At 41.9% G+C, this 72089-nt stretch overlaps 3 protein-coding genes across 4 annotated transcripts; 2 read left to right on the forward strand and 1 right to left on the reverse strand.

The window, feature by feature from the left end:
- Positions 1–10482: 10482 nt before the first annotated feature.
- LOC134059935 (E3 ubiquitin-protein ligase TRIM38-like) lies at positions 10483–14212 on the reverse strand. The gene is made up of 4 exons (XM_062516489.1): positions 13987–14212; positions 12432–13133; positions 11819–11842; positions 10483–11381 (listed from the first exon to the last, which is right to left on the reverse strand). Exons 1-4 carry the CDS (start codon positions 14138–14140, stop codon positions 10852–10854), a joined length of 1410 nt encoding a protein of 469 aa, XP_062372473.1. The 5' UTR covers positions 14141–14212; the 3' UTR covers positions 10483–10851.
- Positions 14213–18916: 4704 nt separating this feature from the next.
- Positions 18917–33704, forward strand: LOC134060213 (uncharacterized). 2 transcript variants are annotated; one of them, XM_062516842.1, is made up of 16 exons: positions 18917–19100; positions 21460–21738; positions 22181–22447; positions 24790–25044; positions 26248–26322; positions 27188–27280; positions 27574–27648; positions 27833–27937; positions 28352–28396; positions 29477–29569; positions 29865–29939; positions 30119–30223; positions 30640–30684; positions 31708–31893; positions 32001–32200; positions 32727–33704. In XM_062516842.1, the coding sequence occupies exons 1-16, from the start codon at positions 19058–19060 to the stop codon at positions 32739–32741; spliced, it is 1956 nt and encodes a 651-aa protein (XP_062372826.1). In that variant the 5' UTR covers positions 18917–19057; the 3' UTR covers positions 32742–33704. The 2 variants fall into 2 exon arrangements, with proteins under 2 accessions (XP_062372826.1, XP_062372825.1); XM_062516841.1 differs by having other exon boundaries at positions 32001–33704.
- Positions 33705–49316: 15612 nt separating this feature from the next.
- Positions 49317–53654, forward strand: LOC134060475 (uncharacterized). The gene is made up of 5 exons (XM_062517203.1): positions 49317–49567; positions 50283–50351; positions 50714–50899; positions 51160–51300; positions 53326–53654. The coding sequence occupies exons 1-5, from the start codon at positions 49381–49383 to the stop codon at positions 53652–53654; spliced, it is 912 nt and encodes a 303-aa protein (XP_062373187.1). The 5' UTR covers positions 49317–49380.
- Positions 53655–72089: the final 18435 nt, after the last annotated feature.

Here is a 72089-nt window from a genome sequence, read left to right on the forward strand (position 1 = left end):
AGTTAGCATGGTTAGCATAGTTAACATAGTTAGCATTTTTAGCATAACTGCAAAAAACATCAACTAAGTTAGCTAATCAACCTGGTTAGCATTGTTAGCAATTTTAGCATTGTTAGCATAGTTAGCATTTTTAACATTATTGCTAGAAATCATCAGTTAAGTTAGCTAATCAACCTGGTTAGCACTGTTAGTTTAAGTTAGCATTGTTACCATAGTTAGCATTGCTAGCATAGTTAGCATAACTGCTAGAAATCATTAGCTAAGTTAGCTAATCAACCTGGTTAGCACTGTGAGCATAGTTAGCATAGTTAACATTTTTACCATTACTGCATGAAATCAGTAGCTAAGTTAACCAATCAACCTGGTTATCATTGTTGCCATAGTTAACATTTTAACATGAATTGTAATCATTAGTTAAGTTAGAACTGGGAATGTTTCAGCTTTAAACTGTCTACCTTCACACTATCAACTCTCTGTAAACTATGCAACCACCATGTTTACCCTAGCTACACCTTAGTAACCATATCTACATTATCTATCTATTTTTGCATTTCATGCACTGGTAATTCCTTGGAATTGCATTTCTAGTTATTATTATTCTCCTAACCAGGTCCTAATTCGCTTCAACCGTTTAACGTAGAAACTTGGTTCAAACTTTGTTACGTAGGTCTTGAAAATAAGACTAATTGTATGTATATTTCAGTTCTGTAAACTTGATACTTTTTGAAATATTAGCAAAATATGTTTCCCCATTGACTTTTCATAGACCTCTGAAGCTGCTATGCTTGCCCATATAAGGAGATCCGGGAGTTAATTGAAGCCAACTGCCCATATATGGCAAGCTTTTTTGTAGGCGAACTTCAGAGATCTATCGCACTGCACTGCTGATTAAGCTGATTTGCACCTGTGTCAAGAGCCAGCTGCTCACGGCCCTATCAAGTTTAATTGACAGCCAGTTAAATTGAACCTGCATTATCAGCTCTCTCTGTCTACCCATTCACTCATACACACACACACCTGACTGCAGCACTTCATATACCACACTTCTCCATGCACTCCACAACATTCTAACCTAACTCCCCCATTTCACTGCATCATAGAAAGGCATGCTCCTTACATCCACTTACATCCACTCACACACACACACACACACACACGCACGCACGCACACTCACACGCACTCACACTCAGAGGTGGAAAAGTCAAGCTTCAGGGAGTAAAAGTCCAATCACGTATTGGTTCGGTTTGTACATTTAAGTTTGTTTCACATTTTATCTTATGTCTTGCTTTTGCATGCAAAAATTACGTTTTCTAGTTTATTTTTGTTATTGATGTTATTGATATTACATTATTATCATTACTATTTTGTATTAATATTGCAGATATTGCTCTGTGAGTGAGGGTCTGGGATTTATTCCCCTGGGAAAATTGTGAATTTCTTGCTATTAAACCCACCATTTTAATGCAGTTTGGGAGGGAAATAAATACCAGAGCCAGCAGGACTTGCCTTCTGTCTAACTCAGCTGTAGGCAAGGGTGTAGTGGGCGTTGGATATAGGATAACACCATTACCCCATTTCTTGGACCATCGTTTTAACCATTTTAATAGGCGTTTATAAATATAACAAGCTTTGTGATAACAGCAAGTGCGTGCATCATACAGACGTCTCCTCTTTGTCATAAAATGCATTACAAGAATAATCATCATGCTGTAGCACGCCACCATGTGTAAAGGCATTAGAAAACTATTCAATTCATAGTTCCGCCGCGTTACCTGAAAGTAAGTGGCTAGAGACTCCTCGATTATACAATGTCTGTATCCGGATCTAACAAGTAATATCATGACCTGTTGTTCCATTTCCTTTGATTGTGTTTTGCAGGAAGCAGGAAGGCCACTCCAATGGTCAAAATGACACAATAACATATACATAAGCATCAGTGATGTATGGAGGCTAAATGCAAGTAACGCAAGTTCTCTCCATAATTATGGATACAGTATATGAGACCGATGACCGTCACCATGGTCTTACCTTTGAATGATGCCACCCTTCTTCTTATTCTCCAGACTATTATACCAACAATGTCATGTGACTGACCTGGATCTGGGGACATGCCTCTTCCTCTTGTCTGGAACGCCTCAGCTCGTTCCGAGCGACAAGAGATGGTGACTGTCATCTGTCATCTCATAGATCCATAGTTATGGACATAACTTATTTTGACCTCCCTCAGACCGTCTTACTGTACCTTTGGATGACTAGTCCTAACAGTGTCGCGAGGACAGGAGACAGACTACTCATCACCAGTCAGGACAGCAAACAAAATTAAAAGTGGAGCCGAACGTGGTGGATGTCACATTGACTCTAGAAAGTCTGGCAGTGATCCATGGAGTACAACAGGATGCCACTGCACATAAAGTCACCCAGAGCAACCTCTTTCAGTGGTGCCCATGGTGGCCATAAGGGTTTTCAGATGGTGGTGGTGTCTTTACGCCCGGCAGCTGTGCTTTGCCGGTGCTATGCCCGAAAATAGTTCCAAATTTAAATTGGTCTAGTAGTAAATCCCTTTGTGTTATTTTGCATTGATATTTGCACTCGATGTGAATGTACAGGTTACGAAAAATAATTATAATAAATCTTGAGTTATTTGATTCATTTTTGCAACTACATGCTAGCTGGACACTTTGAAATACAGTGACTATGCTAAGCTAAGGCTAACCGGGCCGTTTCTAGATTGGGTCAGCTACAAAACGCTTTGGCTCACTCATCCAACTCGAGGGACTGCGGGGAGTGACCCAATTTCACCTGGGGGTGGCGTGTTCCTTTAAAAGATTTTAATGCATCTGGATGACCAACGGACCTGATTTTTTTCGCACCGCACTGCTCGGACCCATTCGCATGCGGTCTGCAAATCTCCATAGGAAATGAATGAATTCCGGTCGTTTCACAAACGTATCTATGGTGCTAGTGTGAAGTCGGTGTAAGTGAGGAGGCATAGTTTCCACCTGGAGCACATAGTGCTCGTGGAAAGTGCATATAGCTCACTCGTTATTTTAGTAGCACATAATTATGGCCAAAGAAATGCAGTTTTATGCATCACAGAGTTGATGCCCCAGGGGTCCAACCTCATTATCAAGGGGAGATTGTAGTATTGAGCTCTCCAACATCTGCCTGGATGCAGGTAGTCAGGTTTTTCAGGAACTGCGACCCCATCGGGTCTTTCCACATAGACAAACCTTCTACAGTGCCAAGGGACACAGAGCTTCTGGCACATAAACTGCTTTGATCGAGGCCAGGTATGGGAATGTTCAAAGCAGAGGTTTCTGAGTAACTTAGAGAGGCCACACTGAGCTCTCAAGCCCCCTTTGTGATTGATATGGTACATAACAGCGGGGCTGTCTATCTGTCTGCACAAATACATGCTTGCCCTGTAAAGCTGGGCATACACTGTGCAAATTTTTCAATCGCGGTATTCAGCTGCTGCTCATACTGTACGAGTGAATTCGCAGGGGCAGTTCACGATTCCTGTTCTCACACTACACGATTCGATGTTCGGATGCGATCTGACTGCTCACACTGTACGTCCATATCCAACTCGTCGGACTCTTTTATCTGGAACTTTATCAGCTGTGCTGCCGTGCGGCCCCGTATTGTCTACTTGCTTTCAGTGTTGCCAGGTCACGTGTGCAGAAATAAGCAGCAGGTCTCTGAAAATAAGCCATAATAAAGACACCACCCCAAAAAGTTAGCATCCCCTCCCCAAACCCCTGTTACATTTCTGGGGTGGTCAGGTCATAGAGGAGCCTACAGTTACAGTGCAAAGTCGACGCAGATGCATAGGTTCAAAATGCCCTCTGTGTAGGCTAAGTGCAGGCGCTGCGTGCAACCAGTAACTTCATACAAAATCAAGCCCAAGTCACTAAAATAAGCAGACTATGGCAACACCGTTTGTTTTGTCGTCTGTATCTGTGTTCGCGCATGTAGTGTGACAGGTTGAGGTAAATCGGCTCGTAACACTGCTTCAACAGTGTGATAGACTCACGAGGGGCGACCAGGATTTCAAACAGGTTTGATATTCTCCCGATCGATCGGGAGGTGGTCGGGAGGTGGTCGTGAGGTAATCGCTTCTTGTTACCCCATGTATACTACAAGATGCGAGTCGCACGAGCCAAAATTCGGCCCGATCCGAAAATGGTATGTTGATGAGTCATATCAGTGTAAATGTGTTTCGCTGTTATTTCAGTTTAGCATTACCATTGCATTTGAGGTGATAATTGACACATTTATCCCCCTTCTTTACAGACTTTGTTACTTCGTGTAGTCATCTCTCCAAAAGAAGCCCGTCGAATCCTGCTCACAGAGGCACCAGCATCTGTGGACCAGATTTTAAACTCCAGTACGAGGACCCTGATTTTGCAAATGCATTATGTCTATTGACTGAAATGTCAGAGTTGCCAAAAGGGCGTGCTATCTTGCACATGGTATGGAACACTGATGCATCTCCCACCAATGTATCTGATGGCCATTCAATTGGCTCCCTTGACACATGTAGCTTTCACTCTGAGGAACGTAATGAAGTGCAGGACAGCCCTACTCCAGGCTCTATTCAGGGGAGCTCATCCGAGTCCCTCCCTTCTCCCTCCTCAAGTTCGGTCCAGAGCAGTGAAGATTCGCCCCAGGCCACTTTAAGGCGTAAAACTCAGTGGCCCAATCCATTTCCAATCCCTAAATTTGCTTATGATGTTCAGCTGAGATTGCGCAAGAGCAATGAGATCTATGAAAAAACACAGAAGCGTCTCATTTTAAAAGGATATCAGATCAGACATTGTGAAAAAGAGTATTTTTGATCTCAGAGGTGCATATCCCAAAAAGGAGGAGTTGGTGTCTGTCGTATCTGGTCTTATTCTCAAGTATCCTTGTCGCAAAGAGACAGATAGTGTAACTGGCTATGATGGATGGCTGAAGAGGCACATTATAAGATGGGCAATTTCAGGGCAAAGTTACGTCGTGCAGGCTGTAATGAGGTGATGGTGAATACAAAAAGGAAGGGACAGGATGGAGAGGAAGCTCCGTTCACCCTGAAAAGGGCAAAACGTGCAGAGGTCAGCCATGTTCCGGAATATCCAGAAAACCAGTGGCGTCACCAGCCGATTTTACCGGGGCTTCAGCCCGGGGTAATTTGAGCCGAGCCCGGGGTACATTTTTGTAATGCTTGAATCTATCAGCCAGTTTCAAAATCAACCAGCATTTGCCTGGTGCTAAATGTTGAGCACCACCAGTAGTAGGCTAAGCAAGCTATCGATTGGCATCACAATACAACACTAGCTTCACGTTTCTACATGGGCTAGCCCAGTGTTTGTTTCTCAATCTATGGGTACCGGGCCGCGAGAAGATTATTACCATCGGGCCGCCGGCCGACTCTCTCTGCCTTCTCCGAGAGACGCACCATGCGGCCGCGGCCGCACCCATTCTTTTCGGTCATATTGCTGCGAGATATTTTCGCATAGAAATAACAGGCATATCATATGAAACTACGTAACCTGGCCTTTACAGTGGCACTAGCCACTAGTTTCTATGATGAACGGTTCGCGAGATACTTAGCGTTGAAAATTACAGTTACTGTACATACAAAAATGAATCACATGTAGTTCTGCGTCATACCCATTCTTCTCTGTGAAATATCTCATGATTTCGTTACTGCCCTATGGCAAACTGCATATCAAAATAAACAGGAGATCCTACTGATTCCAATGGCGTATAGAATGTATCTGTATAATTAGCGGTGATCACGAGAAATCCTTTTTTGAAATCACAATCACATCACATTTCTGCATTTTTTCATACATCCCCATTTCCCCCACTTCAAAATAATTTATTTGTCATATCAGAAGTTGTATTCAGACCCCTGTTTGTCATATAGCCATGGCAGATGCTTGATATAAATCGTTGGTAGGACTATGTTTGTCTACACACATTCTGAGAGGAGCAGATGAGTGTAGGCTAGGCTTAAAAGTTCAACTTCGAAAAGGAAAATTGTATGTTTTGATTTAGACCTAATAGGCTATGCTATATCTACTCAGACTCCTTGTCATCCACTGGTAGTAGGCCTAGCTGTGTGTCCCTGGACAGTGTAAGCTTATGGGTCGTTGTAACAGCTATAGTCAGATAAGCCTAATTTTTCTCTCAATAGTGCTATTCCTATAGGCTATCTTGTGTTCCTTGTAAAAAATACAATGTAGGAGTATAACATTATATTTTACAGTAATAGGCTACTGTAGATCCTCCATTGCCTTCTTCATTTCGCGCACCCCTTAATGTCCCCTTAAAAAAAATCATTGACACTATAGGGGCTTAGCCCAGGTTGTCCTTAAAGTCTAGAAACGCCCCTGCAGAAAACCATGATGGTACCACCCATGAGGAGGAAAGGCTTGCGCTGATTGAAGAGATGAAGAAAAGGAAAAGAAACATGGGTCTGATTAGGCAAAAGATGGAGCTGACCTTTTCCCATCGACGGAGAGAAATCATAGAAGAGCAGCCGATGGTGTCAAAAGTCCAAGAACGGTGGCCTGCACTGTTTAGCCATGAGGAGGTACTGTTTTCCTGTTTATTCATGTGTACAGCTGTCCTGGTATATTTGTGGATATACTGTCCTGTGTTGCTCAAGCTTCTGATACACTGTCATTTTAAAATGTCTTTTCATTCAAATTATGGCATGAAAATCTCATCATTTATTGGCGGCTTTGGGCACTGGTAGGGGTATTATAATAATAATTGTTTTGTTTTGTTATTTTGTCCAGATATACGAAGAATTTTACCGGATCACCAACAGAAATCTCCAGGCAACTTGGAATGCATCTCTGGACAAGTATGCTGAGTACTGTCAACCATTTTTTTTTTCACAGTGTTCTAATTATATGACCAGCACCTGTACATTTCACCACTGTTGTCTGCAGATACATTGACATATACCGTATTTTCCAGAATATAAGGCGCACTTAAAAGCCTTTCATTTTCTCAAAAAAAGACAGTGCGCCTTATAATCCAGAGCGCCTTATATGTGGAATAATTCAGGACCTCGAATTGATTTTGTGTGATACACGCCGCTCTGTCAAAATGTTATTGTGAACGCGTTTGATAAAGTTTGCCTGACTGACTTATCGGTTTTGTTTCCCTTAATGCGCCTTATAGTCCGGTGCGCTTTATATATGAAAAAAGTTTGAAAATAGACCATTCATTGACAGTGCGCCTTATAATCCAGTGCGCCTTATAGTGTGGAAAATACGGTACACTGTAATGCTACTATTCAAGGATTTCATTGAGACACCCTCTCCTCACATGTTGCTTTGGCCTTAAAATAACATCCACATCATAAGATACAGTAAAACACTCACTCGAGTTCTGTAGTGCATCCCTCTCGGCAATCACAGTATCCAGTCTGTCCTGTAGCTGGGATTTCTCTTTAAACAGGTTGTTATAGTTACCCTGTAATCTTGATTTCTCTTCAGTCACGTCGTTGCAACTGTTTTCCATAAGGGCCCTCTGTTTATTGAGACTGTTGTAACCTGTCTGCAGTTCAGTATTGTATTTTGTCAGGTTGTTAACTCTGTCCTGCAGTTTCGATTTTTCAGAATTCAGGGTGTTATAACTGGTCTGTAACTGGAACTTCTCTCTATTCAGGTTGTCGTAACTCTCTTGCAACGTTAATTTGTCTTTGATCAGATTGTCATAATCTGACTGCATCTGTAGTTTCTCTGTACAGCTGGCCTGTGACTGCTTGGTTTCCATCACTTTGAAAATGAGAACTGCAATACCAGAGAGCAGAAGAACACACAGCAGACCCAGAAACACAGCAGTGCTCTTCCAGGGACCTGTGGAAAAGACAAAGTGCAATAATCTGAGAATTTGGACAATATTTTACTGTATTTGATGACAAGCAAATCATCGTCAACCTCTGATAACAGGAATTGCAGGTGCATACTCCTACAACCTAGGATGAGGAAGTCAGTGCAGCTGAGAACATCAGAAAAAAAGGCTATGAACTCTATTTCCTGATGTCTCTCCTCCAATGGTGTTTCGGGGTTAGCAAAGGGTCTAACTGTTCTTCATGTTCACGAGGTAAACACATATAATGCTTCTAGGTAGGTGAAGAGCTTTGATGTTGAGGCATTTTATTGGTATATGTTTTATTGTCTGTCTTTGTGCTTATGTCTGTCTGTGTAAGAGAGAAAAAGTATCAACTTGTCATCCTAAGTAAAAGTATCAACTTGTCATCCTAAGTACACTTCTGCAGGAATGTACAGTGTGTTGCATTCATTGTAAAGGTCTCTCGGTTACTGACAGACTGTCCTGACAAACTCTCCTGACGAGGCAGATTGAAATGGACATGAATGGTCAGTTGATTCACATGTTCCTGAACTGTTGTCTCATCATCTTGTTCACAGATGAACATTTGAAGTTTATTCTTAATGAACCCTAATCCTCTCTTCCTATCGGGAAGGAATCAGCACGCACTGCAGAGTTCATGTTCAGAGAGGCCTTGGTCCAGAATGTACAGTAGTATACAAACTTGTTGGTCATTACCCTATAGTGTGTGAGTGTGTTTGCACTCCTACCCAGGGGGCAAAGGGGGTTTTACAGACATGCTGCTGTAAAAGGTTGTCATGCAAAAATAAAATCTGGGATGTCCCAGGATCACAACCTGGGTGGACAACCCGGTCAATAAGCTGCTGTTTGTGTGTTATCGCCCTTTTTATGCCATTATAAGTCTATGGACGAATATTATGGGGTGAATAGGGTAAATATTTTAACAAATAGATATCCCCACAAAAATTCCTGAGATGATTATTTACAGTCAGGCAATACTTTTGTGTATCGCATATGCTGCGTTTTTGGGAAAGTGGGAAAGTGTTGCCGGCGAGTTCACAGAGGAGCTGTGGATTCAACATTTTAGAATGACACGAGCCACTTTTAACAACTCACATCTCTGTGATGCCGTAAGGACTCTTGTGGAGCATATCGCGCCATCATTCTCCCGGTACCACATCCAGTCGTTTTTGTTCCTCGTAACATCCGGTTGTTAGATCAGGTGACTCGTGTGATGCGACAAAAAGTGTTTCCATTGCAGTTTTGCGGAATATAGAAATTTCGATACGCTCTAAAAACCACCTCACCCAATTTTTTTTTCTCGAAATTTGTGTGTTTCCATTAAGCACATTCCTTTTTGCATCTCTTAATTTGCGCAATTTAATGGTCAAAGGAAACGCGGTTACTATAAAACAACGTGGATATTACATTATTATGGGTTCTTACGGACATGTGAAGACTCAGCATGCTATTTTCGGTGGGCTGTACATTACGTGTCCCAGTTCTTTTGTCCAATCAGCGACGATTCATGTGGCCCGAGGGTACCTACCTCTTCCGTTTGGTTAATGTCGTTGGGCCGTGGTTTCCCTTATTGTGTTGTGTTGTCTTATTTGTGTTGTGTTGTGTGATTTGCCGTTATGTTGTGCACTTCGGGGCCGTGTTTTCTCTTTTGGTGTTGTGTTGTCTCTTTTTGTGTTGTGCTGTGTGATTTGCCGTTGTGTTGTGCACTTCGGGGCCGTGTTTTCTCTTTTTGTGTTGTGTTGTGTGATTTGCCGTTGTGTTGTGCACTTCGGGGCCGTGTTTTCTCTTTTTGTGTTGTGTTGTCTTATTTGTGTTGTGTTGTGTGATTTGCCGTTGTGTTTTGCACTTCAGGGCCACCGTAGATATCACTATCACATTAAAATGAGTTATCTCCCTCAACAATGGAATTCTCTTCTCTGATTGGCTGATGGGGTGGCCATTAACTTCGTATAACCTGCTACCTGTGAAGTAGTTCCCGTATCACACTTGAATATTAATTCGCCAAACTTGTTGCGAAGTTTAAATGAACTGTCACGTTGCATCCAAGCGGAAATACAGACGTGCAGAACCATAGTAACATTGTAGCATATGACGGAGGTGGATTGTAGCTAGTTGGATGCCATGTAGGCTATAAAAGTAGCAATCTTTCAAAGTTAAAGTTAATCAGAATCCTGGGATATGGCCGCTTGACAACGGGAGAGATAGAACTAACGACTGGCTTTTGGCCGTAGCAACCAGCCAATTAGAACTAACGACTGGCCTTTGGCCATAGCAACCATCCATTTTAGAACTAGTAACGGCAGTTTTGTCCTGCAAGTAGAAAGTTGATATGTGGCGGAAAGTAGTCCCACAGTCAAGACAGTTTTAGCGATGTTAACGGACGCAACGGTGGAATAAAACTATGTTCTAAATATACAGGTTGTGAATACAAACGGGAGATAAGCGGGATAACGGCCTTCGAGGTCGACCGGTTCGATGGAAATAATGGCACGGCGGAGGTAACTCTAGACCTCCACCTAGCCATTATTTCCATCGAACCGGTCACCTCGTCGGCCGGTATCCCTTACATATCACTATTCACTGACACTACTGACAATGTTCGTTTTAATATTTGTTAAGGTCTGAAAGACAGTTTGCAGCATTGACATTTTGTCCCATGATGTAAACAATTGTTAAAAACCTGTTATTACTCAGTGAAATTTGAAAAAAAATTTAAAAAAATAAAAACAAGCAATTTAAACTTTACATTCATGAATCGTCTTTCATCATAAAATTGAGTTGTAGTTGGTACAGCAACATTTCAATGAGGACAATAGTAATGTGGATACAATGAGAACAATAGAAACAACAATTTCATAAAGGTTTTGTTGTAATGATTGACAGAGGACACAAGAGGGAGTAAATGTGTTGTAATGGGAAGTCAAAACATCACTTTTGAAGTATAGAACACAAGAGATACATTTGTATGTGTGCTATTTAACACAAGAGACTGGAGTGGCAACGCTCAGTGGAAAAGAATCACCAGCATACAAGTAGGGATACATTTTCTTCCTGAAGGAGACCCGTTTGAAAGAGTAGACCAGAGCCCATGTGTCTGCATCGTAGAACGAGACCAAACCTGCGTCATAATCCACAAACACCCCCACCCTCTCTGGGTCCTCTTCCAGGGAGAGGAGAACAGAGGGCACCGCACCTGCCCTATATGAACTCTCAGACCTCTTTATTATCCAGTAGCCATTGTTTGGATTCCTGTCCGAGGCTACTGCCCTCCTGTTACAGGACTCTCTGACCACTCCCAGTTCCCAGCTCCTGCTCGCACTGACCTGCACCTCATAATACGATCTACCTGAGGAGAAGCCCTGTGCTCCCTGGACAGCATAGTACAGAAACCGCTTTGCACTGTAGGGGAGATGCTGTCTCGTGTTTTCACGAACCACTTGCTTCCCATCAGCAGACAGGGTGAGATGGTTATCGGCAGTATCAGGATCCAGAGCCATTTCCACTGCAGGAGATTAAAGGCATACGCAGTGAGGGTTGAATACCGACATAGGGCTTCATCTGTGCCCATGGACACCGTCATAATTGCATAATTACACAGACTGCTTTTGGGGGAAGCTGGCAAAAGCAGCATCATCTTGACCACATTTGGGTCCAAAATCTAACTTGAGACCCTGGTCTGATTCCAACTGTTGGTAATTTCCTGACCCCGCTCCCATGTGTCTTTCTCACATTAATTTCCTGTCACTCTCAACGCTCATGGCCATACTGGACTATTTGACTATTTGAGTCACCCTAAATGAATGAATAAATTGTTTGTTTCCTCTCGTGAAGTAATTAACTTGATTCATAATAATTTGAAAACATACATGTATTCATTGGTTAACTGTGGTTAACAGAAAACAGTTATCACAAATACTGAGGTTGAGTGAACAGACATACCTGCATACCGAGTAACATCTCCCCCTGTGTGAAAAAGCAAGAAAAGATGCTAGATGACCACTGATGCCATTGAAACTGTTTAGGATGTTTAAGCACAGAAACATATCAAATCAACATTACAGTTGGTTGGAAGAAATCAATGAAAACTATATGTACTGTACCACAGAGCAGTACAAAATATGCAAATTCTCTCCGCAAAATTAAATCATGCTTGTCAATTTGTCTCAATCTCCTACTCCGTCCTCTACTCTTGCAACATTTGTGTATGTAAATGAGTGTCTGTGTCTGTGTGTGTGTGTGTGTGTGTGTGTGTGTGTGTGTGTGTGTGTTTATATGCACATGTACAGTATGTGTGTGTCTTTATGTGTGAGAGAAAGCTGACTGCCACATTCCTATAACAAAAGACTTGTTACTTATTTTCACTAAGAAATGATGCATACTACTAATTGTCTCTAGACATGTTAGCTCTGCAAATAACTCCTTGTGAAAATGATATTATGGAGATCTCAGTGTGAAGCACAGACATACACATCAGTCAACATGAAATAGAATTGGTGCTCAGAAAAGTCTGATACAAATATATGTGAAAATGTTGCCATATTCGAACACTCACTTGCTTTACAAAATCTCCTCAGTAGTTCGTCCTTCTCAGCAGCTGTGGTGTTGAGTCTGCCCTCTAGCTGTGATTTCTCTAAAGTCAGGTTGTTGTAACTGGTCTGTAACTGGGATTTCTCACTATTCAGGTCATTATAACTGTCTTGTAGCTGTGATTTTTCTGAATTTAGATTGATGTAACTGGCCTGTAGCTGGGACTTCTCTCTATTCAAGTTGTTATATTTGTCCTGTAACTGTGATTTCTCTAAAGTCAGGTTGTTGTACCTGGTCTGTAACTGGGATTTCTCACTACTCAGGTCATTATAACGGTCTAGTAGCTGTGATTTTTCTGAATTTAGATTGTTGTAACTGGCCTGTAGCTGGGACTTCTCTCTATTCAAGTCGTCATATTTGTTCTGTAACTGTGACTTTGCTCTGTCCAGATTCTTGTAATCTCCCTGTAATTGCATTATTTCTGTGTTTTGCTTGTTGCATTTGTCTTGCCAATTATATTTTTTGTCACTCAAGAGATTATGACAATCTTGAAGCTGTGCTGTCTCACTTCTCAGGTTACTGCTATTCGCCTGTGACTGAGTAGTTCCTTTCATCAGATTGTTGTGGCTGATTTTGATCCCTCTCACTTCGAAACTGAGAACCGTGATGCCAGACAGCAGGACAACACACAGTAAACCCAAACACATAGCTATGCTTTTCCAGGGTCCTAAAAATGAAAGAAAGAAGAATCATAGAAATATCACAATTCTTTATTCTCTGACTTGATGTATTCTCATCACAGTAAACCCTAAAACAGAGTTACTTTCTTTAATCAAAAGTAGAGAAATAATTCCACAGAGTCATTGTCTTGTGCAAGGAAAGGTTCACCCTTTTCTCAGACATCTGCCATCTTTGCCCTTCTTTCCCACATCTGTATTGTTGAACTATAGATTTAACAGTAGGAGGCTCCATCATAATAACATCCTGAAAGCATAACAACCGGGGGGCATTCACCTCGGAAAAAACCTGCAAGCCAGGTTACTCTGTGAGTAATCATTAAGCAAAAACAGTATTGCTTATTAGGGAATATCCACATTTGTAATATCTCTGACAGCACAGTTTCATTTTTCAAAAATGAATGGCCCTCTTGGCAGTCCCAAATCATATGCTTAATTGTACAAAGAATCCCTTCGTCACCAAGTATTGTAACCTCTGAAAATGTACAGAGAGGTTATAATAAGAACTGTTTAAGAAGTCAGTGCATTATCATCATCTTCTGGTCGTCGCCATATTGAATTATTGTGACAGACTTACTTACTCAAGATGGAGTTGACCAGAAGGTGAGTTTTGTTGAAGCAGTGATCAACCAAACACAAGTTTTGAAGCTTCAAGTTAAAGGGTAGCTATCAGTTCTCACTCTCCTAATTTATTTCTGCCACATCGGCAATTATTTATAATATTGTATAATGGCTCCCACATAACGCAGATTTAGGTTTTATCAAGATTTCAGTACATCAAAAACTGGTAGAGCTGCTAATATTTAAATTTAAAAAAGTACATTATTTGCATTTTATATTCACCAGAATGTTGAGGACTTGGGCCTTCCTGCCTCTGTCCAGAGTATGGAGTCTTGATGTCAACCTCTGTGGCGTCTGCTTCTTCATGTTGGTCTGAAGATGGTCTATTTCCTCCACCAGAGTCTAAAAGTCGATATACGCTCTTGGTCATCTCCATTCTGCCCTGATCTTCCCTATTGACCGCTCAGATGACCATTGGATCTTCCTCTCTGTCACGTGGAGTGTGTCGGCCTGTGAGGAGCAGAGCTGCAGTGACTTGGCACAATTTATACCCTGAGAGACGGGGATGGAGGAAGTTCCAACAACTGAGATGAAAACATCAGCAAAAACACGCTGACACTTAGTAAACCCCAACATCTTCTCTCCTGCTCTGCTGAGGATGAATCGGCACATATAGTTAATGGTAAAAAAGTAAACTGGGCTACACCACTGCCCAGTGTCTCTCTGAGTGCATTGTGTGCTGCACGTGCCACCTAGAAGACTAAACTAAGCACAATTCAGAGGGACGATCTGTTCAATTCACAGAAGTTACTTGAGGTAATTGACCCAGTAAAAACCCTCCTGAAAAGAATGACTCTCAGAATCACATGATTCTGAACTGAGTCCCACTGCCTGGTTCACATATAAAAACCATGTTGGTAACACTTTACTTGACGGGTTCATAACACAGCTGTCATGAACTGCACATGAAGCATTCATGACTGATTCATGAAACATGCCTCAACATTCATACCAACACTTTCATGAACGTGGAAGACAAAACGATGAAAACTTGTCAAAATAAAAGTCCAACAATCTAGTAATCCATATACAGGCTAGTATGAATCCTCTCCAGCATTTATAGACATTTCATGAATATTTTATGAAGTCCACTTCAAATGTCACTTTACTATATACGAGTTGTGAAGTATTCATCATACTGGGCAGTGAACTACTGACCATCTGTGGACCTCTGAATGGTTGGACATTCTCATTTTATATATCTATATATAGGCTACAGTCATTGGTGTAGACAATTATGCATTCTTCAGAGGTTACTATCATAAAATGAACAAACAGACAAACAAAAAACTTAATTCTCCTAGACACTGGACTTCCCCGTTGATTAAGATGTGACATGATCAGGTTGGCTATGTAGCAGGACTAGGTCCATGCCCATTTAGTTAGCTTGGCAATTGCCCAGAGCCAATCAGTACGTGGGAGCGGCTATAAAGTTTAGCTTTTATTTTGAAGGCTGCTTACCTGACTCCAGCCTTCACCGTTCCCTGTATTGGCTTCCCCTCTGGCCGGCTCTGTGTGTCCGCCGACTTCGGTAGGTGATTGTGGCATTGTATTTGTAGTGACGTTTATGTATTTACCAGAAGTAGGCTAACTCAAACATTGGGGTTTTAGGACTGCAGCTAGTCGCTGAACATGGGCTGTCGTAACTGACCACGTTTGAGCAGTAGGTCACGTTAACTGTTTTAAAGTAATATGTAGCTTGTGTGGGTTTTAATTGTATAGGCCTACTCTTTGTGTAGCAGATCTCGGCGGTTACAGAGAACGGCAACATCAAGGCAATCTTGTTCCAGTTCCGAACGAACGCTGCTGTTTTGTTTTGTTCTGTTTTGTGTTTGTGTTTGTTTCATTCCGTTTGTGAGTTGGCTGTGTTTAGCCGCGACGAAGTTGATTAATTGAAGTGACACTGGTTGCTTACCGAGTGACTACGAATTCAGTTCGGTTGTGGAGGCTATCCTTAGCTTGTTGCACTGCGTGTCATAATTGTCACCATAAGCCTGCTTAAAGTGATTGTGATTTTACACTGTTTGCTGTGACAACTGAGTGCTGTGCATTGACGTGCTATTTATTCACAAGTGTCTCATTCCCTGAATAGTCACCTCTACTGACTTAAGCGAACTCACTCTGGAGAGTAGCCTACTACTGCTGTTAGCGAACCCACACTGGAGAGTATTACTGACTTGAGCGAACCCACACTGGAGAGAACACTCCCTATGTTTCAATGATGATAATAAAAAAGAGTTTATTTTTGGACACACGCCTCTCTGGTTTTCCGTGACCCCGAACCTATGTTGCCTGGTAACTTGTGATAGCTTAACCCATTAACAAGTCTCAAAGAATTAATATTCTGAGGGGAAGGGCCTCAGATGGCGTAGTCGTCATGTTGCAATGTTTAGCAAACCATCCACTTTGCCACAGCTATAACAAAAAAGACAGCAATGCTGCTTTGCAATTGTTGGACTTTTATAAGTTTTTGACGTTTTCTCTTCCACATTCATGAAAGGGTTGATATGAATGCTGAGTCATGTTTCATGACACAGTCATGAATGCTTCATGTGCAGTTCATGACAACTGTAATGAATGTGTTATGAACGAACCCGTCAAGTAAAGAGTTAGCCTACCAAAATGGTAGTTGAATAGAACTGGCAGCCTATATATGTTCAAGATTCAAAATGAAAATAAACAACTAACCATTGAAATAGCCTAATGTAAGCTGAAGCTTGTGTTATGCCATGCATTTTCAGTGCCGTTTTCCATACCAAATACTGTTGTAAAAAATAAATAAATAATGGTAGTACAGTCATAATGGTTATAATAAATAGTGGTTTGCAGCAAGTGGCTACAAAGATATGCTATTACAGCAGCATTTACTTTGTGTCTTAACAGGCTCAAAATGTCATTACAGGTGCTGTGCGACATGAACAGGATCCTTATGAGACACCACTGTGTGTTTAAAGGGACCCAGGGAGACAAAGGCTTGTGACTAACTGCCTGTACATACACTGGATTTATACGCTACCACACACCCACACACCCACACAGACACACGCACACGCACACACACACACACACACACACACACACACACACACACACACACACACACAGACACACGCACACATACACATACACATACACACACACACACACAAACAAAACAGATGAAATAACACCTTTTATTTTAGTATTAAAATATTATGGATTCATTTTGCTGTGAATAGTTGTGAATAAAGGCTTTTAGTAATGGATATTTACAGGTAAAACCATGGAATTAACATACAATCATTATCAAATAATTGAAATATTACTGTTTCATAGTGTCTTTTTAAAACTTTGAATACAAATTCTACACAGAACTATCCAACAGATTTCTAATAGCTCAATGACAGCTTGAAAGCCATACATATTTACTAAAATAATTAATAAACCCCTGAGCTACATCACAAGTGAATTTTCAACCAGGTCTATTGAATTACAAAAAAAATGAAGATGTAGGGAGAGAGAGACATGAAACAACTTAGATAAAAGACAGAGAGAGAGACCGCTACTTTGAAAATGCCTATGCTAGATTGTCAAAATCACCAAAATCTCCAAATCTGCAGTGTTATTTATAGTCCTGTTTCCCTCTTGCTATAGCAGGTTACCTGATGACTCCAAAGCCAAAGCGGAGGGAGATGCATATCATACCACGACGCATGGGGGAGACTGTCATTTTAATCCTAAGAAAATTACAGAGAAAACACAACTTCCCTTTGTTTCATCCTTAAAATCTTCAAACCCATAATATGTGGAGAGCTCAAATATTTGGATAACATAAATAAAAAAAATAATAAAATAGATGTACCGCATTGCGTTTGTGTATATGTGTGTGTGTGTGTGTGTGTGTGTGTTTGTGTGTGTGGATGTATGTGGATGTCTGTGCATGTGTGTGTGTGTGTGTGTGTGTGTGCTTGGGTGTGACCCTAGTATCACCCTAGAGGAGCAACCTTTTGCTCAATAGCACCATCTAAAGGCCATTCGGTGTACTGTCGCTAAATGTGCACATAAATACATTTATTTTATAGCCCCCCCATGGATGAAATTCCACAAAACATGGAATACTCTCAGAGGATGTCAGGTTAATCATACACATGAAATTTGGTGCAGTTCATGACATTTCATCTGAAGATAGGGACGATTCAAGCAACATAACATTACATTTTCATTTTTTATCATGGGGGTGCAAATCACAAATGCCAATATGCCAGCTCTTGAGACCAACATACCATTAACATTTAATCATCTTCGGTGCCACGGTAGTTATTTAGAAAAAAAACTGCATTTTCCGGGGGTGAGTGGCCCTCCGAGGACCAAAAAAAATCTTTCTGTAAAAACAGTCTACTGGGGCTACATGCCCACCAAGTTTAATGTGCCCCGGTGTTGGAGCGTCCCGGGAATTGTTAACCAAAATTCAGGGAGTGGATAAGATAAAAACTTTGACAATCCCTATATGACCGCTATGCGGCGGTCATAATAATGATGTATGCCAAACTCTTAAAAAAAAATGTATGCAGCCCTTAGTGTCACTCTTTTTGCACTTTTTCTAAATCTAGGGCCATGTAGAAAATCAGTGAGAGTGCTATGGTGCAAACATTTCATAGTTCAGTAATATTAAGAACATGTTTGTCTTCCACCCTACAAAGTTTGAGTTGGCTATGAATAATATTGTAAGATATTAATGCCCAACATTGCTTGTCAAACAATGCGATTGAATGCAAATTTTCAGGCTGTAAAACTAATCTCAAGAGGCTGTCATGGCATTTGTACAGAAATCTTTTACAGCGCTTGCTTTTGGGACCCACTTTTGATACAAGGTATGAATTAAATCAGTGCAGCAACAACCTTATCTGATTTGACATGGAATGACCATACTGTAGGTCCTGCTTAGTTTTTTACATACAGTACTGTAGGACAGCAGGATCCCATTCTTATACAATAAAGGGATGATGCTTGCAATTATTTGCCAATAAACAGAATCAGTTAAATCAGAATTTCAATGTGATTGGTTTATTTAAATTCACTTCACCAAAGAGATCTCGCCCATTTCAGAGTCTCCGCCTTGGTGTAACTTCCCACCAGGATATATTGCTGTCAAACTCTGGCCCTAAGAGTTTGCGGTGGTGCTACCTACCTGTAGTGTATGTAAATCCAGTCAAAATCAATCCATCCAAAAATACTTTCCACCAACATTTATGGCTATCTCTGTGGAATAGAATACATCAAGAAAGTCTACCACAATATAAGGTTGTCAACCTGAATGAAGACATTGAAAAGTACATCCATGGCTCTTTCATCAAGAGGTGAGTAACAACTGCAGTTACAATTTTAGACTTTGCTCACACTTGATAGCTTAAGTCAAATATTAACTTGTTCCTGAGGAAGTCTTGGTATACTGTTCAGAGCATCCAACAATGGTGTGCAGGTTCCCTGGTTGTCGACTGTTTGAGTTCAAAGGAGTTTTGGCATCTGATAACGAAGGATTACTATTTTGTCATTGAAAGAATTTCAACTGGCTATTAACTCACTTGTCTCCATGTCATCTCACTGAGATTGGTTGATAATTAAAAAATGATACACATCTAAATACCCTAACACCCCAAATAAACCTCAAAGGTCATATTGTTCATAGTGATTGTAAAATATCACAGTATACAGTGGGGGAGAATAAGTATCTTAATCCATGCTGAAGTTGACTAAAAAGAGGAATATAAATACATGTATATTTTGGATGATTGATCTTAACGCCTTAATAAAAAAAATGAGTAAAAATCCAACCTTTAAGGATGCCAATTTTCTTTGTGAATGACTGTATTGTAAATAAATACATGTACATGTTCTTCAATGGTGTTTTTTCCAGTTAGCCTATTAGCCTGTTTGATGCTCATTGAGCTCAAAGCTAATCAAACCAGCTAATAGGGCTAACTGAAAAAAGGGTGGTGATGTGAGGCTATTTTAATTCCAAAGGCTAAGGGAAACTTATGAGGATGCATAGTATCCTGGATCCATGAAATAGCTGTCCTTTAAAAAATAAAAACGTAAGAAATCTTCCTGCTTCTAAGGGAATTTAGGGGTCAAATACTCATGGCCCCTGTACTTCAAGGAATAACTTTTTTTTTTTTTTTACGATACACTCTTCATTCACAAAGAAAATTGGTGCTCTTAAAGGTATACTATGCAACGTTTTTCAGTTAATCAATTCGTTCCATACTGTTATATATGATTAAATGAGTCATTACCGGTCGAACAGTGTTTTTTTTGGCCGCTCTAGTGGTCTGTAGCGGTAAAACCACACTTGCAACTTCAGGAGACACCGGGCACGCACCCATGCTCTACTCCAGGAAGTGTCATGTAAAGTCTCATGAAAAGGCAGACTGACCGATTGAGGAGTTTTGTCAAATATACACGCTAAAGCTGTAGGGGAAGCTCTGCAGAGAAATATGCAAGCATAAAACGAGCGAAAATGAAAAGTGAAAGCGAAACTAGCGATGAAATCGCCAATCCTGCACAGTATACCTTTAAAGGTTGGGTTTTCATTCATTTTCTAAATTAAGGCATTAAAGGGATAATCCGGAGTGAAATGCACTTTAGATCAATTTTTCGGACTATTGGGAGTACATACGTTGAGTTGACACCAAAATCATGTCATTCGGATGTATTTTGAGAAAGTTCGAGTTCACCGTTTTTAGCCAAAACTCGTTAGCCTGGAAGTGACCGGGGCAAGTCCTTTCGCCGCTACAAAACGCTATTTGTATACCTCTTCTACTGTTCCAACCAACACTACACTTACGTGGTAGTGAGTAGAGGGTCCCTAAAGCAATTTAATCGAGTCAGTACCTTTCCGGAAATGTCGCTGCTGCAGCTAGCAACGTGTTAACAACATTTTAATAACATTTCCGGAAAGGTACAGACTCGATTAAATTCATTCTGGACTCTCTATCCGACCACATAAAGACGTGGGGATACTTCGGTTTGGCTTTAGGGACCCTCGGCCTCTACTCACTACCACGTAAGTGTAGTGTTGGTTGGAACAGTAGAAGAGGTATAAAAATAGCGTTTTGTAGCGGCGAAAGGACTTGCCCCGGTCACTTTCAGGCTAACGAGTTTTGGCTAAAAACAGTGAGCTCGAACATTCTCAAAATACATCCGAATGACATGATTTTGGTGTCAACTCAACGTATGTACTCCCAATAGTCCGAAAAAATGATCTTAAGTGCATTTCACTCCGGATTATCCCTTTAAGATCAATTTGCAAACGATTTTATTTTCCTCTTTTTAGTCAGCTTTAGCATGGGTTCAAATACTTATTCCCCCAACTAGCCAAGTGCCATTGCTGGTCATGATGCAAAGCCAAGTGCCCAAAACTGATGATTTGACACAGATTTACCCACAAGGGACTTTTTCTGAAGCAGTGTGTTTGTGACCATGTATGTGAAAACACAGTTAAATTTTTCTAGCACAATAATTAGCCATGAAATTCATAACATACAGTGAAAACTTCTCATTTTACTTCCAGTCTAAGCCTATTTATTACCCGTTCTCTGAAGATAGTGTAGCTGAGAACATGTAGAAACATTTTTCATTTGTACTGTGCATGCACTGCACATATAATCATTTTAATCAAAGCTTTATTTATTGCATCAATTGCTCAATTTGTCATAGAAACCCCTGCCCCAGAGGCTGTAATGGTGGAAATAAAGAATATAAGCAATGTCATTGTGACATGGAGCAGACCAGCTGGACTGCAACGCAACATGGCAGTTTCATATGAGTTACACCTCTACCAAGATGGAAGAGGTGTAAAGAGGAAAGAGGCCATCGCCACTGAATCTACAATAGGAGCCTTTTCTGATCTAGAGCTGGAAAAAGAACATTCAGTCAAGGTCTACACTGTAGTGAACAATCGCTACAGTAAGTCTGCATTTAAAGCCTTCTGGACAGGTAAGGAGAAACACGTAAAGGAAACAACTAACAAAAGGATCGTAGTATTTCAGATTTTGTATGAGAAATTCTAATGGGTTGTATTACACTGCATTATAATAAATAAATTAATTGGATGGACAGATGACAAAGTAAGTAAAACTGTCCTCTGATTATAGTCTGGCAGCCAAATGCTATAATTTAGGTGAGCCTGTTTTTTCCCCCCTTTTTTGGCTGTTTCTTGTTGCCAAGAGGTAACTCCATAAGATGTTATTAAGCCTTTCTCATTCACTGTGTTGAATAAGGTGAGACTCACTGGTGAATAGCCAGTGTAGTTCTCACTGGTAAGGCATGTGATTGTAGTGTTGGAATGTGGCTACAAATTCACATCCAATCACAGCCCATTAGTCATTATATGACAACAAATCCCTTCCATTCATTCAAATAATTCATTATTTCCTAGAGCCTGCTCCTAGACCTTCTCCCCAGTTCAAGTTGACGAAGCCAGACTGCCTGACTGTGAGTTGGGTGCGTCCTCGCAGATGGTCTGAAGACATGCGTTTCAAAGTAACTTGGGATTATGCCAAAAAACAGCGTTGTTTCAACGATTTGCAGCAGCCACAATTTGACATTCAGGATCTCCCCTTAGGAGAGAATCACAGATTCACTGTGACCACAGTCGATGCTCAAGGCACTCAGAATCTGTGTGCATCAGGAGAGTATTTTGCAGGTACTACCCTACTAGCCATTTTTGATTCCCAGAACATTCTAGTTACGAAAAGCCTTTGATTCCAGTAACGGTCCCTGCAAGTTACTTTTGGTTAGGTTGTGGTTGCCACTTGGTTTGGCAGGAAAGTTTTCGTTATGTTCTCTCAAAGTTAGCAGTTGGTTACATGTTCAGTTCCCTGAATGTTCCCCTAACGTTCCCTTAAAGGGATATTCCGCCATTTTTGGAAATACGCTCATTTTCCACCTCCCCTCGAGCAAAACAATCGATATTTACCTTGTTCCCGTTCATCCAGCCATTCTGTGAATCTGGCGATACAACTTTTAGCTTCAGCCTAGCATAGATCATTGAATCGGATTAGACCATTAGCTTCTCGCCTGCTAGCTTCATGTTTAAAAGTGACTAAGATTTCTGGTAATTTTCCCATTTAAAACGTGTCTCCTCTCAAGTTAGAAAGTGCAATAACACCAACTGAAAATGAAACCTGGCGTTTTTCTAGGCTGATTTGACATGGAACTACACTCTCATCTGGCGTAATAATCAAGGCAACTTGCAAACGTACCATAGGCGCAGTGATATCGTACGCAGCATCTGAAAATAGTCCCCATAGACAACAAGCAGCAGTAGTGCCAGTAGTTTGCATGTTGCCTTGATTTATAAATCATTTTGCTTAACAAATTATAAGCAAAGTAACTTCTGCTAAGCAACCCTAAATGCCACGGGTCTGTTCTAACATTTCTCCTGTTTTATTGCATCGTATTTCATTAAGTAGCCTAGCCTAAGTTTTATTAAAAGTCATCCGTTCAGCCACAAGTGGCGCTGATCTTTGCTCAACTCCATTACGTGCACTTAGCAATCAACGTCCGCTTGATGTCCCCGGTATACATTATTGTCGTCGGGCTGTATGGTTGGACTTTTACACCACTTAATGAAGTGGCAAGTGCATTTAGTTACAAAAATCGTTATATTGATAGATTCGTGTTTTAAGTAGGCCTACAGGCTATTCACCTATACAGAACTGAAATCAAACACAAAAGTAGGCTATTGTTTTTAGCAAAATTGATATCAGTCTAAAAATAAATAGGCCTGTATTTTCTTTTGCTGTTCATCTTAGTTGTATAAGACCAATCTTTGAGTGAACCTAAATCAAGTGACTGCAAACCTTTTATAGCACTACAAAAACGTAAAGCATTCACGCAGAACAACCAAAAACAACCAAACGTGAACGTTTGTGTGGAGGTACAGTGCAACCACAGGAGAACGTTGTCGTTTTGTGATTCCCGAAACGTTAGGGGAATGTTATAGCCTAGAAATCTAGACGCACCCTAGCGGCCAAAAATATTTTTGCCTAGCGGGATGGTCTAGGGTCGCACCATTGAGGCCAAGCCTGCGCTAGGCACAAAGCCAGCTTAGCCAATCAGAACGCTCTATTTGTGTACAGAGTCCTTGAGCCCGCCTTAGCTCACCTTCGGCTTCCGATTGACGCCAGGGGGCTGGACCATGCATCCTCGTTCAATGAGTTGAGTGTGAGACCGTGTTGCACAACCATAGAGAAAAACAAAAGATGGATGAGGCTAACGAAGCGCGAGAGTTAGACTTGGGCTTTTCTTTGAAGGTTGGGCAGAAAGAAGCACTCAAGTCATTCGTTTTAAAGAAGGATGTATTTGCCGTTTTGCCGACCGGCTACGATTGGTTACAAATGCTGGCCTATTACGTGCAGAGGCAGTTTGAAAGACAACTGTTCATCCCACCCACAGGCTTCAGCTCTGTGAATGGTCCGACCCCAGACTATACATTTCTGTGTATTTTGGCTTGCCAGGCTAGGAATGTTTGTTAGGTTTCTGAATAACGGGAACGTTAGGTTGCTGCATAGAGGGAACGTACTCTTAACGTTAGCTCTTGGTTTGGTTCTAACCTACCTTTAGAGAACCAAATCTAACACCATCTTCTTCTCCTTCAACCACCATATCTCCTATCACCATCTCCTTCTTCTTCACCACCATCTCCATCTCCTGCTATCACCATCTCCTTCTCCTACTACAAACTCTTCAACCACCATCTCCATCTCCTACTACCACCAACTCCTTCTCCTACTCCTTCTAATCCTCGGCTAGTTCTATTTATTACCCAAGGTCTCCTCTGCACAGTAATATTTATTGTTACTTAACCTAAGCTCTCCTCTATATAGTAGCATTTATTGTTGTAGTATTTATTGCTCTATTTTTTATTATCATTATTTTTTTTTTTACCTGGATAAAAGTATCTGCTATGTAAATGTAATTATTAGCCTTTACAATTCTTTTTTTTCAAAACGCTATTGAACTGTCACTTGTAATGTTCTGCAGAGGTTCCAGAACCAAATAATCTCACAGTACACCTGTCTGAAAATGGTGCCATGGTAACATGGAGTGAGCCACGAAAGATGAATCAAGCTGCATACCTGTTAAAACTAAAATATGGAAACTGTGCTAAAACCATCATTACTGAAGAACTCTCTGTTTCATTACCTGGCACACAATTGGACAATCGGTGTGAAGTTCATGTTTACACCTTATCAAACAATAAACATCAGAGCATACCAGCCATTCAATGTTTTAAAGGTAAGGTATTCCCATGATTTTTGCCAAGATATACGGTGCATGATTGATTTGATTGAACTCAAATGAACATGTTGTCAAACCAAACTAGCAATGAAACACTGACTAAAATTGATTGATGAAAATATTTTAAAGCAGAATTATATCGATTTGGCAAGAGTGCTAAGTGAACTCATACTATGCACAAAGTAGACTAGAGCCTGTTTCTCAAAAGGATTGCTGTATGTTAGCAAATTACATGGTTGAAACTCAGCAGTTATGACACAAGTGTTTCTCATTAACGTTAGAACTTACACATGAGACTAGCCTACTGTAAGCAATTATGCAATGTGTGCATCTGATCAATAGCCATTGATATTGATATGCTCATGGTGTGAGGAATTACAGTAGCCCTATGTGGTCTGCACAATAACTTGCAGATTAAAGGAAAACAATAACCTAGGTTCTATTTAAAGGAACACCTCACCGTTTTTTTCATATAGCCTACTTTGTTATTCTGGCTACAGCGCTCATACCACGTACGGGTCCGAGTGCCCACAGGGACCCAGGTTCAAGTCTAACCTGCAGTCATTTCCCAATCCCACCCCATCTCTCTCTCCCACTTGCTTCCTGTCACTCTCTTCACTGTCCTATAAATAAAGGCAAAAGAGCCAAAAATATACTTACAAAAAAAAAATTTATATATATGTGTAAGCCGCTGTAAAACGGAGTTTTTGTGTTGTTAATACAATGACCACAATGCTTTGTGGTTTTACATGCTTGTGTAAACCAATCGTATGTAGCCTATTTGTTTGTTTGCTATTATTTTAATTTTATGCTCGACCAATGGTTTTTGTGTGTTGATTTATGCCCGCGAAGTCGCGGGGAATACGAACATTCCATCTCCTCACATAGCAAGAGGCTGTATTTTAATAGGGAAAACATGGAGATGTTTGGTCGTTGCTAAATGTATCTCTGTTTGGATACTAATGAATGAACAGGGCTAGCTAAGTGCTATCAAAGTAGCGCTGTGTGCCAGAGCCAGTGAGTGCACGAATTGAAATGTGAGAGGTATGTAGGCCTATATCAACTCGTCTTAGTTAAGGGAATAACGAAGTTTAATATGAAAAAACGGTGAAGTGTTACTCAATACTAGTGATATAAGATACTAAATTAGCTTGTCAATGAGTATACCCATAATAATCTGTCACTGTCACATTTTTACAGATTTTGTTCATGTTGACAACCAAACTACAAAAAAGTCACGATGGCCACACAACAGGAAAGCTTCATCCTCTAAATGTACAGTATGTTTTACAGTAGCATTTAAAGATATACAATATAGTTCGGGGTATTTTGGCTCAAGAGCTAAGTCGATTTACACAGAGATTTATACTGTACCTGTCACCTTGAGCCCCACCCCAGCCCCACTCCCATAAAGTCAATGAACATCATGTGTGCATAGGTGTTGCTTGACTCCAGGTGTTGCAGTATAGAGTGAACTGTTAGACTGGTAAGCTATGGGAGGTAGGGATCCATCAACGCCGGTGATACTGTGGTTTGCAGATGGGAGAGTACCACACTTTGAAACACCTTCATAGCCACTGAAGTTAGGGCAACGGGCCTGAAGTCGTTAAGTCCAGTTGTTTTTGTTGTCTTTGGGACTGGAATGATGGTAGAGGCTTTAAAACACTGTGGAACTACACACTACTGCAGAGAGGTGTTGAAAATGGCCGGGTTTCCCAGATTCGCTAAGAAGCTCTTAAGTGCTAAGAACTTCTTAGGAGCGCTCTAAGAACGTTCTAAGAACGCTCCTAAGACGTTCTTAGCACTTAAGAGCTTCTTCACGAATCTGGGAAACGCAGCCATTGTCAGTGAAGACAGGTGCCAGTTGATCTGCACAGTGTCTAAAGACAGCTGGGGAAGGCTGATCTGGTCCTGCTGCTTTCCTGGCCTTCTGTTTTTTCAAAAGTGTGCACACCTCTGCATCCTGCATGACAAAAGGGAGGAGTGGGGGAGGTGGGAGGAGAGGGGAAGAATGCCGTTGACTGATTGTCCTCAAACCGGGCATACAATGCATGAAGTCTATCAGGAAGCTCAGGGTCATCATCTGGTGGTGAAGTAGGCCCTTTTGTGTAATATTTCATTGCTGTCATATTTTTTACAGATATTGTTCCTGTTGACAATCAAACCACAAGAGAATCACAAGTGTCACAAGTGTTTAAAGAATCACAGACCAGGCAACGTCCCAAGTCTACAGGTACTGTAGTGTACATCTCCACCGCTCCATCTTGACCGCTATGACAAAAGTACATTTTAAAACAGCTTATGAATTTTAGAACAGCTCCACTGCCAGTTGTGCCTAACAATACCACTTATCTGTTTTAAAATCAGTGTAGCCTATGGCCTCTTGGGGCTTAATGCTTAAATAACACAGCCAGTTAAATCAGAAGCAAGTTTGTACGCAAGAAGTTTCTTAGTTAATAATGATTAAATTATTAGTAAAGATGTTATGCATCATGATATTTTATTACTCTTCATTTCTACTTTTAGGTATCACTTATATTGATGATCAAGCCACAAGAATATTACAGATGTCACAGGTCAAGAGAAATTCCACCTATAGAGGTATATTTTATGATCCATAATAGCCTACCTTTATAATGCAACTCATGCACAATATAGTAGTTTGAGCTACAAACTATCAGACCAAAACATTTATATATCTTGACATATGAACTGGTCAAGTCAGTTCATCTATTCAGTTTATTCATCTGTCATTGCTTGTCTTTACTATGAATGCTTACGCTAGCAGTGACAGAGTCTATACAAGAAGTTCCCGAGCAAAAGAAGAAAAAAGCCAAAGATTGGTTTAGAACGAGTTTAAAACTACCAGGTCGAACTCCTAAAACTAAAGGTAAGTTTTTTAAAGTATATCTTTTGGGCTTGTTATGCCTTTAATGATAGAGACAGTGGAGAATTGACAGGAAGTGAATGGGAGAGAGAGCAGGGGTGGGATCCGGAAAGGACCACGGGGCGGGAATCTAACCCGGGTCGCCAGCGTACGGTGCAGGTGCCCCAGCCAGTTGCACCACAGCTGGGGCTAAAGGTAAGTTATACAGGTGGTTCACTGTGATTTCAATTGGAGGCCCTTTCCCTTCTCCACTGTGATCCAACAGGACAAGCGCATAATTCATTAATAACACTACACTTGAACATGAACATGCCCCAAAATTACATGTAACACGTACATGCCCAGAATGAATGTATTACCTAAAATTTAATTATCCTGGTGGTATTGGTAGTAACTTGCATCACACTCTTACCCAAGGGACCCCCCAGATCGGTTTCCCAGAGACGCCCAAAAATCCTCAAGGTAAGAAAAGTCCATGTTAACCGCTCTGTGCATGAGGCTCAATTGGTAGCGCAATTGGCAGTCATTCCATATCCATTCCAGAGGCTCACATGCTATCTATAGACTGTAACTTGATTTTGAACTTGGGATTTCTCCATAAGAGTTTTTTGTGAAGGCCACCTGTGACCTTTTGCTTGAATTGTGTGGTTTGATATGAAATGAACCTACATCAACATTATGGTGTCAGCACAGGTTGTGATAATCACCCTGTTTTATCAGTTAGTTTGAGTTTTTTGGCAGACGTAAGGAGCCGCGACCGCACAGCCCAGGCTGCAGAAGTGTCGCAAGGGCGCAGCAAATTATCTTCAGAAACAATACATTTAAGCTCACGATATTCACACCGGCCCAAAACGTTAACGGCCCACCGGGAATCCTCCCGAATCTCCCAATTAGCCACCCGGGCCTGCACACACACACACACACACACACACACATGCACGCACACACGATACATGCGTAGCCTAATTGCATCTGTATAGGGGGAACACGGGGCGCTGTGTGTGACTTGTGCGCTTATAAAGGGGTGGGTGATCGATTTGCCTGGCATCGATTGATTCAGTTTCAGCACCACCGTGGTGAACTGCTCTCATTAAGAGCTTCTTAAGAACCTTCTTTGACTTGATCTTAAGGTTCTCCTAAGAAGGCAGTTAAGAACGCGTTTGGGAAACACCCGTATCTTAGCGCTCCTTCTTAGCGATTCCTTCTTTGGAGCCTTCGTAAGTCCTTAAGAAAGATCGCATTTGGGAAACGCGGCCATTGTCAGTAAAGACAGGTGCCAGTTGATCTGCACACAGCTGGGGAAGGCTGATCTGGTCCTGCTGCTTTCCTGGCCTTCTGTTTTTTCAAAAGTGTGCACACCTCTGCCTCCTGCATGACAAAAGGGAGGAGTGGGGGAGGTGGGAGGAGAGGGGAAGAATGCCGGTGACTGATTGTCCTCAAAGCGGGCATACAATGCATGAAGTCTATCAGGAAGCTCAGGGTCATCATCTGGTGAAGTAGGCCCTTTTATGTAATATTTCATTGCTGTCATATTTTTTACAGATATTGTTCCTGTTGACAATCAAACCACAAGAGAATCACAAGTGTCACAAGTGTTTAAAGAATCACAGACCAGGCAACGTCCCATGTCTACAGGTACTGTAGTGTACATCTCCACCGCTCCATCTTGACCGCTATGACAAAAGTACATTTTAAAACAGCTTATGAATTTTAGAACAGCTCCACTGCAAGTTGTGCCTAACAATACCACTTATCTGTTTTAAAATCAGTGTAGCCTATGGCCTCTTGGGGCTTAATGCTTAAATAACACAGCCAGTTAAATCAGAAGCAAGTTTGTACGCAAGAAGTTTCTTAGTTAATAATGATTAAATTATTAGTAAAGATGTTATACATCATGATATATTGTATTACTCTTCATTTCTACTTTTAGGTATCACTTATATTGAGGATCAAGCCACAAGAATGTTACAGATGTCACAGGTCAAGAGAAATTCCACCTATAGAGGTATATTTTATGATCCATAATACCTTTATAATGCAACTCATGTACAATATAGTAGTTTGAGCTACAAACTATCAGACCAAAACATTTATATATCTTGACATATGAACTGGTCAAGTCAGTTCATCTATTCAGTTTATTCATCTGTCATTGCTTGTCTTTACCATGAATGCTTACGCTAGCAGTGACAGAGTCTATACAAGAAGTTCCCGAGCAAAAGAAGAAAAAATCCAAAGATTGGTTTAAAAAGAATTTAAAACTACCAGGTCGAACTCCTAAAACTAAAGGTAAGTTTTTTTTTAAGTATATCTTTTGGGCTTTTTATGCCTTTAATGATAGAAACAGTGGAGAATTGACAGGAAGTGAATGGGAGAGAGAGCAGGGGTGGGATCCGGAAAGAACCACGGGGCGGGAATCCAACCCGGGTCGCCAGCGTACGGTGCAGGTGCCCCAGCCAGTTGCACCACAGCTGGGGCTAAAGGTAAGTTATACAGGTGGTTCACTGTGATTTCAATTGGAGGCCCTTTCCCTTCTCCACTGTGATCCAACAGGACAAGCGCATAATTCATTAATAACACTACACTTGAACATGAACATGCCCCAAAATTACATGTAACACGAACATGCCCCGAATGAATGTATTACCTAAAATTAATTTATCCTGGTGGTATTGGTAGTAACTTGCATCACACTCTTACCCAAGGGACCCCCCAGATCGGTTTCCCAGAGACGCCCAAAAATCCTCAAGGTAAGAAAAGTCCATGTTAACCGCTCTGTGCATGAGGCTCAATTGGTAGCGCAATTGGCAGTCATTCCATATCCATTCCAGAGGCTCACATGCTATCTATAGACTGTAACTTGATTTTGAACTTGGGATTTTTCCAGAAGAGTTTTTTTGTGAAGGCCACCTGTGACATTTTGCTCGAATTGTGTGGTTTGATATGAAATGAACCTACATCAACATTATGGTGTCAGCACAGGTTGCTAATGAAAATATACACAAATAAGGACCAAAGTATTGGGACACCTGTCCATTACACCTACAGGAATAGTTATGACATCCCATCCCACATAGGCATAGCCAAGATAAGCTATATTAAAGGAACACGTCACCGTTTTTTTTTTTACATATTAAGCTATGTTATTCCCTTAACTAAGACAAGTTGATACATATCTCTCACGTTTCAAATAACAATTGGGAGCATTTCGACTCAACGCAGTAATATCCTCACTCCAAAGTGAAACTGAAAGTGCAAGAGTGACGATATTGCTGCGCCGAGTCAAAGTGCTCGCAATTGTTATGCCACCACACAACATAGTTATCTTGTTATTTTGTCTCACCATACTTGGTCGTGTGACTGTATTTTAATAGGAAAAACATGGAGATGTTTGGTCGTTCCAAATTCATCTCTGTTTAGATCCTAATGAATGAACTGGGCTAGCTAAGTGCTAGCTAAGTGCTATCAAAGTAGCCCCGCGCTTCAGAGCCATTGAGTGCACGCATTGAAATGTGAGAGGTATGTATCAACTCGTCTTAGTTAAGGGAATAACATATTTTAATATGAAAAAAACGGTGAAGCGTCCCTTTAACATCCTTCATATCCATATTTGATACCTATGGCAATAAGGGTGCACGCATGAACCACATTAATTCAGTGATTAGGTGGTTTTAACTGTCTCTTTTGTTCATGTTGTGTACTGTGATTTCCTTTGCATAAAAGTGTCTGCTAAGTGAATTAGTGTAATGTAACTAGATGTTTCTAACCCCCAGAGTGGACTTTTTACCTTATTGCTCCGAGGAAGTCACAGAGTGTCATGAAGTGGTTCCAGCCATGGCTTAAAAATAAATCTATGAAGGCAGTTAATTCATTGGAGAGGTGTGATTTTATCCTGGCCATTTGCCTGATTGTGTCGCGTATTGGAACAGATGTTGAAGCTGTCCGGAGGTTAATTCCTGGTAATTATCTTGACATCTTGCTTAAAAGAAATGTTAAATATAATTTAACGACTGTCCAATACATATGTATTTGTTTTGTATGTGCGTTTTTTTACCTTCTCTATCAGACACTAGACCTTCCATTCTAATGGTGATGCATCACACATTTAACCCTGAGATGGTGGTACCAGATAGCAAAAGGTTTGCCAAAGGATATAACACGCTCCTAGTAGACTTTCTCTACCATGAGGACGAGGGTCTTCTGAATTGTGAAAAGAATCGTAATTCATTCAACAATATGATTCAGTGGATAAAAGAACATATAAAGGCAAGTGTTCATCTTTCCATTTTATGGTTAAGTTTAAATCTCCTAATATATGACTGTGTATCACATTTTTCATAACACAGAGTCAGGTTTCCTAAAAGCGTTTAATTCATCCTATTGTTTAATGCTGACAAAAGTTAGTTGTGAGACCAACCAGATACTGAAACTTGTCTGCACCTTAACTGAGCTCATTAGCCCATCCAGCCACATGCCCTCTTCACTCTCTTGATGCTGGTGTGTCTGTCATTCCATCTGTCAAGACAAAATCAACCACCCAATAGAGTACTCGTATGGTGATGAATTCCTCTACCAGCACCTCAACTTAAAGTGCATTGAGTTCTGATATTCCCTGTCTATGGCTCAGTGTGTAATGCTTAAGGGATAATGGCGCTCAGGTATAAGAAGTCACTGACTATGAAGTGTAACAAATTACCACCTCAGATGGGCAGCCATTAACTTCTTATACTTGAACGCCGTGCCGTACATTACCCTTTACACAGCTTGTATCTTATAATTGTTTTTCTCATAGGTGACACAAGTGTAGAAGACATATGAGGATCCAGCTCTTTGTGTTGTTTATGTTCTCTACCAGACCCATTGCAGAGCCTATATAAAGCAACACAATGGAAGCATTGCTATTACGACCCCTTCTTGTCTATTTTCGACTGGATAACTATTCGTCATTGAGCTGCCACCCACTAGGACCTATGCCTCCACAGTGCGACACATTCTGGACAAGTTATGGCAATGGCACTGTGTTCTATATCAGACCATCAAAATGAGTTTGAAGATATATCATTTTGGGGGTCCTTTTGCCTTTTATTAATAGAGGATAGTGAAGAGTGACAGGAAGCAAGTGGGAGAGAGAGACCTGTGGGGTGTCCTACGAAGCTCGATTAGTGGGTTAGCGAGGTACGTTGCGCTCAAAGCCAGTGTATTCTGTCATACGAAAGAGCAGGTTATGTGCTAAGTTATAGCTCAAATCGTGTAAAGCTTAGGCTGGGTGAACCCTGCCTGACCTGCCGGTGAATTTGGATTTCGCCCGGCAGCTCAGGCTGGAAACCTGCACATCTATCTCCCCTGCTTCCTGTCCACAACCTTTGGGTCCAATCACAAAGGTTATCCAAAAGACGCACTGGATCTTTGGACTGATTGGTTGAAGGACTATCCAAGCGTACTCCATTAGAACAATGCCCATCGATCACAGCTCTTGTGCTGTAGAAATAAAGTGCGGACTCCCCATACTAATGTTAAAAATTAAAAAATTGATCTTAATATGGTGATAGCCAGACTATGTAAAACTACCACCATCTGACCAATCCTACTTAGTATAATCCTAATATATTTTACAGGTAGAGCTCCGCCTCTCCAAACTTGTTTAATCTCGAAGGTGCTTTTGACTATGTTGCGCGTGCAAATAATATGCCACTACTATGGACGTGCCATACCATACAATATCTGGTGACCATTGATTTTTTTATGTTAAAGGGTAGACAATAAAATTATCGGCCTAGATTATGCTATTGCTCTTAAATGCAAAAGTAATCCTTTATATATATATATATATATATATATTATATATATATAGGCGGTTTTGTGCATCTCCACATTTTGTGCATCTCACGTTCATCATCCCAACACCGAGAACGTGCACAGATCTGAGCTGAAAGCCTGGTTTTACAAATTGATCACATAAGTGCCATCGTAGGATCACTTAGCTTAATTCGCTGAGTTAAGGCTTTGTGTAGCCTCGATATGTCTAGATAGCCTATGTCTAACTTGCTTCGTAGGATACCCCACGAGTGGGATTGGGAAATGATCTGGGGTCAGACTCAAACCAGATACCCGTGGACACCTGCATGGACCCAAGGTGGTACAGATGTTGTAGCCTGTTGCACCATAGTGACCTCTGAAGACTAGTGTTGTTTAAAGCTTTTTATTTTACTGAAATGTTTTATTTCATATTTTGAAATAAAGTATGACGTCTGTCTTCATGTTTGATCTTTTCTTTTGACATCCTTCAAAGTGTTATATTTATAGAAAAATGTGCACATTTCTGTTTGGCTCAGTTGCACTGTATTTAACATGCATCTCGATTCATATTTCAGTGGGACTCCTCTGGTAAAACAAAGGATAAATAATAATAATAATAATAATAATAATAATAATAAAAACAAGTCTCACTTGTGTATAATTATGTTGTAGAATATGTATGACAGTATATTGCATTGGTCAATATGTTGGCTGACAGGGTGAAAAAAACATATTTCAGCTATTTTTTTTTTAAAAAATGTGTACTTGCAAACAATTGGTTTTTTTGTTTGTTTTTGTTTTTTTGCTAGATAGCTGATATTTCTCTTTTACCCAATCACACAATTTCAACTGTGTTGAAATTCTTGACATACATTTTTTTTAGAGTGAATGACAATAGAGTAAATTACAAAATAAAGGACTACACATCATCATGTGATTAAAATAAATAGATTTTCTATAATCTACTGTGGAGTTGGCCATCAATCAGTTCTACAGCTCGCGTTGTTGTGACCAACAGTAAGAGCTACCAGGCAGCTACAGTGCTACATTCAGGGCTGGGGTCATGAAAATGGGGGCTCATAAACCAGAGTGTACAGAGTCTACAGACTGTAGCACTGTAGATGCCTAGAAGCTCTAACTGATAGCTGCAGCACCTCGAGCTAGGTAGAACTGTATTTTCTGTATTGACAGTACTATGTGACCTTAAGAAACGGAACACTGTATGAAGATCTCCAGATTTTTCCTTTCAATTACCATTACTTCCTTAAGTCAGCTTTATTCCCTCACATACCTTCTGATAATAAAATGGTTATCAGGCACAGACAAAGGTCAATCTGCACCCTGCGGCTCAACATTGAGGAAGATAGCGTGACTTACTGTACAATCTTCAAGTACAAACATACAGTACTTACATTATTTGAATTGGGTCATCTTGACAGTCTTTCTGTATAGCAAAAAATGTAATTCAACCACGTGTTAAAAAATGTAATTCAACCACGTGTTTAAAAATGTAATTCAACCACGTGCACTGTATTCCCCAACAGTGCTATAAACTCAAAAAAATTGCTGAGCTGTACTCAAAGCTGCCATATTGTTCTGGAACCACAAAAGTTTTAAGTTCACTCAACTGGTTTCCCAGTTATTGATTATTTAGAGTAGAGTAGCTCTTAGTATATGAGTAGAACTGACCTCCTAACTCGTTTCTTTCAAGAGTGGATTGAAATTACGTCTGACGTAGTAATGACGTGCTAGTTCATTGGCTAGGTTCATTTCAACACGGCTTGCAGCCACTTGCAACTAACCTACACAAACCAACACAAACCCACAAAAACAAATAAGCATTTTAAAAATTGGAAATGATGGATGAACTAGTATATGGTTGATTTTGGCGGATGTAAATGAATACACTTTGACATCAGACGACTAGTTTGCAAGGACTGCTGGCACCCGGATGTAGACAACAACAACATCAAGATCCATCAGCAGCACCCTTCAAAGGTGCAACGGTAAGAACGCACTTTCATTATTTAATTTATTTGTTTACCGTCTTCCAGCGGGCTGACCTCAGCTAAAGCGTAGGCTATGTGAAAGAGACCTTTTGTGGGCTAGCTGCATGTTTTAGCGAGTTAACTAAAGTTTGTTGTCTCAGTCGTCGTCAGCTAGGTTAGCCAGCCGAGTGAGTGCCTAGCCTACTACTTACAACAACTAGGCTATACCTAGGCTACAACAACTTTGACAAGATTTGGGAAAGATTTTTGAACAATTGTAGTCTTCTAACTAATGCCTGCCATTCAAGCTTTACCCAAAAGACTACAATCTTTGACAAGTCTTTCCCAAATCTTGTCAAAGTTGTTTGGTTTAGCACTAGCCCACCAGTCTATCAACTGTTTCTGCAGCAATGTTTCATACATGACGCTTGGTAATCAAACACATTACACACAGTCCACGCGCTTTTAAACAATTTATTGGTGGACTAGCTGCCATGGGCTACATGGTTCGCATTAGTTGCTATACTGGGCCTCATTGAAGTGGCCACTCCACTCGCGCTTTCTATGGGTGGCTCTCAAACTCTCCTCGATCCTCGATGCTCGGTCCTCTAGGCTCGTTCCCACTGATCTAACACTGGATAGACTACCCCATAGTTGACGCCCCATCATTCCTTATCTAGATCGGTGAGGACGAGGACCGAGGAAGGAAGGGAGGATGTAAATACCAAATGAGAGGCACCCCGTGATTCACGCATGGACAGTAAAATATAACAGTTTAAGTTCGCTGTAGGCCTATAATAAAAAATGCATTGGGTGATGACGTTGTAGTAGGCCTAAATTCAGAGAAGTTATATCGCACTAAAATGAAATTATCTAGGCTACGCAGAGAGGGCGTTCTCGAGAGCGATTACAATTAAGTTTCAAGCCTTTCATTATCCTCGTGTCCCCTGTTAATGCCATTATTGTACATTAGACCATGTCATCTCCACCACACTTTCTGCCATATCTGTCATTTCCATCACTACACATTTTAAGTTAATCATATGAAAATAATACAACATGCATTTTTGGAAAATTAAAACATATCTGTGTAATATTTAGCCTATTCAAATAATACATTTGGAACCATATGTTAAAAAAACCCCCAAAAAAACATGTTTTGTTCTGTGATGGAAATAACAGGCTTTTGGAATAAATTGGAAAATACATTATTTAGGTAAAATCATCACTGCCACTATTAGGGTAGATAATTAAACCATGCAAAAGTATTTTTATTGAAAATGTTACATTTTCTTAAAATGTCCAGGTCAAAGAGTAGCCTACCATGGCCTAGTTGAAGAGTAACCCTGCAGCGGTAACATCTGTCTTAACGTCAATTCCACAGTTTTGTTAACACAGATAGGAAGTCAAATTGTAGGCCTAGCTCTGAACTTACTGACAATAGCCTAAGCATGGTCAATGTCAACGTCTGACTCTGATAGGCATGCCTATAGAGGGATATGAAGAGATTGTCTGACTGGCTTTCGTGCTGAAGTGAAATAATAGTCATCATAATAATTTAATTTCTCCTGCAGGACCAGATGGCGCTGTGACATTCATTTTCAGTTCTGTGCAAGGAACCACCATCATGCCATGGTAAGTGATAATTTACTGGTCTTCAATTTACTAGTGTCACAATGTAGCCACTGTGTAGCCTGTATTATTATAGTAATATTTTGTAAGCATTTATCCACCAATGAGAATAGCCTAGTCTAACCGTATCCCTTTGCATCTCTCCATAGGGATACACAAAGGCTAGAGTTGAGTGATATTTTTGTATCAAGGAAGGGATAACACCTTAGACTTTAGATTTTATATATCAAAATGGGTTGGCTATGTGGTTATGTGACGCCTTTTCCAAGAAGCTCAGTTACAGTATTTTGCCATTATTGATTAAATCGCAGTCAGTTTTCAAGGGTCAGCCCATGACCATGCATACACCACTCATGCATTTAAAGGGCTGAGAACCAAAGGGGCATAAGTGACATTTCACCAACTTAATAGGAGAGCCCAAACAAATCTAACTGCTTCTATATGTTCACAGTTAAAGACCTTTGGTTTTTGTTTAATAACTTTATATTTACAAATATTTTACTTCTATAATTTTGTCAGCTAGAAAGAGCTCTCAGCTTTCAGGTGATATATATAACTCAATTTTGACCAAAATGTCACCTACGCCCCTTTGGTTCTCAGCCCTCGATTTGGACCTTCCAGTCTAACAATGCACTGAAAATTCATCTCTCACGATTTCATAGAAAAACTGAGCAGGAGATTGTGTCTTGTGTTTACATGTCGCTTGTACTATAGTATTATTTAATATATGCACAGGATTACTATTCTGCTGATTTGTCTTCCCATTACCTCACAATCCCTCTCTCTGTCTTGATAGGACGATGCTGATGTCAACAGCAGACGAACAATTATTCTGCAGGCCCTTCTAATCTTCCTGCAGGACGACCTGGAATGTAAGTTTTTGATTCACTCTTTCCTTTTTTCTTAATTTATCTTCTCTGTATATCTCTATTTCTATTTAACCCTCTCTGATACTACATTGCAACCAAAAGACAACAACCAAAACCATCTTCCTAGCCACCAGAATAGCAATTAAATCATACTACATTTAATTTGGGACTTTTCATTCACTGGTATTTCATATTATATGAAATACACATATACAGTATGTATAGTGTTTGTAATGTATGTAGTGTTTTTCACTGACTACTCTACTCATTAACTAATTACTGTCATGTTCTTCAGGTAGAAGAAATTGACCTGCCTGACCTCTCGGATGCAGCTGTACCTATTCTCACTGTCTCAAGTGATACGGACTCCCTTGTGAAGTTTGGTCATGCTATCCATTCTATAGTTCTTCAGGGAGCTATTGTTGAGTGTGATATAACAGAGTTGACAGATGTGTTAATTTTACTGTTTGCCTTAATTTATGCACTTCATGTCGATTATCCAAAGCAATTGTCTTACGCATTTAATTTCATTCAAAAATTATAATAGGTTTGGATGACCTGAAGTCGTTACCTCCTAGACTACTTAGCCTTAAAAATGAATTGCTGATGATGGATGAGTATGCAGTCTGTTTTCCAAATCTCATTGTTGGTAGTGCCAGCATTTTAATACTCAAGCAAGCAATGAAGTGAAGTTTTTTTTTTGTTTTTTTTTATTATTTATGTTGGCCTTATTATTTTTGTTATTTGAGTATTTGTACCTTTGTTGACGAAATGGTTGTTATTTCTTTGATTTTTTTGTATTAACCCCATTGCTGGGGAGGTTGTTCTGTTAGAATTCAAATGGAATTCTTAAATAAATGGAATGTGCAGTGAAATGGTCTTTTCAATATTTTCAGTTGGATCATACAAACAAAATATGTTTGTGTTTGAGGAAAAAAGTAAATATAAACAGTCAATAAAATGTGTTTCAATAGAGTTAAGTCAACTTAAAAATATAAGAGGCTGAATTTATAATGTTTAGGTCTGAGAAATTGAATGAGTCGTGTTGATAACATTAATATATTATTAGGAGCGTTAACTTAAAAAAATCAATTCCATCCTTAGTGTCAAATTTGCTAGATTTAACAATGATTTAAAAATGATCAGGTTCATTGAACTTATCCAAGATTTAAGTAGTGATTACTTAAAATTTTTGATTGTCAAATTATTATGTTTCAGTTCATCAATGTCCTCAAAAAAAATGAGTGTGAATACAGCTTAGAGTTTTGAGTAGTAATTACTTAAAATGTTCGTTTGTTGAAGTTATTTGTTTTAATGTTGTTCATTTTCTCAAAGATTTGGAGTCTAAAGAGCTTGTCTGGCTAATGTAGTAATTACTTAAAACATATATTTCTCACATTATTCTTTTTAATTGGATCCTTGTCCTTAAAGATTTTGAGCTTTAGAAAAGTCTAATTTTAAGTAGAAATTACTTAAAGAATATGTTAACGTAGCTAAATAATTTGAGGTAATCAGTTTCATCAAATATTTTGAGTTCATTGAACCTGTTGGGGCTTACAGTGTGTTTAAAAATGTATCTGTATTGTTTTTAGTATGAAGAGACTCACCTAGCACTAGAAAAATATCTTTTTGACTTAAAATAAGAGACTTATTTGAAAGACTAGTCAGAAAAACAGGTCTGTTTGGAGTGCTGCAAGGTGTAAATCCTTTTTGGTGCTCTTCGGTGCAGGGATTCCAGATATAGAAAAACAAGAGAGAACCAAGGCACTTAAAAAGGATGCATATAAAAACAACTCTCATATGAAAGAGTTTTACATTTGCTCAACGTTTTCATGATTGATTGGATGTTTTAAAATGACTTGATATGGATTGATATCAGATTAATAACACTTGGTTATATTTTTGATAAGAAGTCATTGCAGTGTACTCCACTATAGTCATTTCAATATGTGTGAATAGGAGACATGACAGTTGCATTGAAAGTTGTGGGACAATTGTGGTTGTCACTGAGGTGTTGCACTTTGCTTCTGATAATAGTTTTACGCCTCTGATCTGCTATTTACCACATGTCATCTTATAATCAGCAGTCACGACATAGGTCGATGCACTTTGTATCATTTCCGAGCTCTCCACCACTTCTTTCCTGGTACTTCCAGACATCAGTCATCAATAGAATTGAGATTGGATAACACTAAAAAGCATTCATATTGTCAGTGTCACCAGTGACAGCTATTTTGGAGCAAAGGTAAATACATTTGGGAAAAACTACCCTGGTAGTTTAGTCCAAAATGTAAACTGTCTTGAATGTCTTGAATGTACACAAAGCACAAGATTTAAACACATACTGTACATTTCTTACATTACAATACTTTTTACTTTACCTTACATACCGTACCATGCATACAATTATAATACCCCCGCCCCCAATATTGCCCATCCAGTGTCAGCAGCTCAAAGGCTTGCTGTTGCTTCACTTTTTTTGACTTCTACAGTCCTGCCAAAATAACGTTTATGTAATACAGTATGTACTTGTATAAGTAAGTAATGATAATAACAATACTATTACAATAATACTATCCATAATGTGTCAATTATTCATTTACCTTGTTTCAAGGAACACCAATGTACAAAATATGTGTGCAGGACATTGGAAACATATTATTGTGCAAATGTTATTACTCTGTTGTACCCTTCAAATGAGGAAAAGTCCTGAAAAAAAGTTAACCATATATTTTATGATGTTAAACATTGTTTGGGGTCAAATTGACCCCAAGGGAGGGTTAACATGCCAAGAATATTGTGTGTTTTTGCTGTGATAACAGCATTTCAGACTCTTGACATTCACTCAAACACCTAGTTAGACACTGAAAATGTTTTCCAACAATTCTGAAGGAGTTCCTCTACATGTCGAGCATTTAGAACGTTATCTAGAACACCCATATTGTTCAAGACATCAACATTCCCTGCCAAAGTGTTCTCCTCTCTCTCTCTCTCCTTTCTGAGGCTGCCTTCTAAAACGAATGTGTTGCACACTCATCATTTGCATTTATGACTGCTTTGCACATTATTGGCATATTCCTAACCAGCTTCATGATATTGTCACCTAGAATGCCTCTCGATTAACATTAGCGAACAAAAAGCAGTTAACAAGTGCACAACATGTATAGGAACTCCCTGTTGGACAGCATACCACTTTTCAGCATACCACTTATGTGTGATACAGTATGTGATATCACTACTACTTCCTTGCTGTAAATACAATGCAGTGTGCTACACCCCTGAAAATATTACATGCCACTTTCCGGCAGCATAATAAAATACTATGGTAGCAAGGGTCAGTTCTATGATAAGTGACTGTTCGATGATCGAGACATTTTTTTCTTTTAAGGAAGTTCCCCAAAACACAAGGTATTCATTCCACATATTTCAGACAATTATATGTTGTGGTCTTTGAATGTGGAGTTGCTTGTCTTCAATATCTAATTATTGTTGTATTCTAAGAAAGTGATTGAAATGCCTGATATCAGGAACATTTGGTTGAAAATAGAATTTACAATGCAGGACAATCTTCATGGTCTATTCCAAGTGTGACCTCCATGAACAGTGAGTTTTAAAGATGGAACACAATCATTTTACAAAGGAACATACACAAAGTTCAAGGTATTTACATGGTTTATATTTAAACAGTTGAATTGTCTTTCTGTTTGCTGAATCTTAATGAGAGGTTGCTGTATATTTTCAAATGATCTTGATGGATTAGATAGGATAAGATCAGTTTGAAATGTTTTAGATGAGATTTATCCTAAATGAGGGAAGAGATTGTTTAAAACATTTAGTTCATGCTATGCATACTTTTTATTTGTTGTCAGAAACATATTCAAATCTGTCTTTTTTCTATTATTGCTTTTCCCCCCTGAAATTTACTTGGACCATGCTGTGATTATTTCACACATTGATACATTGTGATTGATCAATTTATTTCATGGATTTTCAGCAACAATGCTGCTGGCTGCATGGCCCAAGACAAATCATCTGAGTCTCATCAAACCAGTCCTGCCCCAGTCCATCCAAAGAGGCAGGCACCAAGGAGACCGGATCAACCCCCCAAATACACAGGACACGCTGATGTAGATGGCAAAGCTTCTCACAAGTTGAAACAGGTAAAGAAACCCACTTGCTGCTTGGGCTCTTACCAGCCATCCATTTCTGCAGTCTAATGCATCTGGCTTGAAAATGTGCACTTCACCATCCATATTATTAGCACTCTTTCTTGCCACTATGGCATAAATATAAGCATCTTAAGTGACAGTAAAACAGCCTGGTGCAATCATCCTGATTGAATTCATTTTGTGATTGCCGACCTACATGTAGGGGAAGAAGCACTCATACCCAGATGCACTTTCAATTGGTCACGCCTATTCTCTCAATTTTGTAAAAACAGAGGTGGTTCACTAGCCTGGCTATGACCAGACCAAGCTCAATCTTATAAGACTGAGCATTTGTCTGGGAAGTCTACTCTGTACATAATAGAATAATATACATGATATATATAATAAAAAATGTGCTTCCCTACAACGTAATCTCTGATTATCATCATGATCTGAGCATGCTTAGGCTGTTTTGTTTGCAACAGAAACGCTGTGCCTACAAATTCATATTATTCCCATGCAGTTTGACCTTTCATTCACACGGAAACAGAGGTTTTTTCACTGATTATCACACGAAATTTCTGAAAACTTAGGGCAAAGTGGATATGTGGGAAAACGTAGGTTACGAATGTAACTATGGATCTGTGAGACCGAGGGATGACCGTCACTACGGTCTAAAAAGGAATGATCACCTTCGTTCTGCCTATCACCGAGACCATATGTCAAAATAGTCATGTCCATGACCTCCGGAAGCAGAACGACTTGCGTTAATAAATAGCAGAGATTGCTCCCGGGTCAGTCTCCTATCCCTGAACGCCTCAGAATGGTCCGAGCGACAAGGATAGTGACGGTCATCCCTCGGTCTCACAGATCCATAGTTACATTCGTAACCTACGATCTGTTTCGACCTCACTCTGACCGTCACTACGGTCTAAAAAGGGATGACACATACCAAAAGGGTCGCGAGGAACCCAGAATCAATTATTAAAACCTCGCTCGGTCACGGACATGAGGGCGGCATCGCCGACTGGAGGCGGGCGAGTGACATCCACCCTGTAAAAACGGGTAAAAGTGCATGGCGTCGACCATGAGGCCGCTGCACAGATATCGTCTGCTGCTACACCCCTAAGGGCAGCCCAAGACGTAGCCATACTCCTGGTAGAGTGAGCCCTCATACCAGAAGGAACCGGTATTCCCTGCGCCCTGTAAGCATGGGAAATAACCTCCACCAGCCAATGCGCGAGTCTCTGCTTGGAGAGTGGAAGCCCCTGCCTTGCTGCACCGTAACAGATGAAAAGCTGAGAGTGCGCCTTCCGCAAGGACTGCGTACGGGCCAGATAGGCCCTCAAGGCCCTGACTGGGCACAGGGTCAGCAACTTGTCTTGCTCTGCCTGTGAGGTGGAAGAAGGCTGGAATTGAGTCACCTCCAGAACCTGGTTAATGGACTGCGGGTTAAGAACCTTCGCCAGGAAAGCTGGATTCGGCCAAAGTGACACGCTAGCACCTCCTGCCTGGAACCTAAGGCAGTCGTCACTAACGGAGAGAGCACACAGTGGGCAACTGGGAGGTTCAGCAGCTCCTGCTTGATGGGCTCCGGCAGGGAGGTCTGTGCCAGCCAAACCTGCCTGCGGCACAACACCGCGGAACCCATGGCGTCTCCCACATCACGGGTCAGCTGGGCGTGGGATGACAGAGCTGCATCCAGCAGGGCCCTGGCGTCCTGGTCGTCTCGACTCAGCGTCTTGCGAAGCGACGCCAGCGTAATGGCCAGAGCGTTGCCCATCCGGGCCGCTCGTGCTGCTGCATTAAACGTACGAGTGGCCAGACGGTCCGTCTTCGCGCATTCTTTACGGGGGCAGCGTGGATTGGGCGACACCCCAGTGAGGCCCAGAGACGTCAACGCGGCCATTGACGGCTCGACCGGTGGCATGTCCCCGAGTCCAGTCTCCACGGGGTACGTGGCTGTTGCTAACTGGCGGCAGCCTGCATTGAACTGCGGGCGCTGCGTCAACTTACCCCATGATGACCACAGCATTGCCGTGTAGTCAGGTGGCCCCGGCACGGGGGGTGGTGGGGTAGCACAAGGGATGCCCTCCCAGATACCTCCCATGGGAGCCGGAGCAGGTGTGGGCGCCTCAAGGCCCAGGATGTTGGCAGCGCTCAGCACCCGCGCCATCAGGGAGCTGACGGGGACCTCTCCCGCGCCCACGGAGCTGTCACCCAGGCCTGGTTGAGAGGGTGCCCTCCTGGCCAGGGGGCACCCTTTCATCTTCTGTGCCAGAGCCTGGAGAGCAGAGAGGATCTGGAGCGACTCCGCGCTACCACCCTCGGTCGCTGCAGCTGTCGCCAGACGCTCAGCAGGATGCTCAGCCGGACGCTCAGCCGGTCGCTCAGCCGGACGCTTAGCTGGAGTGGGTGCAGCTCCCTGGGACGGCCTGTGGGGGGACCCACGCCGTCGGTCCCGCTTGTGAGTGTGCTTACGGCCATGCCCGCTGAAAGGGAGTGGCTGGACAGGGGAACGTCGCCTCTCCTGTCGGCCCTCATGCACGTGGCCGCATATCAGGGCGGCCCGGCGTTGTCTCTCACCCCTGGAGAGGTCGCAGGCGGCGCTGCAGGGGTGGTCAACGTCCTCTAGGACATGTGCGGCCCCAAGACACATGGGGCACTCCCTGTGCCCATCGCTGGCACTCATGGAGGCGCTGCAGATCCTGCAGCAGTGTGACGCCATCGCAGGCCCAAAAAGCCTAGGCGGTGTCGATGACTGGAGCCCTCCTCAATCAGTCCACCAGGGTATTCCGGTGGCCCGCACCAGCGCACGAATGCACCTAGCAGGCGCACACTAGCCCCACCAGCTGCGAACAGCGGTCTAGGGTGCCACAGAACCAGAGAGGTGGCCCGCACCAGCGCACGAATGCACCTAGCAGGCGCACACTAGCCCCACCAGCTGCGAACAGGGGTATAGGGCATGGCAGGGAGGCGACACAGAGGAGCACTGCAGCGATCAAACAATAAGCACACAGTATTACTAAGCACAAATAAAGCTAAAAAACAGGCTACACAACAACAGAGAACACCCCAGAAATAAGTCCAGGTACACTCAAACAATAAACCACTGCACAAGCAGGCTATAGTAACAGAAAATGTCACAGCAACGTGATTACTTACCGTGCTACAATAAATAATAAACTCCTCACTGCACAAGCAGGCTAGAGTAACAGAAAATATTACAGCAACGTACTTACCGTGCTACAATAAATAATAAACTCCCCACTGCACAAGCAGGCTAGAGTACCACACAATATCACAATAACGTAATCACTTACCGTGTAAGAATAAACAATAAACTTGCGCTAGGCGGCCTGCAGCAAACTGACAGGCCAACACAAAATCCGGCTGCACAACGCAGTAACACACAAAAGACAACAGGCAGACTTACGAAAAAGTTCGGCTGCAACGACAACAAAGCACAGAAGACCGCACGGCGGCCCACACCAGTGCGCGCACGCACCTAGTGGGCTCGCACAAAGCCCACGGCTGCGAACAGGCGTCTAGGCACAGTATTTAAACAACACAAAATAGCCCGGAAACTAGCGCTCAAAACAGCAATCTAAGCTAAACAAAAAGAGCTAGCTTAGTTGACAGAGAAACACACTACTCCAATCCTCGGGGGCAATATATATATGCACCCGTACCACGTAGGTAGCGAATTACGTTAAGTAGTGGAATCTTACCTTTCGGAGTCTCTTCAATACTCACAAACAAGTCTCTGAGGCGAGAAGGAGAAAAGAGACTGACCCGGGAGCATTCTCTGCTATTTATTAACGCAAGTCGTTCTGCTTCTGGAGGTCATGGACATGACTATTTTGACATATGGTCTCGGTGATAGGCAGAACGAAGGTGATCATTCCTTTTTAGACCGTAGTGACGGTCAGAGTGAGGTCGAAACAGATCTCTGGTTTCACTTTCAACAAGGGAAAACAGTGTGTTTGCGTGACATGTTGTTCCTTCGTTTGTTTGACATCTCTGATTGGCCTGTTTGCTCGTTGGGTTTGCGACACCCTTCCCTAGCTGTTCATGTATTTATAGCATCAGTGTGCACAAAATTATTTTTAAAAACAAAGGAGGGGATTTTTTTCCCAAATAGCCTATCCTAAATTCTGAGACATAAAAACAATATAGGCCATGCATTGTGCTAATGAAAGTCATTATTATTAGAGGAGCATCAACATATTTTTTAAGCTACATTTTTGAAAGAAAAGATTAGTCCTGATTACAAAATTGCAAAGCTGCATGCTATAAGGAGCCATGGATGTAGGACTTCAGGTGCAAGCCATGATCATTGTGAACAAATACTCTGCAACTATAGGGGGAGTCCAGTAGCAAACCAAAAACTGCATTGGATTGCTTTAAATCACTGAAAAATTTTAATGTCACAATATTTCCCCAAACGTCGATGAGTCAGCTAGTCCTCCCATGCCACCCCATAAAGTTCATGCCAACATGTTCAAACACGTACAGTCTTTTTCCCAAGGCATTGTAAAAGTATTTATCACCTTTTTGTTATGCGATATGAAAATAAGTGTAAAATTGAAGATGTGCCTTTATTTTAAGTTCTACTTTCATAATGACATTATGTGCCTTGTGCAGGATTATCAGTTAAATCCATTGGAACCATCCATTTCTGAAGGTAATGTGAAATTACATTTCGAAACCTACAAAGAACAAACACCTGTATACCTTATTAACTGCTTAATTAATATCTTAACCAACAATGTTAACTTTTAATATTGATATTTCTAGATTTGCCTTCTCCTCATACACTTGAGTTATCTTTAGTGAAACCAGACTGTGTTTGTGTAACCTGGAAACACAATGAAGAACTGACTGAGGATACAACATTCAGAATCACCTGGACAAGTAAAAGTAATACCCAGGAATACCATGAGGTGCAAGCTCTAAAAGTAACCATTAAAGGGATAATCCGGAGTGAAATGCACTTTAGATCAAATTTTCGGACTATTGGGAGTACATACGTTGAGTTGACACCAAAATCATGTCATTCGGATGTATTTTGAGAAAGTTCGAGCTCACCGTTTTTAGCCAAAACTCGTTAGCCTGGAGGTGACTCGGGCATGTCATTTCGCCGCTACAAAACGCTATATTTATACCTCTTCTACTGTTCCAAACAACACTACACTTACGTGGTAGTGAGTAGAGGGTCCCTAAAGCCAAACCGAAGTATCAGCACGTCTTTATGTGGTCGGATAGAGAGTCCAGAATGAATTTAATCGAGTCAGTACCTTTCCGGAAATGTCGCTGTTGCAGCTAGCAACGTTTTCACAACACTTTACTAACATTTCCGGAAAGGTACGGACTCGATTAAATTCATTCTGGACTCTCTATCCGACCACATAAAGACGTGCTGATACTTCGGTTTGGCTTTAGGGAACCTCTACTCACTACCACGTAAGTGTAGTGTTGTTTGGAACAGTAGAAGAGGTATAAAAATAGCGTTTTGTAGCGGCGAAAGGACACGCCCCGGTCACTTCCAGGCTAACGAGTTTTGGCTAAAAACGGTGAGCGCGAACTTTCTCAAAATACATCCGAATGACATGATTTTGGTGTCAACTCAACGTATGTACTCCCAATAGTCCGAAAAATTGATCTAAAGTGCATTTCACTCCGGATTATCCCTTTAAGGATCTTGCAGCAGCAGAGGAGTATACATTTAAAGTTGACTACCTGAGTGCTGACAGAAGACGGTGCAGTTCATATGTGTCTAAAACTATATTAACAGGTATGGTTAAGTTGATGTTTATGAAAATGCTTAGCCTATTTAAAAGGTGTTTAGTATATTCTTATGCAAACTTTTTTTTAGTGTTCTGTGGGTGTTTTTGACCCATGACACCGTAGATTTATGACACTATAGATATGGTACAGTGTGCAACAATGTTGCAGCATTTCATATATGGTCATGTAAAGGGTTAATAGTCTAAATGAGCTAATTCAAATTAGCTTGCTATATGCACTGCTATTCTGTGGCTGGGGCGGGCACTGCAAAAAAAAAAGTCCGCGGCTCATCACCGACTCAGCCACCAAAAGACATGATTGGCCTTTATCAGTGCACTACTTTTTTCAGTAGTTACATTGCTATAGTTTTTAACCAAAAGACCTTGCTGCTGCTCTTAAAGGGAAACTAGGCAGGATCGGCGATTTCGCTTTCGCTTTTCATTTTCGCTCGTTTTATGCTTGTAGATTTCTCTGCAGAGTTTCCCCTACAGCTTTTAGCATGTGTATTTTACAAAACTCCTCAATCAGTCAGTCTGCCTTTTCATGAGCATGATTGCTAGGCTGGAGACTTTCTGTTACGAAGTACCGGAAGTGCCACTGACCCGATGCACAAAACTTGCATGCATGGTTTTTCCGCTCAGAGGCGCTAGGGGGAAGCGTAACAGCCATCATTCAACCCAAAATAAGTCAAATAAGCATTCCAAATACAGGGGCAAGCGACGATGGCGGGCCCTCGCACCTGTGGTCTGCGACCCATGACATTTTGGAATCTAACAAAGCAACACGTGGCTATTCTACAGGGTGGCGCTATAGAGTCCCTAAGCCACATAGGTCAGAGCTCTGTTTCTGACTAGCGGTAGCAATAACACACATGCCCACCAAATTTGGTTCATTGTCGTGAATGTATGTGTCATCCATAATAGAGGGAAGTGTGACCGCCGTCATTGAACCCGAAATAAGTCAAATAACCATTCCAATGACTTCTAAGCTGAGTAGCTGGCAAATTAAGCAAAACATTCTTGCATAGTTCTGCTTTAATAGGCCACACATGTTTAAAATGAGGTAAATACCACTGAATTACTTTTGATAATATTGTTGTTATTGTTATTTAACTTGTATCAATTTGACAACAAATGTTCCCAGGTGTCCCAGCACCTGAAAAGTTATTGGTGGATTCAGTGACTGTTACATCTGCTAACGTTAGCTGGAGTCTGGCAAACAAAATGAGGCAAAGACCATACCGATTTCTCATCTATTATGGGACTGAAGACGATGATCCAGAAGCCATCTCTACAGAGTCATACACCACAGACATCACAGGCTTGACTCCAGGAACTGAATATTTTCTTAGAATATCCACAGTGCTTCATGGAGAGCAAAGCAAGCCTATTGAAGCTTCTTTCTTCACAGGTGAGAAACAACATTTGCCAGTGGCCGTGGCCCACTTGATGTGCCATTTTGACTCCCCACAGTCCTGCCACTTGTGATTCTAATGCTTTTATACATTTATATTTGAAGAGTTTGGTTCCAAAACGCTATATCCACCATTTTAATGGATTTTCATAAATATTTTTTTTTACATTTTGTTTTGCAAGTAATTACACTGTATTGGTTTATGTTTAGTTGATTTATCTTTACTCAATCAAAACAAAACAACTGCATTTTTATTGATATTACCTGAAACACAATTAAATAACATGACTTTTTTAAGTTTTTAAAAATGGATATATAGCGTTTTGGAATCAAACTCTTCATTTCCTCATTGATTTTATACGGACCACCAAAGGACCATGGTGGGAATTATCTTTATAGGAGGTGGGAATTTATGGGAATTTTGACTTTTTGAACACAAAAGGGTCTCTATAAACTCCCACCTCAAAAAAGATCATTCACACCATGGTCCTACGGGGGCTCTGTAATTTTACTAGCATTTCATTCTATTTAATTAATATTCAAGAGAAGTCAAACGAAACACAATGATGGTCCAACGGCAGATCAGAAGTAGCACATCATGCAAAAGCCGCCAGTGGTCCGATACCTGTGAATTCATTTTTGCTTTTTGGGTTAAGATAGGATAGCCTTAAATAGCCTAGTTTACAGCATATTCATGTTACTTTTTCCACAGATAGTGTTCACAGTAAGATTCAACTGACAGGAGCATTACCAGAAAGCAAGCTATCTGCTCTCTCTAGAGGTAGGTACTCATTAATTAGTCATATAATATGTGACATATGATATAATATGTGTTCTTGAGATTTGGGGAATAACAAACGAAAGCTGGGGAGTTGCCAACAGTTGATGTAGTAAGTAGTAGTAATAGTAGTAATAGTGGCAGTGACTTCATAGCGGTAGCATTGTGGGAAGTCCTCATCAATGGTGTTTCACAAAAAGGGATTTGGATTAGAAGGAAAGGAACTTATTTGCATTATTAAACTGCATATTTCTAAGATTATACAGACAGACTGACAGACTGAAATGCAAGCATGTTTATTGACAAGAATGGCAAAAGTCTAACTTATTTGACTTTGTTCTGCTTTTCTCTATCGCTTGGCTTAGTGTGGACGTTTTACACTGTGGCTCCTGGAAAGGCACAGAATATGGTTCAGCTCATCAGCACGTGGCTGAAAGAAAGGCATATGAAAGAAGAAGAGTCACCTGAGGAATGTGACTTCATCCTGGCTGTCTGTCCAATTGTATCTCGTCTTGCCATAGACGTTGAGACAATTCAGAAAATGATTCCTGGTAACTCCCAGAAATGCGCTGTGTTGTGCTGATGGCCTCTGTTCCTGACACTTTAGTGCTTAATTAGGCTACCTAAAATGTTCAATGTTTGTGACATAACTTCAATAACAACTTAATAACTAAAGTTATCACTGAGTTTATTCTAAATAACTGGTATTTGGTCAAGCACAAAAAATGGGGAAAGGGAGGTATTGTTTATTGTTGTGTTTAGCAATCAGGAGCAAATTGATTACAGAGACAAGTTTTTTTTTTTTTGTCAGGCTCCCACCCTGCCATTCTGGTAGTGGTACACCACACCTTTAGACCAGATTATGTGGTTCCTGACAGCAAAAAGTTTCTCAGAAGAAGTGACATTCTACTGGTGGACCTCCTTTTTGATGAGGACAAGGGATTTCTGCACTGTAGTCGGAACAGCATAGCATTCGACACAATGATGAAATGGATACGGGACAATATATAGGCAAGTTTTCATCTACTGATTTTGTCAGTGCCTGTATATTGTGTAATGTGCATGTGGTAAAGAATAAAAAAAAATACTTTTTTTAATGTACATTTTTATTATATTGTTTCTCACCAGGGATCAACTTGAAAAGGAAGATCAGGTTGATTTTACAGGGATGGTCCAAAGCTGAGAAATAATTCATCTAAAAAAAAGAAAGCTCTCTTTTTTTATAATTTATTTCAAAAAGCTAAACTTTGATGTCATATAGATTCATTACACTAAAGTAAAATATGCCAATCCTCTTTTTGTTTTAATCTTGATTACTATAATATTGGTGATTACTATGTTGTAATATTTTGAGATATTGGATTTTTGATTTCCATGAGCTGTAAACTGTATTGTTGACCTGAGAAGAGCTCTAATTAGCTAATTAAGTCAAAACACTGACAATGGGCCCCAGCCGTGGCACGACTGGCTGGGGCACCTGCACCGCACGCCGGCGACCCGGGTTCGATTCCCGCCCCGTGGTCCTTTCCGGATCCCACCCCTACTCTCTCTCCTGCTCGTTTCCTGTCATACTCTCTACTGTCCTGTCGAATTAAAGGCATAAAAAGCCCAAAAAAATCATCTTTAAAAAAAAAAAACACTGACAATGGTTTCCTGAGCCTTTATTCTCTGGGCTGTATTGCCCAGTGTATTGTCATCTGTGATACTCCTGTATTTATCTACTCTGTGTCACTATGATGGTAGCATTTCAATTATGCTGTTAAACCAACAAATTATTATGACCGCCGCTAGCGTAGCTAGCGAGTAGTTGCTGAAAACTATACTACTTGTTGTGGTTCTTGTATTATAATATTGGGAAGATTTTCCTAACATTCCTTGGTCCTTCGAAGCCGGTGGCCAATACATCCAAGTTTTTGGGACTGTTCGTCGAAAGTTGAAGACTGTGCACAGCCCGCGGTCCGGGACCGTGGAAAAGCCCCGTACGGTGAATTCTGTGCTGGCCAGCCGACGGCGACCAGCCCCTTGACTGGATTGACGGCATCCGAACAACAGAGCAGAACCAAAATAGAGTGAGTATAAAATTGCAACACCATTTCTAAAAGGGAAAGATCGCATTAAGTTGCTGTTCTCTTATACAGCTGTTAAAAGATAAACTTTCCAGGGGGATCGAGTCCCGCCTGAGGTCAAAAGGGGTCCAGGACCGCCTTAGTTTATCTAAAAAAGGGGGCATAGGGCCCGCCTTAAATCAAATAGGGGTTAGAATCCACCTATGTTGATAAAAGACAGAAAACTATAAAAAAAAAAAAAAAAAAAAAACTGGGAAGTGTGTGTGAAGGGATTTTCTGTGAGTTAAAACGAACAACAGAGCCTAGAAGCTTGCTTCCCAGGATTGTTGTTTGCTCTAAGAGGACGACACAGAACAACCTCTTATTTGTGCAAAATGGGGAATACTCAAGATAAAGAACAACTTTTGAAAGGCGATGCTAAATTCATAGCTATTCATCATCATCCATCCAGGAACTGAAAATTGGCTAAAACGATGGAAAGATAAATTCGCATTTGAAGGCAAATTAACAGTTCCTGGCTGTTAGAAATTGCTGCGTGACATACTACAGCACCACTCTAAAAAGAAAAGCGCATTAAAAACGCACCATCTACACGAGATTGATGCGGCTAAATTGTGATTGGAAGAGGCAAAGAAGCGCGAAAATAAGATAAAAGAACGGAAAAATTGTACTGTAGCATATGTTAAAGAAGAAGACAATATGCCATGCATCGCACCTCATCCCTATAACCCACAACTACGACAGGCTGCAGCACCAACGGCACCCCCGCCTTCCTCCGCTCTGGAGGAGGCACTGTAGCCTCTCTTCCCCCACTCAGGAAAGTCACACACGTGAAAATCTGCACCCGTCTCTCCAAGCAGTGTCACCAAAATCCTACTCTGAAGCATTAAAAACACCTCCCCCACCTGCAGTGCTGCCAAAACACAGCATGCGGTCAAAAGAAAGTGGAGGTCTGGAGTGGTCGAAAGACATGAGTGGAGGTGTGGGTACAGATAAAACCGTCCGTCGCAAACTAAAACCAAAATTATCATCGAGACGTGCAGGAATGTACCTGTATGGCGATGATGATGAGGATTATGATGAAACTCCGAATTGGCCCCCACCGCCACCTCCGGTGGAGGCATTTCCAATGGTGGAACTGCCCAATCCAACATTTAGGCCAGAAGCGGCTGCGGGTGACAATGTTTTGGAGAGGGGAGAATTCCTCTCTGTGCACTCTCTCCTCTTGGCGCCAGAGTAGTTGCTGAAAACTATACTACTTGTTGTGGTTCTTGTATTATAATATTGGGAAGATTTTCCTAACACTGGTGATATTTGCATACAATCAGTGAATATTCAACAAGGCCCTGCCTACTTCTTAAGAGTGTTCTGCTTTGCCTCCACCCATATTTTATAGTCATATTTTCACAAAGTGGTTACAAGTGAAAGAAAATAATGGATATCGCTGAAAAATCACCATTTTATGTCTAATGCATGTCCATCTAATCATTATCCACACAACACATGCTGTATGAATGGAAACAATGAAATGAAACAACACACTATAGCTGGGATTCAAACCTTTGATGTCATGGACAAAAATATGTCAACACATTATTATTTACATCGCCAGTACCACTACGCTACGACCTGCAGGGACTGTGATTTTTATCTATATATTGTACTTTAAGTCAAAGTTAAGTGTAAGTTTGGCGGAAATTGAAAAAAAATTGTTTTTCTGAATGAAAATACATCAACTAAGCCACGGAACAAGCATTTTTCGTTGATCACGCAGTACAAAGCTAGCACAGAGCTACAGCCCAAAATAGCAATCAGTGGGTTAGCAAAGGGGCCACCAGCCATACGCTTTCAAATTCGCATTTTTAAGCCACGAACATTGCTCAAAACAGCGCCAAACCGCGTCAGCAACTTGCTCTAGGTGTCTACACATAAAATGAAGCACCAATCAGTCTGTAAACGTTGGAATAGTTTGTATACACTTAGAATCAGTTCAAGACAACATCCCTATCTGAAGCACAGAAATGTCACGCGAGATCTCACAACAGCCAATCAAATTGCAGGATTCTCACAACCAATCAGATTGCAAGATTCTCACAGCCAATCAGATTGGAGGATTCCAACAGCCAATCAAATTGCAGAATTTATTGTTGATTCATTGTTGAAATTAAATGAGGTAACACTAAATGAAACGTGGAGACATTTCAGTTTGAGATAGCCAACTATTATACATGTTATGTGATACTCATCATTATGACAAATACGAGCAAATGATTCTTTTTGATCCGTCGTTTTGAACTGCACAAAATTGTAAGTGTAGGATCATTATGACACATAGATTTTGAAGAATTCCGTTCATGGGTGGCCATACAATAAATTAATTTATGTGTACATTTACCGATTGTACACCAACTGGCCTGTAGATGGCCGGACACAGTTTTCTGTGAATACCTCGAGAACTATAGGGCCTAGGGGCCATGTCAACCCATCCCGTAACTCATTTCATGTATCTACAAAGTATTACGGTTAAAGGTAGGGTAAGGAATGAGCTTTTTTGGTCATTTTTGCAAAATCACTTGAAATCCTATTCCTAACCCACTTACAGCCACTGAGTTGGAAGCACTGAAATGGAAATTAAACATGTCAATCATCTGCGGAACGGGCAGGGCTCGAAAAACTCCAGCCAATAGAATTCCAAACCCCATACCATCATTTCACAGCTCATTTGTCAATCTAACGGTCTTCCTCTTCCTCCTCCCCATCCCCTCCGCACGCGCGACCCGTTCGTGCACATAGCACGAAAGCTGTTGACCGCGAGTCAGTGCTGAAACGAAACTATCTAGGCCTGCTACACGTCCCATAATGTTCCCCTCAAGTTGTATGTGTCACTTCATTTCTATACATACTAAGGCAGCGGATACCTACGGAAACTCAATCACCCACGCAATAAATAAGCTGTAGCAAAAATTACATTTTACCGTGACTCGAAGAGTGTTGTAAACATGAAATCGAAACTTAACCGCTTGGAGCTACAGTGGAATAGGCGAACCAGCGGGCCAGCACTAAACTCGGATATTTCAGAAGATAAACGCCCTGGTAAGAACCAAACCAGATTCTGTTCAAATATAGGCTACACACCTATGGCTACTGAAAGATGTAAGGTATATCAAATGTTATTTTGGTGTAGGCTATTAAAATGCATCGTTGTTTTAGAATTTCCGAACGAAAGGGCTGGTAGACTAAGGTGCTTTTACCATAATGTAGGCTATAAAATCATCTACCTTGTCTGATTTGTGGAACTATTACCTACAACCCTTTGGAGGTGAATAAAGAATGTAATTGGGGAAGTTGATGTGGGCGATTGTATTGAGACTAGAGCTCATAGTGCTGTAGACGCCAGGCTGGCATTTCATTTAGCCTGGCTCGCTCTCGCGCATAATTTTCGTTGGTGCATGGAGGGCGGGTCTTGAGGTTGTATGTATTCAAAATCTGCCGGCCGTTTTGCGAATTCCGTACCCAACCTTTAATGCTTGAGCTTGAAATCTCCGGTAATATATAGTGTCCTACTCCTGATAACTTCCCAACTCTTCAACACAGACCTTGTTTAACATCACACACAACAGTAAACTAAAACTAAACTTAAGATAAATATAATATTTTCCTTAAAATCAGGCCCTATGTTCCCACATGTCTAGGACATTTTCAAGATTAGGTACCGTAGGCCTAATTGTGTTCCTACATTTTCCTTTAATTTAAAATTGGTCTTAATTGAAGCTGTCTCCTTCAAATTGTGGGATTGAGTGGTGAACCCTCAACTATCAGGGGACAATTGATCGAAAAACAGGATGTAAATATCCATTATGTGCAAAAAACACAAGAGAGTAGCACAGTAGACTTGATGACACTGACAGATTAACACAGAGGCATCCTCCTTCCTTAAAGGAACATTGTGTAGTTTTTTGGGTCGATTCTAAGCAAAAACACATTTTCTTCCAAAAATGTGTGCTCATTCATGAGTAATTACTTCCATCAATAAATCAAAGTATTCTCGTAACCGTAGAATCTGCCATTCAGAATACATACGCGCAATACGGCTCTAAGCCATGTTTCGGCCTCCATCTTTAGAATACGCTAGCCAAGGAGGGACATACTGTATCTGCAATTCTAGCTTTGTCTTTTGCGTTTACGGTCAGTTACTGAACGGCAGAGTTGTGCTCATGGCTGCGGGATACCCTGATGATCTCAGACTCTTCGACAGACAAGCCCGGATATTTCTGGATATTTCAAATCTACACACTTATGGCCACTGAAAAATTTAAGGTTCATTATTACCTCCGCCAAGGAGGTTATGTGTTCATCGGGGTATGTTTGTTGGTTTGTTTGTCTGTCTGTTCGTTCGCAAGATAACTCAAAAAGTTATGGATGGATTTCGATGACAGGGAAGGTCAGAAATGACCCAAGGAAGAAACTTACATTTTGGGAGTGATCCATATCACCGCATGAGGCGGTTAGGCTATATGTGTTCGCTTGGCGCAGGTTTGCACTCTCTGAGTGCTTTTCTAGTTCATCAAATGTTATTTTGAGGTATTTAAAAAACATTGCTGTTTTGGAATCTTTCGAAGGGGCGATATGGTGTCGTTAGGCTAGGTAGCCTATAGCTGCTTGCTGAATATAGCCTAAGCCAAAATATCAAATCCACGACATCTTGCATGAAGTAGCCTATATGAGCTATAGTTTCACAGACTAAATACTAATTTACGTTTACTTTTCTAAAAGAACCTCATTACGAGAATTAATACTTGATAAGGTCGTGTAGGCTATTGTGCATTGTGTTGTGTCAGCGGACATTTATGAAGCATGCAGCTTCCCGTAGATTGTGAATCGTGAATCTGTTGCATTATATATTTCACCGCTAGATGGGAGAATTTCCCTAAAAAATTAACCCAAGAAATCCACAGTGTAGCTTTAATGTTTTCCTCCATGAGCCTATGACACCTCCAGAGGGCTGGAAAGTGACTCCAAGCATCCCAGGAGCACCCCCTCTCTATGCCAACCCGGCTTTCCAGAGGTTTGATGCACTGCAAACTTGCACTGCTTCATTCAATTGATCTGACCGGAGGCTAGTCAATGTGAGGCCTCTGTGCTATTTAGTTTAGTTTGTTTATTTAAAAGGACAATGTGCACTTACATTGAATTTTTGCAATAAACAGATGGGCGCACCAAGTGTAGGCAAAAGCTACATTCCATCTGGTCATTAGTACTGAGTAATAGGTTGTGTGTAATTGGCTTCCAGATTGGGAGAAAGGGGGATAAAATCTAATAGAATAGAATAGAATAGAAGCTTTATTTGTCATTGCATTGATACGTATGAACACAACGAAATTCAAGGTGCTACTCCCGATCGGTTCTTACTTTAAAAGAATAAATATACTGTATAATAAATAACTACCAAAACATGAGACATTATACAATTTACCCCCCCCCCCCCTTTCCCTAGCATTTACTACAGATATTTCTATCACTCACACATTTCACTCACTCACACACCTCTATTCCCCACTCACATTTGCCACAAACATTTCTATCACTCACACACACTCAGCATTTGCACCCATATAGGCAGACAGTGCATGGCACTGATAAAGACATAACAGTTACTCCCTCCCCCTTCCCTCCCTAGCACAAACACATCCTAGCAGCAGGTTCCAACCTTAATGGCAAGTAGGGTTGGAGGGGGGGGGGGGGGGGGCAGGTTATGGGATAAGGGGGGTGAGGTATGGCAAGTTCCAGAGGCTATTGTCTGTTCAGTGTCCGTATGGCCCAAGGGAAGAAACTGTTTGTAAGTCTGGTGGTACGTGCCCTCATGGACCTGTAACGTCTCCCAGAGGGGAGCAGGTGAAACAGGTGGTGGACAGGGTGGGAAACATCCTTGAGAATGCATCCTGTCCTGGTAATGCAGCGGTGGTTGGCAAGATCCTCCAAAGGAGGCAGGGGGCAGCCTATGATCTTCTGGGCTGTGCCTATAACCCTCTGCATAGCCCTCCATTCTGCCGCTGTAGTTCCTGCATACCAGGCTGTGATGCAATATGTGAGGATGCTTTCAATGACTGACCGGTAGAAGGACACCAGCAGCTTCTGTTCAAGATGGTTTTTCCTGAGAATTCTCAGGAAGTGAAGTCGCTGCTGGGCCTTCTTTGTTATTGCTGTGGTGTTCGTGGACCATGACAGTTGCTCGGAGATGTGTACCCCTAGGAATTTGAATGAGGAGACCCTTTCCACACAATCCCCGTTCAGGTTGAGTGGAGCAGGTGCTGGGCTATTGCGTCTGAAGTCTATGATGATCTCTTTGGTTTTGTTTGTATTCAGCAGAAGGTTGTTGGAGGCACACCACATTGACAGCTTCAGAACCTCATCCCTGTACTGTGTCTCGTCACCGCCAGAGATCAGTCCGATCACAGTGGTGTCATCTGCAAATTTTATGATGAGGTTGGAAGAGTGGTAGGGGGTGCAGTCTGATGTGTACAGTGTGTAGAGGAGTGGGCTCAGCACACAGCCCTGGGGAGAGCCAGTGCTGAGTGTGACGGGGGGGGAGAGGTTGGGGCCAAGCCTAACACATTGTGGTCTGTTGGAAAGGAAGTCCTTAATCCAAGCACAGGTGGAGGGGGGGAGGTGTAGACCTAGGAGTTTCTTGATTAGAATGTCCGGTATTATTGTGTTGAAGGCTGAGCTGAAATCTATGAAGAGCAGTCTGGCATAATTGCCTGGGTGCTCAAGATGGCTCAGTGTCGAGTGGAGGGTGATGGCTATCGCATCCTCTGTGGAGCAGTTTGCCCTGTAAGCAAACTGGTGGGGGTCAAATGATGGTGGGAGGCAGGCCTTGATGTGCTGGGCAACCAGCCTCTCCATACATTTCATCACCACTGAGGTGAGTGCGACAGGCCTAAAGTCATTCAGGTTCTTGGCAGCTGGAGTCTTTGGGACTGGAATGATGGTTGCTGATTTCCAGCAGGATGGTACTGTGGCTCGGGTCAGGGAGATGTTGAAAATGTCAGTGATGACACCTGCTAGTTGGTCTGCACAGGCCCTGAGTACCTTTCCCGGCACCCCATCTGGTCCAGCTGCCTTCCTTGGGTTGACTTGTTTCAGAGCCCTCCTCACCTGGTGTTCATGCAGGGTTAGCGCGGTGTTGGTGAAGGCGGGGGGGGGGGGGGGGGGGGGGGGGTTGTAGTTTGTCCGCCCACCTCGAACCGGGCAAAGAAGCTGTTTAGTTCCTCGGCCATTGTGGTGTCGGATGAGGTAGGCGTGATGTTGTGGCCCTTGTAGTTGGTGATTTGCTGTAATCCCTGCCACACTTGACGTGGATTTCTATCCACAAGCTGTCCTTCAATTTTAGTTTTGTATGCTGCCTTTGCAGCTTTTATGCCCCTCTTGAGCTTGGCTCTGGCTGTGCTGTACTGTGACCTGTCTCCCGACCTGAAGGCAGTGTTGCGGTCCCTGATCAAGAGCCTCTACATTATAGGCTCTTATGTGCTTGCCTGATATTTTTAAGTTGGAGCAATGTCAGATTTTATACATTATACCATTTCATTATTACCACATGTATGGATTGTGAGCTGTTATATAATTTAATCAGTGTTCTTTGTCAGTGGTAAGTAAAGTGACAAAAAGATGCTGCTTTTAACAGAAAAGAGATTATGAGTCAATATAGTGTGTAGCCTTTCCCCTTATACCTTTACCTTCGGTCAAAATTCACTATTGATCATTATATGACTCAAGCAAAGCAAGTAGTTGTGATGCATTAACATTTTACTGGTGAACAGGAATCATTGCATGTTTATAATGCAGTTTCTTGATTTAAATTATAATCATTCATTTTCACTTGTCATAATGTATCACAAAGGTGATTATGAGGAGTCATGAATACATATAGATTATTACAATGAGCATTACAAAGCTCTATAGAGACCTCATAAAATATTATGAACGCCTTCATAAACCATTATAAATACAAGCTTCATAGAAAGTGTTACCCAATATGGTATATTTTTGAAGCTTCTACATTGGTGTTATTTTTTAACAATTGGCATTACCGGCACCCTCTGCAATTTCGTTTAGGCTACTTCAATGAACTATTTTGATGTGCTCACAGAATCCTTGCACTGAGCCAAAATGGGAGGGGTGGAGCCTGACAGCAGCTGTTATTGGATCAGTCTAGTGTCAGTATAATATCATGACTATAAATGTGTATGACTATAAACATTTTGCCATCACACAAGAATGTTCTACAGTACGTCATTTTATAGTTAAGACTACACCCCCTCTTGCCCTCCTAAGCCCTTCTCTTCCCACAATTTCTGCTTCATCATCCATTATCATTACCTACTTTTTATCTTTTTTTTATTGGATGTTTTATTGTCTCACTTCACTTTACTGCTATGTGTTTTACTCCTTTTACTCCTACAGTTTTTATTTTATTTTGTTTTGTGGATGGTTGATAGGGCTTTCTCCGCTGCTGCTTCCAGGCTGTGGAGTGCCCTCCCTGACCATCTGAGGGCCCACAGTCTACTGATGCTCTTAAAAAAAACGTTAAAAACCTACAGTAGGTGTTAGAATGTGAAGGCCGTTTCTCCCACGCTTTGCCTGATCCACGGCCCTAAATGAAATGTATTACGACTGTATTACAACTTACCGCCACGAGGTGGCAGTACAGTCCGCTGTAGCACTTTAATGCTTTAGGAATTTTTTTCACTAAAAGTAGTTCACAAAGCATTTTACAGTTTTTTTTGATTGCTTTGACGCAGTAGTCGACTCAAAGAACCATGTTTCAAAACTCTTAACGCAAAGGCCTAAACAGTGACACCAATGGTCAAAATGACTCATTTTGCCTGCAAAAGGCTCTAACTCCTCCAAAACATTTAAAATATGGACCAAAAACAAATTTTGCCCTCAAACAACACAACTTGCACACAAGTGCATAAGCGCCTCCAATCAGTCATTAGACAAGGGGCATCAAAATACAAAATTCAGCTCTCAATGTGAATCAGTGCTGCATTACTGGTCAGCAGCTTACATATCAGTGCCAATTTGCTTTCTTGGAAAAATAAATCCAGAATCATATACAATGATTTTTCAAATTTTACTGAATGCAGTACTCATTCTTTTTCTTTTTTTGAGTGGCTAAGAAATGAAACATTCCAACAGAAACCACATATATAGTAGGCTATGAAAGAAAAAAAAACAGTGAAATCCATCACTGTGTAAGACATAAGGAAAATAAAAATAAAAATTCTGTACAATACTGTAAAAAAAAAAATCTCTTCTAGTCAATTCTTACTCTCACTCTCATCTGCCTTGATCACCCATGCTTGCAAGTTACAACACACAACATGGCACCTTTTAAGCCTGCAGACTGATTGCAAATTGAAAAGTTTTGTGAAGCAGTGTCAAACAGGTGCTTCAGTGATTTCATACTGGGCAAGATGTTTCTAAGAGATGGGAACATATAGTTTCTGTTTGGTTACCACAGCTAAAGCAATGGAGTTTGGACTGCTTGAATGACATCTGCGTTAACTGATTTGCAAAAGGGTGCGGGAAGTGTGTCAAAACAATGACAATGGGTTAACTCATTTGCAAGAGGTGTCTTTTGGTCTTCTGAGAGAGTGATGATGAAGACTGAGAGGTCACCAGTTTCTTCAACCAGGTCAAAGCAATCAAAAAAAACTGTAAGCCTAAAAGTAGCTCCTAAGCCTAGGACAGCTTAAAATAATTCGAGAGGACTCCTAGCTCACTAAGACCTATTCACAAACCGCTTTGGCATTTCATGTCGCGATGTAGTGAAATGAACCTGCGGCTACAGGAGCTGTTGTTGCAAGAACGATGACACAAGAGTGCTGGTGTACTTGACTATTCATGTTAATCCCGTAGGCAGTAATGCATACACGAACACTGAGTGCAGTAAAGCATAAACAACCACTAGGTGGCAGTACATCCTGTAACATCTTCCTTTTACATAATAAGAGTTAAGCTACCTGTATAAGTATATGTACTGAGGCACAGAACTCAAACCTAATTAGGCTACCAGTATAACCAAGGCATACTGAATACAAAACGGAAGAGCATAAGGCACAGAACTAAGGCCTACTGAATACAAAAATACAAAACGAAATAACATCTGCCATCACACTGGCAACAAACAGAATACAGTTGTACACTTGTCTCTTTTCCTTCTTTTTTTTTTTTATTTTTTTTTTTACATAGTGTACTGTGACGACCCAGCCTTCCCATGCTGGTTTCGTCCCTGACCCTCCAGGTCTATTTGTTGGTCTGTTGGCTGCTGTCGCTGTTTGTGTGTGTGTGTGTACCAGCAGGGGGAGCTCTGAGTTGCAGTTGTGGCTAATTGGAGGCCTAATGACGCACAACATAAAACCAGGACCTCCCAGTCCGCGAGGGTCTCTCTTTGGCTTGGTCGGCTCGACAACCGCTGCGTTTCACATTTGCTTTTCGTTCACTTTACGCATGACACTTCATATGCTGACATACACCACAGTTTTGCTTTGCTTTCCAATTGCTGACTTTTGTATATAGATCGTTCGTTAAATAAACCTATTTTGTTATATATTTCGGTGTGGTCTTCCCCTCTTTTATGTTTTGGTGGCCTTGAGCCAGGCGACCATTACAGTACAAACAAACTATTCAAAGATCAAGTCTGTTTGGTGCCCTGGTCAGCCGACCATAGCGCGATGTAACTGGGGGCCTTGTCGGTGTGGATGTTGGATCCACAGTTGGGCTGTCGACATGCCTAGGTGGGGAGGCGCATGCTGTGTGACCACCAGGCTCCACGATTGGTGACTCTGGCCCCCTTTGGTTCATGGGGAGCTCCTCTCCCAGCTCCCTCATCAAGCCGCTCTGCACATGACTGTCGGAGGTTTGTGGTGTAGTTGGCTCCGCCGGCCGCAGATCTACCCTGTTTCTGCGGTATAGCGATCCCTCAACCTCAACCAGGTAGGACCGTGGGGCGACCCTCTGCACGCAGGATCCCCGTCTCCAGATGCCAGTCCGATCACCAGGCATTGGCTTCATTCGTACCCCTTGGCCTACCGTGAGCTCTGGTAGGTCCCTCGCTGAGTTGTCATAGCTGGCTTTGGAGATCTGCTTCCTGTGACGCAGTTTCTCCAACACTCCAGACACCACACACGGTTCCAACAGCTTGTTGGCCACCGGTAGCGCTGTCTTAAGACGCCTTGACATCAGGCGCTGCGCTGGACTACTGTCCATCCCTTCGGTCGGCGTGTTGCGCCACTGCAGGATTGCTTTCCAGGCATCCTCGCCCTGACGGTGAGCTTTCTTGCATAAGTTCTTTGCTATCTTGACTGCGGCTTCAGCTTTGCCATTGGCCTTGGGGTGATATGGCGATGACGTGATGTGTTCAAACTCCCAGTCTTCTGCAAACCGCCTAAACTGGAGGGATGAAAACTGAGGACCATTGTCGGAGATGAGCCGATCAGGCCGCCCATGGCGAGCGAACTGTGCTTTGCAGCGCTTGATCGTGGTTTCGGGCGAGAGATCTGGGAGGAGATCAATCTCCCAGAAGTCCGAATAATGATCCACTATCAGAAGAAAGTCTTTGCCATTTTGTTGGAAGAGGTCAGTGCTAACTATCTGCCATGGGCGTGTTGGCAGTTCGTGGGACATCATAGGCTCTTTCTGCTGGGTAATGGCATACTCGTTGCAGACTGTGCACTTGCCTACAAAGTCTAAGATTTCAGCTCGCATCCCTGGCCAATAAAGCGTGTCACGTGCTTGCCTGTAACAGGCGTTACCCCCTATGTGGCTTGAGTGTACCCTTACCAACATCTCATGGCGCAGGGCTTTAGGGATAATAACCCTGTCTCCTCTGAACAGCACTCCATTTTGAACACTGAGCTCCTCCTTGTACGCCCAATATTCCCTCACCTGCAGTTCTGCATCTTCTTTGAGGTCAGGCCAGCCCCTCAGTGTCATTGACTTAACCGCCTGGAGCTGCTCGTCTCTCTCTGTGTGCTGTCGAATTTGAATGAGTCTCTTGTCTGTGACGTTGAGATAGTCGGCCTGGTTAATGTGCTCTACCTCCCTCTGTTCTGTTTCCAGACTGCAGACTGTGTGCACAACGAGTCTGGAGTTTGTGCATGTGTCAGCTACCGTGGCCCTGCTAAGCGTGACACTCACATACATTTCCGGGCCGGGCTTGTACACCACTGTGAGGTTGTAGCCCTGTAGTGACAGCAACATGCTCTGTAGGCGCTTCGGGACATTCAGCAGTGGCTTGCTAAAAATAGCGATGAGGGGCTTATGATCCGTCCCTGCAGTGACATTTTTGCGCCCATACAGGTACTGATGAAAGCGTTGGCATGCGAAGACAATGCTGAGGCATTCCTTCTCAATTTGGGCGTAATTCTGCTCTGTTGGTGTGAGAGCCCTGGAAGCAAATGCAACAGGCTGGCCATCCTGCAACAGAACACAGCCCAGGCCATTCTGGCTGGCGTCACTCTGGATTGTCACCGCCTTTGTCACGTCATAGTAACGCAGCACAGGTGTTGTCGTCGCCAGCTGCTTAACTTCCTTCACTGCTGCATCGTGTTTCGGAAGCCAGTGCCACACTGCATCCTTATCCATGAGCCTCCTCAGTGGCTCGCAGACCTCTGAAAGGCGTGGTAAGAACTTGGCCAGGTACGTCACAAAGCCAACGAACTCCTGTACGGCCTTCACATCACATGGGAGGGGCATGTCCATGACTGCCTTTACTTTATCTGGGTCAGCTTTCAGACCCTTTGCTGACAGGATATGCCCATGGAAGCGAACCTCTGACACTTTAAACTGGAGCTTCTTTATGCTGACCTTGACCTGTCGACATCTATCCATGAGGGCCAGCAGATTAGCATCATGGTCACGCCCTGCCTCCTCATCTGTATCCCCGCAGCCCACAATAAGGATGTCGTCCGCTATGGGGTCCACTCCGTTGAGCCCCAACAGGAGTTCGTGCTGCTTCCGTTGGTATACTTCTGGGGCCACAGAGACGCCAAAGGGGAGCTTCAACCAGCGTTTGCGGCCCCAGGGTGTCCAAAAGGTGGTTGCTTGGCTCGTCCAGTCTGCACTGGAGAAAGGCGTCCCTCGCGTCCACCAAGGTGAAGACCCTAGCTTTGGGGAGCTTGTACAGTATGTCCTCGAGAGTGGGCATTATGTAGTGTGACCGCAGCAGAGCCTGGTTGAGGTGCTTTGGATCAATGCATATTCGCAGCTTGTCTGGTTTCTTGATGATCACCATGTTGCTGATCCAGTCAGTCGGCTCTGTGACCGAAGTAATGTGGCCCTCCGCTTCGTATTTCTCTAGCTGCGCTTTCACTGCCGCCCTCATGGCGACTGGGACATTGCGGGGGGCACTCTGAACTGGCTGAACCGTCGCATTTAGCTGAAAGTGCACCACCCCTGGGACAGATTCTACTGGAGCAGTGAAGACATCCCGATACCTCCCAATGAGAGCCTCCCTATTCAAAAACCCAGAATGGGTGCTACTCACCACTGTGTTCAGGCTTGCTGGGATGGTGAACTGCATAAGTCCAAGGCGCTCGCATGTAGACCCTGAAAGCAGGGGCTGCTGACTGGTTTCGACTATCTCGAACTGTAGGGTGTGTTTGCGGCCTCGCACGACACACTCTGTCACAAACTGACCCATGGAGGTCATCAACTGACCTGAGTAGAGCTTGAGCTTGGTGCTGCTTGGCATGAGTTTAACTTGTGGTGCGATTCGCATCTTGTCTCTCAGGCTCATGACGTCACACGTGGCTCCCGAGTCTAGCTGACATTTTTGCTTAATGCCATTCAATATAAGCGCAGCAAACCACTTTTTTCCTTTGGGCCCAACGGCCCCAATGCTTTCTGTTGAGAAGAGATCATCTCCACTACCGTCTGTTTCCTGGGATGCTATTGGATTCTCCATGGAGTGAACATTAGCAGGTGCCTCCAATCCCCTGGTTTTCATGCACACACGAGCAAAGTGGTTAGCTGTACCACAGGCTTTGCACACTTTTCCATTAGCAGGACAATGCTCTCGCCCTCTCTGATGATGCACACCACAGTATCTGCATGCAGAGACACTGCCTGTGGCTGTAGCTGCGCTGTATTTCTTCTGCTGCTTCCCGGTAGCAAAGGGAATTTTCTTTGCTGGCTGTCTGAACGTTGCATTGACGCTATCTGTATGTGGCCTTTCTTCCATGGACTTCAGCGTCGTGTCCGTCAACTCTGCAGCTCGGCATATTTCTATGGCTGTAGTCAGTGTCAGACTTTTCTCTCTCAACAACCGTCTACGCGTGCCCTCATTAGTAATGCCAAGTACTACTTTATCCCTAATCAACTCGTCCCTGAGAGCCCCATAGTCACAGGTTGCTGCCTTTTCCCTCAAACGGGTAACAAAATTGTCAATAGACTCACCATCCTCCTGTTTGCAACAGCCGAAAACATATCGCTCATATATTACGTTCTTGGCCTGTTTGAAGTATTCCCCTAATTTGTCCAGAACGGTCTTCACATTGCCGCGCTCGTCCTCTGTTAACTGCAGGTTGTGCTTGTACACATGTCGACATTCTGTCCCCCTTAGACTCCTCAGAGTGGCGGCTTGGACTGCTGAAGTTGCATCTACCAAATCCACAGCCAAACTGTAATCTTCAAATTCAGCCCTGAAGATGTCCCAGTTTGTGCTCCAGTCTCCGCTGAGCTTCATTGGACTGGGGGGCGGGATCGGGTAGTGGTGTGCCATCTCGTCCACAAATCTTCGTTAGCCACGGAGCTGAAACTAGCTCGTTAGCCTGTAGCGCTAGCTAGTAATAGCCTACTGTGCTAAACTAGTAAAAACAAAAAAACTAAATATGCATGTGCACTCACGGCGTAATTGTGCTGATGCACCGTCCATTAGCTGTCAATTCGTCGCTTTTATTGAAAGCTAAGCCACTTCTGACACCATGTTGCAAGAACAATGACACAAGAGTGCTGGTGTACTTGACTATTCATGTTAATCCCGTAGGCAGTAATGCATACACGAACACTGAGTGCAGTAAAGCATAAACAACCACTAGGTGGCAGTACATCCTGTAACAGCTGTCATGGGAGGGAATAATTGTGCATAGCAACTAAGGGATGCAATAACTCCACCGACAATCAAAACCACCACTGCATGTAAACTAAATGTAACGTCTCATTGTAGGCCTAAATTAAATTAAATTGTTTCTGCTCTTTGCGAATGTAGGCTACGTGCTTTCATACAGATTCATTCAAAGTATGTTGCAAAGATACTGCTCCACTTCGTGTCCGCAATTGAGTAGCTCAATGGGTAGCGTAGCACACTCTGACGTGAGGATTCGAGGTTCAATTCTCACTTGAAGCGCTCTTGCACAGTGTAGTGGAATGTAGGAGAAACGTATCGTTATTTGTCATCATATGACATGGAGAGAGAACGCAAATGAGGAATTCTACTGAAGCCCATTTATGTAGCCTATTTGTCTAATTCTCTGCACAGCACTGTCTAAGGGACATTCCGCCGAATGAGTGCCATTTCTGTCCCAAGGGGATTATGTACATTTTAACACACAATTTTTACCCCAAAGACACTTTTTATTGTTAACTAGTGCTCACTGCATACTAACTAGGCAAATTCCAGGTACATGGTTCAGTACATAGGACAAAAACACCCTAAAACACTGAAAATCAGCCTTTTTGTGCTGTCCCCGATGCTAAAATCTAAATTTCACCATGAGATATTATTCATAAAATCACTCTGAAATCTTCTTTTCTTTTTATTCTCATGTACATCTATGTCCCAACTATGTGTCTAGCATGTATTTTTCATAACACATTTATATTTTGTTATTTAAAATACTAATTATAGGTGCGTCCCCAGGTTTTGACTCATTCCTGTTACCCCAACATATTTTCTCTCCTAAAACAAATTCAACAAATCACATATTTAGTTGAAAATTAGATTATTGGCCCCAGCCGTGGTGCAACTGGCTGGGGCACCTGCACCGCACGCCGGCGACCCGGGTTCGATTCCCGCCCCGTGGTCCTTTCCGGATCCCACCCCAGCTCTCTCTCCCACTCGCTTCCTGTCATTCTCTCTAATGTCCTGTCCAATTAAAGGCATAAAAAGCCCCCCCCCAAAAAAGAAAATTAGATTATTAAGCCTTCTGAAGGCCAAAGGAAGGCCAAAAATGAGTTCTTTCATTTTTATTTCTTGAATATCTTGAAATTGTACATCTAACAGACTCGGTCAATCTAAAATTTCTTTCCTGTTACCGAAATTATTTTTTACCACTTTTTAACATTTGTGAACCAAATAAAAACAAGCGTACCATCGGCCTATCTGCAATTTTTAAATAAAAGGTATGAATTGAGCCAAAAACGACAACACAAGTGGCGCTTCGGACATACAGTAGGCCTAATTATGCTTTTAAATGGAAGTTTGACACTGGCCTCGTGACCTCATGAAACCATTAGTGACAGCAAAACAAACCTAAACGAAACAGCAAGATGCCTCTGCATACAATTTTGACAGTCCATAAACAAAAGGCAACATGAGCCTTTGGCAAAAAAAACCCCACTGACGATTTGAACTTGCGCCTCATCGTGAGCATGCAGATTAAGAGACTGACGCGCTACCAACACACTACCTAACAATTTCAAGCTTTTGTGATTACTTAGACACTTTATTCATAGGCAATGTTGCCATGTTAATTTGGGATCGAAGGCTTTCACAGAGATGCACGTTTCCCGCAAACGCAACAATTGTAACGTTGCATTGCATTATGTTTATGATGGCTGTAGGCCTAAAGGGAGAGTCCAACTCTTCCCAAGACGAAATCAAGAGCCGAAAAATTTGCCTCGCTGTAGGCTATCTACTAAAATCGCCAAAGTTGGGCTACTGCATTGCCCACATTTTAATGATGTAGGCCTATGAAAATGGGAGTTGGTCCTGTGTCTCAAAATGCATGTGGTGGCGCTTCTGGTAACCTGTCCGCTTCGCATGCATGGTCGCATTCAGCACGGCGTTAGTTCAAACACAGGTGATGTCATTGTTTTTTTTCCCAGTAGGCTACATTTGTTTATTGTAATTTAAACCCTTCATTAATAACACACTTTAACGCAACCATTCAAAATTATAGTAGCCTACTCACTAGGCCTACCGAAGCGAGCTATCTCTCCCCAAATCAGTATGAGCTGCAGGCTGCACTCTCCCAAATCAACACGAACTTAGGGCTGTAGAGCAATAACTGGTCTTCAACTGATCGCAGAAATAAGGTTTGTTTTTGTAAATTGTATTATGGACACGTCAATACCATTATGTTCGCGCAGACTTCTGTATCGCGCAGAAGTAGACTTGCGGTTTTATGAGGTCTCGTGAGGATCTCACGTGAAGCCAGCCAATTGAATCCAACACCTACTGTACATACACACACTCACATTCATCTACGTACACACACACACACACACATGCATAAACACACACACACACACACACACACACACATGCACACTCAGTAGACAGGCAGGCATAAGCACGCACACACACACACCTGCATGCACACACGCATAAACACGTACACGTACGCATGCGCAAACACACCCACATGCATGCACACACCGACACACAAATATGCACACACACACACACACAGACACATAAATCACACACAAACGCAGGCAAGCAGACACACACACACACACACACACACACACACACACACACACACACACACACACACACACACACACACACACACACACACACACACACACACACACACACACACACACACACACACACACACACACACACACACACACACACACACACACACATCCCTTTACCCCCACCACACACACAAGCGGAAACTCACAGACTGAGTAGCACACATACACAAAAGCAAGTACACACATGCACACATTAATTTACATAAAAGTTGCAGCAGAGGATGGAGTAGGAGATGGAAACAATTTGACAAGCGTGATTCATTTTTGCAGAAAGAATGTATGTTGTACCGCTTTGTGGTACATCTAGTTATTATTAAATGGATTATTATATAGGTGTGCAAATAACATAGCCTACGGTTAATGACCCCCTTATAGAACACAGGACAATGGGGAATTCAACCAAGCAGTGGAATAAAGAAATAAAAGTGACTTGACTTGGCTTAATGCTCCATTCTAGAACATCAAATTGTCAACAGGACCAGTTTTGGCCACAAGGTGGTGCTAGAAACTGCCATGGTGGCATAAGCCACATAAGCTACAAACATTATGCAATGAATGAAACACCTGGGATGTGTGTGTGTGTGTGTGTGTGTGTGTGTGTGTGTGATATGCATGTCTGGTGGAGCAGGTAACAGTAGCCTACTGTAGTCTGTCAGTCACACTTGGTGACAAAGTTGACACAGAGGTTGGGAATACTGCTTTGAATAAAATAATCTGCTAAATATCAGTCAACTTTGACTTTTAACGGTAAATAATAAATGATAACATTAAAGGTAAAATATGCAACGTTTTTTAGTTAATCAATTCGTTCCATACTGTTATATATGATTAAATGAGTCATTACCAGTTGAACGATGTTTTTTTCGGCCACCCTAGTGGTCTGTAGCGGTAGAACCACACTTGCAATTTCAGGAGCCCTCGGGCACACACCCATGCTCTACTCCAGGAAGTGTCATGTAAAGTCTCATGAAAAGGCACGGCAGACTGACCGATTGAGGAGTTTTGTCAAATATACTCGCTAAAGCTGTAGGGGAAGCTCTGCAGAGAAATATGCAAGCATAAAACGAGCGAAAAACGCAAAGCGAAACCTGCGATGAAATCGCCAATCCTGCATAGTTTTCCTTTAAGGTATGGGAAGCAGTGCGGGGATATAAAGTCTGTATAGCCTATAAAGTGTTGTAATATGGGGGAAATTGAGTCTTTTGTTAGGCCTTTTTAGGCCTGGTTAGCACATCAGACTGCTGCATTTAGAGCTCTGATAATAAACATGGTTGACTTGGTGGCTGGCTGGAGACCCTGTTGGACCTCTCGTGGAGGAGCGCGTGTGAACAATGTCCCCTGAACACCCCCATGAATAAGGGATGATTTGAGCCTAAAACTACTAAAAAACTAGAGGACAAATGGAAGGAGGGGCTTGCGGTGCTGGAGGGTGTGATGCAGTGGACAGGTACTACGTGTTTAAATCTTTCAGAAAGATGTCAATCATCCCTAAGGGCCCCTCCTGAACTTCAAGTAACTGCCAAGTAAACCATTTAGTAAACCAGCTCATCCTAATTAGCTGCCAGGTAGATCAGATAATCATAGCACTACTACAGACAATTGCACTCATTGATGCACTTATTACACTCATTGATGCACTTATTGTGGTTTTTAATTTGTTGTTAGAAGTGTTCTAAGAATGCTTAAATGTTTTTACCATGTTGTTGTGAGTCGCTTTGGTTAAAAAGCGTCAACCAAATGTAATGTAATGTAATGTAATAATTAGTGTATCACCTGTGTTACGTGCACAGGTAGAAAGAATATATGGCAGGACTTTTACTCTCTTGAACCAGGAATGTCCACCTCTGATAGAATGTTATTGAATTCTGTTGTTTGATAAGAGTACAAACCACATAGAATGCTG

The sequence above is a fragment of the Sardina pilchardus genome, chromosome 16 (assembly GCF_963854185.1).
Source record: "Sardina pilchardus chromosome 16, fSarPil1.1, whole genome shotgun sequence".
NCBI lineage: Eukaryota > Metazoa > Chordata > Actinopteri > Clupeiformes > Clupeidae > Sardina > Sardina pilchardus.

Coding starts and splice junctions, on each gene's coding strand:
- LOC134059935 (XM_062516489.1), bottom strand. CDS start 14,140: ATGGAGATGACCAAGAGCGTATATCGACTTTTAGACTCTGGTGGAGGA. Junction 13,134..13,986: donor CCCAAGTCCTCAACATTCTG/GTGAATATAAAA, acceptor TTTCATTTTTAG/GACCCTGGAAAAGCATAGCT. Junction 11,843..12,431: donor GAGGAGATTTTGTAAAGCAA/GTGAGTGTTCGA, acceptor TTTTTCACACAG/GGGGAGATGTTACTCGGTAT.
- LOC134060213 (XM_062516841.1), top strand. CDS start 19,058: ATGAAGACATTGAAAAGTACATCCATGGCTCTTTCATCAAGAG. Junction 27,649..27,832: donor GAGAAATTCCACCTATAGAG/GTATATTTTATG, acceptor TGCTTACGCTAG/CAGTGACAGAGTCTATACAA. Junction 29,570..29,864: donor GCAACGTCCCATGTCTACAG/GTACTGTAGTGT, acceptor TTCTACTTTTAG/GTATCACTTATATTGAGGAT.
- LOC134060475 (XM_062517203.1), top strand. CDS start 49,381: ATGAGGCAAAGACCATACCGATTTCTCATCTATTATGGGACTGAAGAC. Junction 49,568..50,282: donor TGAAGCTTCTTTCTTCACAG/GTGAGAAACAAC, acceptor CTTTTTCCACAG/ATAGTGTTCACAGTAAGATT. Junction 50,352..50,713: donor GCTATCTGCTCTCTCTAGAG/GTAGGTACTCAT, acceptor CGCTTGGCTTAG/TGTGGACGTTTTACACTGTG.